This window comes from Manacus vitellinus, unplaced genomic scaffold, assembly GCF_001715985.3.
Source record: "Manacus vitellinus isolate BGI_N305 unplaced genomic scaffold, ASM171598v3 scaffold_2_pilon, whole genome shotgun sequence".
NCBI lineage: Eukaryota > Metazoa > Chordata > Aves > Passeriformes > Pipridae > Manacus > Manacus vitellinus.
In genome coordinates this window covers 12,910,203-12,982,291 of record NW_021940208.1, presented here as the reverse complement: position 1 = coordinate 12,982,291, position 72,089 = coordinate 12,910,203, and the positions used below count along the sequence as shown (strand labels likewise).

The 72,089-nt window shown below is 40.7% G+C and overlaps 1 protein-coding gene across 2 annotated transcripts; it reads right to left on the bottom strand.

Annotated features, from left to right (window-relative positions):
- Positions 1–12,621: 12,621 nt before the first annotated feature.
- Positions 12,622–52,671, bottom strand: ZC3H12C (zinc finger CCCH-type containing 12C). Of its 2 annotated transcripts, none has more exons than XM_018071280.1 (6): positions 52,594–52,671; positions 31,010–31,776; positions 19,653–19,792; positions 16,704–16,938; positions 15,735–15,841; positions 12,622–14,958 (listed from the first exon to the last, which is right to left on the bottom strand). In XM_018071280.1, exons 2-6 carry the CDS (start codon positions 31,702–31,704, stop codon positions 13,562–13,564), a joined length of 2,574 nt encoding a protein of 857 aa, XP_017926769.1. In that variant the 5' UTR covers positions 31,705–31,776; positions 52,594–52,671; the 3' UTR covers positions 12,622–13,561. The 2 variants fall into 2 exon arrangements, with proteins under 2 accessions (XP_017926769.1, XP_017926768.1); XM_018071279.1 differs by lacking the exon at positions 52,594–52,671 and adding an exon at positions 51,756–51,834.
- Between the last annotated feature and the right edge of the window lie 19,418 nt (positions 52,672–72,089).

The window sequence follows — 72,089 nt, the reverse complement described above, 5'->3', positions numbered from 1 at the left end:
ACAACATGTGCCCAAAATCATTAGCTGATAACTACCCAAGGAGGGAGCTGCCTCAGTGCTGTGCAAGCATCTGGGAAGCTGGGTGTTGCTGGGAACAGCCCTCCGGCTTGGCCAATGGAGGGGAGGCTGTGTGGGTTGGGAGCCCCGTCCCCTATTCCTCAGGACTGTGGGTGGGTAGGATAGGCTGTGGGTCATTGCCAGCCTCCTGCTGAAACCCCTGCAGAGCCAGGGGCTGTCCAGAAGGAAGCTTCCTCTGCCTCTGACTGGTACACCAGGACACCACCAGTTGAAGCAAGACCCTGGCTCAGCCCTTGGAAGACAAGGTACGGGTTTAGGATGCCAAGAGGACCATAAAATCCAGAGCTGTGGAATTTCAGGGGCTACTTTGCATATGTAGGGACAGCACTGGGGTCTCAAGACCAGCTTGCTCAGCACTTGAATGATTCTTGTAACATTGTTTCTGCAGCCTCCCTCTCCGTGTGTGACTCATGTTGGCGGTAAGAGATGTTCCTGGTGCTTAGGGGATCAAGGCACAGTGGCCTCCATGAGTTTTATGTCTAGCAAGATTTTGAAGTGTTTCTGCAATAGCTGCCACTTGGAGCAGCCTTCTTTAGGACTGTGTTTGCTTCAGGTACCAACAGTGAAAGGTAATAAGACCCTTCCATGCAAACGCATCTTCAGTACAACCACAAAATGTCCCTGAGGATTTTATCTATTCTTGTGCTGCCCTTGCTGATGTCTGCCTACAATGCTTTTTTGGCTTCTCTTGTCAGTGTTGAAGTTCTCTGAAGAGGGGGAATTGGGCAAGATGAAGTGTAATCATGTACCTTAGCAGCCAGATTTAAAAACAGAAACATGAAAACAGTGATTTTGATGTAATGAAAGCTTTGGGCTCACTCTCACTGCTGATTGTAGCATTTGTAGCACTGCTGATTTCTTCAAGCTGCTCTGGTCTAGCTGTGAGTGGCAGTTTGTTAGCTGGAATGTGCAAGTTCACACCTGCTGCTGGGAGCTGGTGGGAGCTGGTCCAGGAAGGGGTGGCAGCTCTCCACTGGCAGCTGCTGGAGGACCCAGCCTGGGGACAGCACCTCCTCCGCTGCACCAGCCACTTGATATGAGCCTTAATGGCTGGAAGTGGTCACGGTCTTCCCTGTGGGGTGGCAGTTGTGCCTGTGGTCAGATACAGGAGGTTTCTCAGTCACCTCTGTGCTGGTCTGGATTTTGCCTGGATGAGGATGTTGTTGGAATAGCAGAGTGGTATTTACCTGTAGGCAAAGATCTGTCTGAACTGAAGTGTTGTAGCTGTGTTGTATGATGGAAAGTGCTGTCCTGTAGGGAAGGAAAGCATGAATTCAATCATGCCTATGAATACCTGAAATCAAAGAGCGGTGCCTGGTCTGTAAGGTAGGAAGCAACTTGATTGCCACTTGAAAGTGGTGGTGTCCTTCCCTGTCCCTCTCTTCTCCATGCCATTTCCACACTCAATGTCTGGCCAGCAGTTTTGCTTGTCCTTGTGGAAGTTCGTCATGGGTCTTTCCTCTGATTTTACAAGTGGTCTTTGCATTTGTGATGGCAGCAGGGTCTGGATTGGAAAGCAGCCAGGCTGCAGCTGGCCTGGGCCAGGCAGGCACACAGTCCCTGTAGTGCAGACACCCTGGGTCTCTGGGCTTGGTCACCTCACTGCCCTGATTGCAGAGGGCAGTGTAAATTTACAGCCATTTGGGTTTTTTTCCAGTTTTTGTGATGGCGTGACTGAAGTTCTGTTGCTGCTTTGCTTTCCATAGTTGATGTGAACTGACAAGTTAGTGAATGAAAGCCTACACACCTTCCCAACCCAGCAGCATCCTATGGCAGCACTTGCTGACCCTCAGCTGCGGGGTGGTACCCCATTAAATTAGTTTTGAATGTCAAAAGGGTGGAGTGAGCAAGTTCACTCTCATTTCAAGTCTGATCCAGACTTAGAATAGGGTAGCAGCCCCATTTCCTGGCAGCACGTGGCACGCTAGCACTTTCCATTTTTATCATGCTGACATTTTCCTTTTTCTGAAATAATTCTATAGATGTAGCACATGCCAACCACAAACAGCTTTGTTGCGTCCTGTGCGCGCAGAGTTTCAGCATTAATTAAATCACTTTGTTGCAGAAGGAGCCAAGGGAAGCTCATTTAATCTGGTATTAAAGAAACAAAAAAGCAAACATATCATGGCTCTCTGCAGTTCCTGGAGCATTTGCCTCTCTTCAACCATGGTGACCACGACGAGAGCAGGGCAGCCTGCGAACACTGTGGGCAGGTTGGTGCTGAGGGTCACCGTGGTCTGCACCCTACAAAAATCCCAGAGAGTTTAATGGTGTTTAAGCCCCAGCAGATCTGTGGTTGTAGTCAATCTGCAAACATGTGGCTCATGCCAGTCACCAACAGTTGCTGGAGCACAAGGTGCTGCTCTGGTTTATGAGGTGGCTGCAGTGGGAGGTCAGGTAGGAAAACTCACTGTCTGAGGTGGGGAGTTCTGCTACTTAATTCAGTTCATTTTTTTTTCCCTAGAAAAATAGAAATTCTGTTTCAGAAAGTGGTAAAATATACATTAAAATCCAGGACTGTGAATGCCCGAAAGCTTTATATAGGTGGATGAAAATCAAATTCCTTCTCCCTCCTCACAGCCACCCTGGCCAGACCTCAGTGTAATTTCCCCCTTTTCCGGCTGCTTCCAAAGGGCTGGAATGTTGGGTCACCCAAACCCCCGCTGTCAGGTCTGGTTCCAGGGTGCAGTCAGGGATCTGTGTAAGGTGAGCCCAGCCAACGTGAACATTGCCAGCTCCTTATCCCTACACTCCCCTTGCTTACACTTCACCCAGCTCATGTAAATTAATAGCAGCGTTGGATTTCCGTCATATCTACCTGCTGCTCTTGGCAAGTTCAACCCTGAGCTGGGGAAAAAAAAAGCTTGGCTGTTGCTATGGAGACCATTAGATAGAGTGATACCAGGAACATCTTCCACACTGGTACCACAGGGTGCTCACATGTAGGTCCCAGCACGCAGCTGCTTGCTGTGGAGGGATTGGGGCACTCCCCTTCTCCTCAACCTACTCCTGTAATGCTCTGTGGGACTCCAATGAGGACTGATCTCCTGGGTCTCCTACAAGCTGGATTTAGGCAGGTCTTCCTCAGCTTGGAGCTTCTCTCAAGCTCTCTTTGAACAGGCTTGTGGGTTGGACATGTCCCCAGGAACGGGCAGAGAAATGCAAGGCAGCAGCTCCTTCCTGGTGCTGGCTCTAGGACTCTGGGTGCCTACTGTGTGATTGGAAAGGCTCAATGAAATGGGGTGTGCGACAAAACTGGTTGGTGGAGGAAGTTTCAATCATTTTCAACACTTCTGCTGCTCGTTCTGCCATGGCAGGTGTGTCAGGAGTGGGTCCTGAGGTTACTTAACACAGGTCCTCTGTTGAAGAGCAGGATGATGGTGACATTTAATGCATGTGCTCATAATGTCCCCAGTTCCTTGCCAGCTTTTTCACTACAGTCAAAGCAAAGGGAGTAGTTCATGCACTGTGGCACAAAATTTCTAAATGTCCCTTCTGTTTCTTCAGCAGAGAGTGAGCTCAAAGATTCTGTGAGGCTGGAGGATGCTGACCAGAGCAGCCGAAGTGACAGTTTGTCCTGCTTGGAAATGATCTTGCAAGGAGCATCCCTGTGTGCTTGTACAACAGCCTCTCCTGTAGCTCCTCTAGACAAGGTCATGCAAGTTGTCAAAGTTCAGGTTTCAGCTCCAGGATGACTGACAGAGCCCTTTCATCTCCAGTGTCACAACACTTCAGCCTGCATCAGAGGCTACTCTGAGGCCTGTCAGGCTGACATGAATTTTGTTAAAGCTACCACAAGAGAAATTTGTAACCTGCTGCCAGACTCTCCAGGCCTGCCTTGCGTGATGCAGGCAGATCCTTGTGGGACTCAGACACTTGACTGAACTGGGGAAACTCGGTGTCCTTGATCAGCCCAAGAGAGAAATTACAACTATGGAGGAGAAGCCTTGGGCAGCGGTATGACCACTACCCAGAGAGACCAAACCAGATTACACAAACACCAGCAGCTCAGTGTTTTGAGTAAAAAAGGGCTGGATTTGGCATTTGTGAAGCAATCTCCTAAAATGAAATCCAACCTATGCCAGCAAACCACCTATGAAGAAACCAGCCTGTCTAGGGACATGCCAAATCACACATGTGGCTTTGCAGCTCTTCTGAATTATCCAGTTTACCAGTTTGCACAAAAACAAGGAATAAGTGTAACTGGTAGTGTTTATGAGGTCTCCCTGAAGAAAAGAGTTACAGCTGGGAAAACTGATACTTAAAGCAGTTCATCAGTCAAGATCACTTCTACTGCCCTTCCCTGAGTGTTTAACAATGCCACTGATGAACATCCTGTATGGAACAGAGTGAGTGGATCTTTACAACCACTTGCATCTGGAAGCTGGGCTCTGGGCATCCTTGGCCCTCTTCCAGGAGAGAAGAGCATGATGGTCACCCAACATCTCACAGCTCAAGAGCATCCTACAGTTGACAGTGAAACAGGGAAGGGAGCAGTGCAACCACAGAAGTGGCAAATATTTGTTAGAAAATAAGTAACTTCAGTGTACTAAATAACTAAGTAACAGAGAAGGTTATAACTGTTCATTAGATCTTGTACTGGGTTTATGATCCAAGCTCTGGATGTGCTCCAGGCCCTGTTACCTCTCACTCTTTACAACGGCAATGAGCTGATGGTTGTAGTTGAGCATCCATCCAACCCCACTGACTGCTCCTCAGCTCTCAGGAGTTACAGCTCTTAGCTTTGGAACAGCACAGTGTCAGTGTATCTTCTGCCTGCAGTTTGCTTCTGCGTCCAGAATGGGTGATGTGGGTTTTTATCTTCCTTTGCCCTAAGCAATGCCTCCAAGTGACCAGTGACTTACAGGAAAAGCAAAACCCATCTTCTCCTTAACTCTCTTGAGTGGAGGCTACAGAGCAAGTGGAGCAGAATAGGGCCCTCAGAGAAATGCATGTGGTGTCTTGGGACAGCTCTGCTCAGCCTGATAAATGCAGCAGAAGTGATCTGGAGCTCTGACCCCCTTTACTTGTGCTTTGGGAGATCAAGCCTCTGCCCTCCAAAATTGCATTTTCTTGCCAGGTGAATAATATGACTGTTTTAAAAAGCATAAAAGAAAGCAGCAGGAGATGCTATTTAATTTCCTCATCTCCTGCAAATAGATGATTTCTGGATCCATCATGTGGAGACATAACAAAAATACTTTAGAGAGAGACTTCAAGCACCTGGCCAAAGGAACCAACAGCACTGCCATGCAGATCAGCAGCCAAGGAAATCTCACCTTAACAATCCCTCTCTTCCCACCGGAGACATGATCATCCACCCACATCCCTCTGTCTGTTAGTACACACTCTCTTTGTTCAAGCTAATTGATTTACTGAAAAGTAGCTACAACAATTCAAATAGCATTCCAGAAAAAATGATGTATTTCCAGGTGGAGAGTGTGAGGACTCAGCTGAGCTGAAGGCAATGCAAGCACCTGGGCCAGCCATGCCCCAGCCTGACTTCTGTCAAGGCAACAGAAGTGCTTAGTGTCCAGCAGCAGATCAGAACAATGCAATGCAAACAGGGACTGGTGTGTTCGAGGCCAAGCAGCCTCACACCAGAACTTGCAGAGGAGCCATGACTTCAATCCAAGCAGCATACCAGTGATATTTCCTGGGATGAGGCCACCTCATCCTGTGAACCGGGAAGCACCATCTGCCTCTCGCATTACATGCACGCGCTTCCCATCGCTTCTCCACTCTGCTGCTCTTGTGATCAGTCTGGTTCGTGCACACCAGGATGAGTCTGGAGATCGGCATCCCCAGAAGTCCATCACTGCAGTGTTTCCACCAAGCTGCTGGGGAGGGACCTTTATGTCTCACTCCAGTGCCTCTGCTTGCCCTGAGAGGAGGCACAGCCATATAATACACTCGGGCTGGATGCAGTGGAACAGCACATTTTCACAGCTGTGCAAAACATTTGCATTAAGCAAACTACTAGTGGTCACATCTAATGAAGGTTTTTCTTTTTTTCAGGAGAACTGCTCATTTTACCTGCATTCATACCAACCCACTTCATTCTGCACTGCAGGGCTGCCAGGATGCTCTTATGCCCACACATAGGGCTGGAGAGGGAATGAAAAGGGTCCCAGTTTGGACTGCTAGCCCTAGCCAGGCACTGCAATTTGGAAAAATTGCAATTCAACAGCTTTGTGTGTTTTGAGTAGTCATTTTATCAAGCTTATAGCACCTTCTGCTGCATCTTTGCCTTCATCAGATAGCTTCTATTTTAGATTTTATTCCCTTCTATTTATCCCACAGTATTGAGAGTTGGGCCACAGTAACAATTACTCAATTGAAGACAAATAAATATGTAGCACTAGTGGAAAGGAAACCAGGTCCACTGGCACAATGTCTAAATCCAAAACTTGTTACTATAAATGACTGATGTGTCTACTTAACCCCAGAGTTTTAGTTTTCTTGGTAAGCAAAATGAAGAGAAAGATTCTATTAAATATGAATTACCACATTAAAAATGAACTGATAAACATATAACCATATGTTTATATATGGTCCCATATAACATCCTTATCTCCAAATTAGAGAGACATGGATTTGATGGATGGACTATTCAGTGGTTAAGGAATTAGCTGGATGGATGCAGCCAGAGGGTTGCAGTCACTGCCTTAATGTCTAGGTGGAGGCTGGTGAGGAGTAGTGTCCCTCATGGCTCTCTCTTGGAACTGGTGCTCTTCCATATATTCATAATTGACACAGATGAAGGGATTGAGTGCACCCTCAGCAAGTTTGCAGATGACACGAAGTTGGGTGGTGCAGGTGACATACCTGAAGGATGGGATGCCATCCACAGGGTAGTTCAACAAGTCCAAGTGCAAGGTGCTGCACCTGGGTCAGGGCAATCCTAGACATAACTACAGACTGGGAGAACTCACTGAGAGCAGCCCTGTGGAGAAGACTTGGGGTTTCTTGTGGATGAAAAGCTGGACATGAGTCAACAATGTTGACTGTTCACAGCCCAGAAAGCCAGTCGTATTCTGGGCTGCATCAAAAGTGTGGCCAGCTGGTCCAGGGAGGCGATTCTGCCCTTCAGCTCTTGCAAGACCCCACCTGGAGCACTGCATCCAGCTCTGGGGCTGCCAACACAAGAAGGACATTGACCTGTATGAGCAGGTCCAGAGGGTGACAAAGATGATCATCGGGCAGGAGCACCTCTCCTATAAAGTCAGGCTAAGAGAGTTGTTCAGCCTGGAGATGAGAGGCTCTGGGGAGAGCTCATCACACCTTCCAGTACCTCAAGGGGGCTTATAAAAGGGAGAGAGAGAACTTTTTATAGGGTCAGATAGTGATGGGGCAAAAAGCAATGGTTTTAAACTAAAAGAGTATAGGTTTAGATTAGACATTAGAAAGAAATTCTTTACTCAGAGGGTGGTGAAGCACTGGAACAGGTTACCCAGAGCAGTTGTGGATATCCCATCCCTGAAAGTGTTCAAGCCCAGGCTGGATGGGACCCTGAACAACCTCATCTAGTGAAAGGTGCCCCTGCCCATGGCAGGGGGGTTGGAACTTGATGACCTTTAAGGTCCCTTCCAACCCAAAAATTTCTATGATTCCATGTTTGAAACCGTTCTAATTTACTCAAAGTGAGCAGTTTCGTTGTGCAGGTACGAACACAAAGCTAGCTATAACTCACTGCTAACTGCTTTAGAGATTTTTTTTTTTAATTAAACAAAAACAGCCCATCAATGAGGAAAATGAATCTTTATTTTTTTTTTCTCTAAAAGCAGAATCCATGTACATGGTTTTTCGTATGGTTTAAAGGTGGTATGAAGATGTGAATAGTCACATCACAGAAATAATACAGAACAACCAGTGAAGGAACGAAGAGCCAGTTTGACAATTGCTTTATCAAGTAGTCCAAACATTATTTTTAACTAATGGTTTTGCCAGAGTGGACTTCAGGACAGTATTAAAATCTCACCTACTCAACACAAGTCCAGAGGAAATGAGTGGGAAAAGAACTACAAAACACAATTATTGCTGCTGTATCTGCATTTGTTTCCTTGCAGGATATTCTAGTATGCTGGGAAAACAGTTTTAAAATATCAGTTTCATTAAGAATGTCATTCAGATAAATAGAAATTAACCAACCAGCCAAACTAACATGGTAAATTAGACTTCATCTGAGACCAAAAGAAAATGGGCTGTTCTACAAAAAGCAAAGAGGTTTTGTTTTATAAGGCAAGGAGTTGATCGTTATACTTTGAAACACTGAGAACAGATGTGCTTAAACAGCTCAGGAAATTTGGTTTGTAGTTGTTCCCAACAACTGCAAAGGGCAATCCTGGCCTAGTGACCTGTTAGCACCAGGGAGATCTCACCTCTCTTTGGGAGGAGGTGGCTCCCCAGCTGTGTTCCTCAAGGCCCCAGCCCTCCTGCACTTACACACACGCCAGTTTTACCCAGGTCTTCTCTAACAGCAGTAGAATTGGCCCATGCAAGTACTTCTGTTGAAGTCAGGGGTATGTGTTTGTGTTCAGGAGACTGGGCCCTCCGAGGGCTATTGGGTACAAGAGGGAATGAGAACTATTGCAATCATTTAGGTTAAAGGGTAGACAGAGTAATAAACACTTCAAGTGCAAGTTATGACAACCCCTTAAGACCTGAAAATGGAAGCTGATAAATTATTTAAAGCACACTCTTAACTATGAACCACACACTGTATTCGGTAGTGCCTTTATAAACACCTACTTCATAAGTCCATGTGAATCAGTGTATTACCTTATACTGCACAACAAGAAAAACCCAGCACACAGTAGGATGTTTCACACCAAAGGAACATTTCCCATGGGATTAGGTGCCTAAATCATCAGTTTCTGATGAAACCTTAAGATACGTGAAATGTATTCTAGAACATCTGAAGATGAAGTCTGAACATCTCTCATGTTACTGAGCAAAAGGTTATCTGGAGCAACCATTTTATTACAGATGATTCTAGGTTTAGTTACATGATTAATCTAAACAATGTGCCCATACATATTTAATTTGAAGAAAATTCTTAAACTATGCCTCTCTAAAATTTATGAAGTATATAAAACACATGATTTTACATTTATAAAACCTCAGCCCTTTTATAAAAAAGAAAACAAGGCCATAGTTTTAATTTTAAATCTATTGGTTTTTCTTCTCAGCAGTTTTAGTTCCTATGATAAAAAAACACAACAAACAGCACTCCACCATGGCCTTATAATGCCAGGAATAAATTATCAAGTCACACTGTAAATAAAAATAAATAATTCCTAAGTTATTTTTATTAAAAAAAATGGTCTCTTTAATTGCACAGTATTTTAAATTTTCAGTAGCAATGAAAAGTCATTTGGGTATTTTTTCTAAATGCTCCAGAGAGTAGGAAAGCATTGTGTCTCACTTTTCAAGCTTTACACATCGAAAATACCTCAGTCAAACGCATCAACTGATAAAACTGAAATATTTTGGTAGTCTCTTACTGTGGCAAGATGCTGTAGTATCTCTCACCCAAGGCATTTAGTCCTCTGGTGCTCTCCTTGCTGGGCAAATGCCCCCAGCTTCCTGTTCCAAGTGAGGTACTCCGGTTTACAGCGACAGCTTTGATATTTTTGGAAAGGTGTTCTCCATGAGCTACAACATTCCCAGCAGAAGTTCATCAACAGCTCAACAACAGTCCACATACTCCAAGGCTGCAAAAGTCTCCTTTGAGGGCTTCACCAGAATGGCACACCTTCTTTTTGGAGTGTCACATGAACACATCAGGCTTTTGGCTCTCCCCAGACCTATTCTGCAGTGGAGGACTAAGCTACAACTCAAACATACCAAATCAAACAGGACACCTGAAAAGATATGATCTTCAGACCATTAGCAGTATCTTAAACCCACCTGCCAAATATACATGTGTGTATATACAAATATATATATGTGAGTCCACAAACACATTTTAAAAAATAAAAGACAACAAAGTGATTAATACTGCCATAGCCTGGGCATGTTTAGCTCAAAGATAATTATCTACAGGACATATTTAAAAACTAAATATTGGCAACAAGTTGTTGTATAGAAAACAGTTGTGGGCAGATGCCTAATGTATGTATATTCAAAATACCTTGTATCTATATACTATTACTGATGTAGCTACAACAGCTTGGGATTTTATCTAAAAATACAGAGTTTCTGCTGTGTATCAAAACAACTCTCAAGTACTGAAGACAAGGGAACATGTTGCCCTCTTCTTAGCAGAGGGACAGCCCTAACTTGAAGGTACTTAATCCTTCACTGCACCTCTACAACTCAGCTGGGGTAAAGACAGTATCACTGAACTACCTTTACTATTTAAGTATCATGGGACATTACAGGTCAGTTATTTGCATCAATGCAATGACATAAACAAAGGCTGTATTTGACCAGTATAATTGTGTCCATGTTTGTTACTAGTGTCCTCTTTAAAAGAGGACTGATCTCCTCATCATGGAGGAATTCACACGCAACTCCTCAATCTGTTATCTCAGCAAAACAAAAGGAAGTATATTTTGTCCACAGTAAATTTGCTTTATCCAACATAAGAGAGTCTAAGGAGAACTAGCGCAACACTAAAACCCACCAAATCACTCCTGCTCTTACATTTTTAACGCATTTTCAGTGCTTGAGCACAAAGCACAGAATCTATTACAAGAATTCTCTAGCAATCAACACACTTTTGGGGATTCAATACTGCATTGAGCGTATGCAGAGGCAATCAGTACTGACAGCTCAGGTCAGGGCACAGCACACACGGTCCCACGCACCTCCTTGCACCATTATAACCACATGGCTAAGCCTGCTGGTCCAGTGCTCTAGGCCAGACTGCGACATGTACATGGTAGGAAGCATTCTGATGCTCACATGATAAAGACAAATCACTTCTATTATATGCACATGTTTCTGTTCATGCTTAAAGGAATTGAACTTTTGGCAGAAGTAAATCCCTACATAAAAAACAAGGATAGAAACCCATTAAAAACACAAATACAATAATTTCATTATTAAAATAGCTGTATCTACACTATGGTGTAGTACTCAGTTTAATTCAATTTAAAAAATCTTAGTGTAAAACTAAGATGAGACCCATTTCCCAGTCCAAACCTCAGCATCAGCGCTGCATCGATCTCTGCTTTAAAACATGCTCTACAGATGATGACCAACCAAATCCAGGGAAAAACTGTTGCCACAGGTGAAGAGGTCTTCTCCCTAAACAGACAATGCAGGACAGATGGTGGAGAGCCCCTCCGGTATTGCCGCAGGGACGGGCAATGGCAGAACCTGCAGAACACCAGCAGTGGGAGCTGCGGGAGCACTACGTCCTGAATTGGTTTGCTGAACATGGTTCAGATTATTGGATATTTCTATAGCACAATGCTCTTTAGAAGCATTTACCGTATACCCAAACTCTACTTGCTGCAACACATGGTGTCGCACAAGTAGTGAAAACATCTTCATATTCAAAGGTGCTTGGACATAATTTTCAGGCAGCATTTTACCTTTATTTTAGTGGGTTCCCACTACAAAGATTTTAGAAGGAAGATGCCAATAGCTTACTTTTTCTTTTTTATATGTGAAATTGAGACAGACACCTAAACAAATACCTACTGTTACTTGCCTAAGTCTATTCTATGTCTGAAATCTCTAATTTTTAAATAAGGGATAAAATGTTGCCCAAAAGACTAGTTATAATTATACATTTGTGTTTCTACTAAATCTAAAAATCAAAATAGTTCTCAGTTAAAAAGATACAATTTGTATCAACAGTAAAAGGTACTTTCTGGTTCTTCAGGGCCTTACTTAAAATTCCAGCAAGTGTATCAAAATTATCAGCTGTAATAGTGTAAACTGGTGACTTTTTTTAAATACTGAACATTGTTATAGTGGATGAAAACCTAAAACTGTCAGCAACTGATTACGTCATGTAAGTACATCTGACATCAATTGCAATATCTATTTCTTTTATTTATATATATATATGTAAGGTTATGATGAGGTGCTAATAAAACCCATGATTTAAAACCAGAAATATCCCTTACTAATGCTAAAACAGACTTGGTTTGTCTGTTTCTAAAACTACACTATTTGTGGCAAGAATCAGGCCTACATGATGCAAAAGGCGAAAAAGTAACTTCAGGAATGCATATGGTATCTTCTCTCCCCACAACCCTCCCCTCCCCAGCCGAAACAGAAACGAAAAAAAAAGTTAAAATTATTATTTTGAGCTACAATATCATTACCATAGTGCAGTTAATAAATGTTGCATATCCTGAACACACAAAACCTTTTCAGGCCAGCCTTGATAAATAGCAAGAAAAATCAAACAGTATCTTAAATACAAAATTTGCATTGAGATAATTAAATTCATTTAAAAACAGGTAAATATTTTATGAAAAACCATATTTTATCCAGTACAGTTATGCAGCAATACAAAGAAAAAACACATAAAACAACTAAACATGACCCTATGATTTCAGGTCCTCTTCTACTGACCAGAAATACACAGAGCTGGGTAACAACACAAGGGAACTGATACAGGGTGGCCTGATTTGATGCGGTTCTGAGCATTTGCAGCTTCTCTTGCCTTCAAAGGGGGATGCAAAATCTCAGTACCTTTGAAAATCAGGCATTAAGGCTTTTACCATATCCATAAATTAGTAAAAAAAAAATTTTTTTCCTCCTCTGTTTGCATCTGATCTTACTAATTGACTGCATCAACAAAATATGTAACTATTTAAAATAAACAAAGAAAATAATGAAAAGTGCCATACTATAAATTACCAATATATTGTTATCCATTTCACTGTTAACTGGTAACTTAATTATTTGTTTAAAAAAATGAAGTCAGTGCTGTAGTAAATCTTTGTTTTCTATAAACAGATGATTACAGCACAAAAAAAGCTCACAAACCCAAACAAACATACATCAGACATACTTCTGGTGTTGTAAAAAGTTCACAAACTTGGCTTGAAAACTGCTTGCCAGAAGTAGCAAAATCCTCTTTCTGTAGGTTGTTTTAATACCTCACAGCCCAAGGACAAGCATCCAGCAAGTTAAAAAACTAAACCAAAAAATCCCAACAACATGTAACAAGGATAGAAAGTGCTGCATATAAACCCCTGATGCACCAAAGATTATAACCAGAGACCACAGATTATTTATATATATATATATATATATATATTAATTTAAACTGGAACATCCTCCAGCTGTGAAAATAGCCATTTAAAAATTTTCAAACTAGAACACAAAACATATCTGGTACTTCCAATGCATGGGGCTATACACACAGACTCCATGATACAGTATTTCACATAAACGGATTACTATATAACCTCCTTGCTGAGAAGGAGATCACAAATGCTATTGTAGCAAACCTCCCTCAGCGTTAGAGCTGAGCTGAAAACTACTAGACACCACAAAGATGCATCATCTCTCAATAGCCTAGCTGAGATTTTTCCACTAAGATGGCTGCAGCGAGCTGCTGAGCGTCCGTCACGTGAGGGTTCTTCTTCATGACGATCCTGACAAGATCAGGGGGGAAGATGTTGCAGAGGTTAATGTAAACCTTCTCGCGGGTGTCTTGGTGCCTTGGAGGGTCTTGAGGGATTCCACAGTAAGGTACACGCCAAGTCTGGTCCTGCTGTTCAGGGAGGCTTTGGAAGGCAAACTGCTCATAACATGGCTGTGTGGGGTTACTTGGCAAGGAGTAGGTTTGGCGGTAGCCATATGCATCCATCCCATAACTCTGCCTATCCCAACCTCCGAGCCCATCTTGGCCAGAATAAGGCTTTCTGTGTCTTAAAGGAGAATTATCATACAAGCGTGAGTCTGAAATGCTATCTATTCTCGTGGATACAAGGGCTCTCCCCAGGTGCATGGTTTTTGAATGTGGCGAACTCTGAGATGTGGAGTAGTCGTTCGGACAACTAGACCGAGCACCGACTATTGGATGCTGCAGATGCACAGCCATGTATGGAATAGGAGATTTGTGGTGATGCTTTGGTTCTTCATGACTATAGCTTTGCACTCGTGCGAGAGGCTCGTGGTAGCTCTGTAGGAAGGGCGGAGTGTTAAGGCGGCCATGCGGGTGCATATGTTGGCACTTCAAGTTCTCCTCCAGCTGTGGGTCAGGCGAACTCATGTAAGAGCGATCGCTGTAACCCACGTAGGAATCACTACTGCCACAGCTAATGCTCCCTTCACTGCTGCAGTCAGAAGCTACAGAGCTAATCCTATAATCTGTGTCCAAGGAGAAGCGCCTTTCAGGACTACGTGGACCAGATATACTCAGATTTGAATATGCACTCAGCATAGAGTAATACCCTACATCCACCGGAGATTCACATTTTGGATACTGGTCATAAGGCATTGGCGTTCCATGATTTTTGGTTGCCATCATCACTGTAGGATACTGGCCCTGTGGTCTTTGATCCTGAGGTGGGAAGTGAACTCCGGATGGAAGGCCGTTAGTTAAAGGTGCAGTACTTTGGGCTTTTCCAGCAGAGGAACTTGGTATACTAACTAAAGAAGGTACAGACCTGGTTTCCAATTTGTTTTTGGTGGGAAGCTTTTCCTCCAAGTCTTGATAGACTTGAGTCCTTATACTAGGATCCGATTGCCTCTTTGGAGCAGCACGCTTCAGCTCAGAAGTGCTATCATTTTTAGTGCTACAGGGAACACTATTGCTTTTTACCAGTCCTCCTTCACTTGTAGTTTTGGCAGCTGTGCTTCTAGACATGGCACGAAGTTCATCAGCTACAGATCGCTGAGGCTGATTTCCTCTTTCTGGATGATAGTATTTGCATTTGTGTCCATAGGTACATTTCTTCCCTATTAGTACAAACATAATCAGATAAAAAAACCCCTTCAAATAAAATCTGTTTGAATTTAATATAATAGAAATAATAATAAATATCAACATCATATAAACATCAAATAATAGAAATGCCTCTCATTTAAAGTTTTACTGTTGATTCGAAAAGTCTTGCAAATGGTTTTGTGTGACATGGGGCATGATCAAAGGTCTCTCTTGTATTGCAGAGAAAAAATAGGCAGTGGTAGTGTGTTGCAGCTAGTGCTCTAGGAATGCAGACCAACACTACCAGCCACATTTTGAGCTGAATGTGACACTGTCAGTGTGCCTGTACACACCTGCTGTATTGGGCCAGGATGATACACGGGCAGAAAACTTAACAGGAAAGTCCCCCAGAGTCATAAGACCAGCAGGTTTCAGCTCAGTCAAGATGCCTGTAGGGTTGCTCAGTAGCTAAACTTCAGATAGTTCACTAAATTTTCTGGAAGAAAACCTCATCGTCTTATCACATTAGAAAAGGGCTTCTGGAGCCTGTAGGATTTAGGTGTTGTTTGTTAATCATTCATAGGAATAGATCCAAAAGTTGATCCATAGATAGAAATGTTCTCTAACTAGCACATGAAAAAAATCACTTCAGTTTCCACCATCAGCTCAGCATTTGAACGACTATTAGGTTAAGATAACAATGTTAAAACCAATGTTAGAGTTTTTATTTTTGGCAGTGTTAAAATAAAGCAGGAGCTTGGTCCCCAGTCCCAGCAGTACAACAAATTGATGGGTTAAATCAAATTACCATAGGGACATGGTTGCTTCTTATGTTCTGGTACAATAGGCTTCTTCCTAAGAAAATTGTCCAGACTTGGACCATGGCGGCCAAGAGGATCATCAGGAGGCATAAATCTATAAAAAAGGAAAGAAGTATTACTGAAGCAAACAAGCCTTTCCATACTCCTTATGCAATGACCAAGAACCTCATGACTGTGTCCTGCACCATAATCTGCCATCTTGTAATTTTTAAGCCTAGGTACACCTTGAGAGCAGTTTTGGCAGGCCATCTTTCTGCTGCAGGTACTGCCTGAGAGGTGAGTCATAGAAATAGTCTGCTTCAGTCTACGCTCTGTGGCAAAGCAGGGCTGCACACAACCCGTCCCTAAATCAAAAGTAAGGGCAGCAATATAGGCAGCGTTTTCTTAAAACACCACAACTAACTTCACAAAACTGTGCTGACTGCCCAGGATTCTTGCATCAGTGTTCAGGCACTCATATACAAGTGTCTGCTCAGCAGAGTGCGTAGTCCCTCCCATCACAAGAAGCCACCTGTTGTAACTGCAGTTGATCTGTATGCCAGGGCACGAAGTTACTATAGATGGATCTAATCAGACAGTTGAACTACGGACCTCCTGAGGTTCATTCCAACATGGTTTTTTCTATGACCCTAGAACTTAGGAGTGTAACCACAGGCACTCAGAAACACTGGCTCAGTATATCAAGAGATTTGAAATATTATACCATAGCATACATCAAATATACATCAGCATACATCAAAAGAGAAAAAAAAGAGCATAAAAAGACATAAAGATATCACTACAAAACCAGAGTTTTGAGTACTTTTAATTAGAAGAACAAATCTAAGATTGACTATTCCTCCTGTTTTTCTACAGGCACCTAATGATTTGGGTGTAAGATAAAAAAATCATACAAATCTTCAAACAGTCCTTTCCTCCGTTATTTTAGTGGCACATGTAAAGACAGAATGACTTACTTGTCATTAACAAATGAATACATCAACAAGCGCTCATCTATGAACTTCTTCCATTCTGGCTTTTCATTAGCTAGATCCCTGTAATTATCATTAGAAACAATGATGCCATCTGATTCAAAGGCCAACTTCACTATAAATCGGTCATCGTAGCACACCACCCTTCTCCCTTGCACTCGCCGGGATGGTGTGAACACAAGAATCTTCTCCTTTTCTAATTTACGCAAGATTTCTTGATCTACAAGGAATAACAGTCAAAAGTTAAACAAGGAAGAAAAGAAATATGTTTGTCTAATCTCTAAAGACATTAGATTTGAGGAAGAAAATCCAGACATTTAGACTAAAAATGTCTTTAAATGATTATAGTCCAGCAGAAGGTGTCCGATATATGATATCTGAAGTTAGAGTCAGCAGTCAGCTGGCAACACTTCCAATAAAAACCCACAAACAAATCAAAACCTCCTGCTCCACACTAGTTCTCGAATTCTAACACAAGGAGATTTCGTTCACATTCCTCTGGTTCAAAAGAGGAATCAAAACACCCGTGAAAAACTCCTCTGGTTGAAGGAGTGGTTTTAAACATCACTGAATGTTTCAGTGAGTAGGAGGAATATAGCCAAGCCATGGGTTTCCCGTAACTGAGCTCCTAGGTAAAGACAGACCTTTTTCATCTATTTGTGGTACCCAGCAAGAAACACGTTTTGAAAGAATTCCAGTAGCTCACATTAATGGGACTGTCTCATAAAAGTCTCTGCCCATCAAAAGAAAGGGTTGCTACCCATAAGTACTAGAAAACCCACATTCAGTACAAGCACTCAGGTTCTTCACAAATATTAACAGCATCCCCAAAAAGACCTCTGATGTCATTTTGTAACCAACAGCAAAAGTGGTGGTGGTTTGGTTTTGGTTTTTTTTGTTAACATCAGCAATAGTTCAGATTGTACCTCTCCTTGAATGGTTTACATATTGTTTATACATAAATTCTTAACAAAGCCAAACAGATTTCCCTTTAATCCTGCTAAATAAGCATATTTAGCATTTTATGTAATTCCTTCTTGTCCTACACAATCTGTCAGTCACATATCCAAAAGCATTTTCTCTTTGTCTGTATGGAAGCTGGAGATCCCAAGGAGCTTTGAAAGATGGACCTCAGGCTACTAAGGAGGTTGTACCTAGCACTGGGGCACCTACCCCTTATGTTAATTCTCCTGCCTATCACCCTCCTCAGAGCAGACAAGCTATGAAAGAAAAATATGAAAAAAACTAGGCAACATCTAAACCAGCAGAAGAGTATGACTCATGGCTCTTAATAATGGTTAAGATCTCAAATAACTCAACTGTTTTGTAGCATAAGAAACTTGACAGGGAACATGTTCCATCTGAAAATAAAAGACTCCAACAGAAAGAAATACAGCATTAATATTACATATAGGCAATATATTTGATACAAGCATTTATCTGCTTAGGAGAAAAAGCACAAGATTTTAAATCAAATATAACCTTTTTGTATTCACCCCTCCACAATATGGTAAATGATGAATGACAGTGTGATGGAAGTTGATTTTTTTCCCTAGTAAGAAAGAATAAAAAAATCTGCCATGTGATGACTGGCAGGTACTCATAACAAAGATGTGGCTGTTGTTTAGTCCAAGAGGCTTCTCATGAATACTGACAGTCTAGAGCCATCCTCACATTAGTCATCTAGGGCTTTTTCAAAATTCCAGGTGGTCACATGTTCCAGGTGCGTATCTCTGGAAACGGAGTGTCAGCACAATGTATTTCACAAGACTGGTAGCACACAGGCTCCCTGCATCCTGACAAGAAAACTGAAGAACCTCTGTTTTACAGAAAATACAATAACCTGCTTTGATCTTCCTCCCATTTTCAGGGTCCACGATGACACATGGAAAACTTATTTCTCATTATTAGACAACTGGTCAATTCTGTGCATTGCTACTTTCTTGAAACTCCTTTTGGGACTTCCAGCCCTATGCACACTTCTAGCTGATGTCACAGTTTATTTCTAAGTAGCCAAATTTTTATTACTTAGCCAATGTTCTTCCCATACCTTAAACACTAGTACAGTTAAAGAGAATGGCTTCAAAAGAAAGGCTCTGCACTGCTTGTGAGGATGGGAGAACATCAACTTTCCAAATATTTTCTTGCATTAACATGATATATTCTAGTAGCAATCAAGCAAAGAGAATGAAAATCTTTCCAGATATCTGAAAATGCACATGGCAATCAAAACATGTTTCCCTTTAGAAGCTAGATCTACTACTCTCAAAAGCTTTCCCCCCTTTAAAGGTAGCCACATTGGGCCTCCCTCCGAAAAAAAACACCTTTCCCTCCTTAAATTCTAGGGGTTTTTTAAACCCCAAATTCCCCTCTGTTTCATCTTTAGGGCAGATGGAGCATGCCTCTCCAGCCTTCACACAGAACCTGTTAAATGCATCAAGAAATAAATACCTCTACAGCAATTTTTTTTCTAGATAAACACATTCAAAATTAAAATATTCAAAATTTCTCTCTTGTTAATAGTAACAATGAAAAGAAAACCATTCCCTTTCTGTCAGGATAATTCCCATAACCCGAAGCACAGGCAGTGACTCACTGCAGGTGACTAGCAGACAGGCCAGCCTGGCAGAATCTGCTCACCACAATAAAGATCACCCAGCAAATGACTCACTTCAAACCTCTTCACTACTAATGATGCATGTGTATAGCAGATTTAAAAAATGGCAGTTACATTCTTTCAAGAAGTAAGTAGCAACGTTAATGGAAACTTGATCAGATGAGCAGAAAAGGAGGACTTGGGAAGATCACAAGGAAGTTACTACCCCAAAGATATTCTATTAGAACCTTTTATGTCTAAGCATTTGTTCATTTGAGCAGTAGCACTCAAGATGTGCAAAGCATCAAACAAGCCACTGAAGATGGAACGGAGCTTACCTGTTATAAGAGCATCAGGTCTTGACTGTTCTTTCCTCCATGCTGGCACAAACACAGTAACATCCTTGTGGCCTCTTTCCAAAAACCAGTCTACTGCCAATTTGATTCCTCGACAAGAAAATACTTCTTTGTTCCCGTGGCTGAAACACACATTCAAATTCTTTATTAGATGACTTTATTTTTCTATGACCATAAATGGAGCTCAACGAAATGCAGATCTCAAAGCCATGCTCTTCACTTGCTCCATGGTTCCTAAAGGCAGCTGGGTGTCAGTCTGAGCCTTGCTGAAACATGGCCATCACTTGCTCCATGGTGTGGGAGAGGGCTACTAAATCTGCCAAACATTTTCATAATCTGTACACAGATTCGACAAGTAAGGAAAAATATAAGTAGGGCTTGTTAAAAATCCTCATAGCCCAATGAAAAGTATGAGGTGTAACAGGCAGCTTGGAGACTTGATGAGGGAAACCAAAAGGCCTGAAATACCAACATGGGAGCGCAATGTGTTTAGGAAATGCTAGCAGATGAGTACTGAACACTGGTACACATGGCAGCAGGGGAAGAGACAGCAGATCCCTGCTGGAAGAGCTCTGTGAGCTCCCATGTGAACAGGGAAAGAGAGAGGAGAAGGTCTCCAAGCCCAAGGGGATGGCAGGCACTCTGCAGACAAATTAGGCAATCTGGAGAGACTGTCCAAAATCAACATGACAAAACTAAGAATTTGCTTCATACTGCACTTCAGAAGAAGAAATTAACATGTATTAAAAAAGCTGTGGAGAGACAGTTAAACAGAAACCAATCAGACACAAGCAAAACAAAATATATTCATCTGTTGTGCAATAACTGTCTGAAGTAAGGCAAGAGATGCAATTATGTCATATTCTAAAGGCAGACAAGTCCTTGCCCATCTTTTACATCCAGTTTCGGGCAGGACATATTATAAAAGACACAGATGAAATGATAAGAATCCAAAAGAAAGTGAAATGAGACCTATGGGGAAAGGCTGAAGGAAGTACATTTAGTTAATCTGGAGGAAAAAAAGCAACTTGTGGGGGAACAAAACAATCTTCAATATATAGGAGTTAATTAAAATAGAGGAGAGCAATCAACGACTGGGTGTCCACAGAAAAGTTCTGGGAGCAAGGGGCTGCAAGGTGGTTGCCGGGAGAAGAAACTGGGTCTGTCCCACACTAGGCATGCCCAGCTCTAGCAGGCTCCACAATGAAGGAGAAGGGAATGAAGGAACACTTACGCTCAGGGAGAAGGTGCTTCACGAGGAGCAGGTACACCCCCAGAGGGACTTGCAGACTGTGGAGAACAGGAAAAGTGCAAGAAGGAAGGAGCAGCAGAGAAAAAGGGACTCCAATTCCCTGCACTGCTCAAGGCTGCTCTGAAGGGACTGATTGTCACCTGCAGCTGTGAGAGGTGTCTGAGTGAGGCTGTGATGAGGTAGCATGGAGGACACATATTTGGAGTTAAGAGAGCCTGGGAGAAGGAGAGACATTCTTCCCCCCTGAATATTTTTCATCTTTGCCTCTTTTGTTTCATAATACCTGATAAAGAATTAAATATTTATGTTAACTGGCTATAAATTAAGTTAAATTCCACAAGATGAGTCTGTCTGACATAAAAAATTACTCAGTGAGTGATATCCCTGTCATTATTTTGACCCAGGGGTTTTCTTCCTTCTCTTCCTCTTGTTTTCTCTCCCCCATTCTGCTAGGAAGGGGGGAGCCACAGTCAACTCACCATAGTCCTGCTGGATAAGGACAGAGAAGTCCTTAACTAGCATAAGGCACTGTTAAGCACTATGCTAGTAAAAGTTTTCAACCTGATCTGTGAGACAGTCTGGGCACAGATTTTGGGATCTCCTCACTGGACACTCTGCAGAACAAGTTATACAGCTCCTCTGGGGCCATCCTGGGTTCTCCATGCACAGGAGGAGACAAGCAACTTGTCTTTTGTGAGGTCTCTCCCAACCCCACAGCTCTGTGTAGCAGAAGAAACATGGGGGCACGGAAATAAGCTATCACCTTTCACTTGGCTGGCTTGTCGTGTATAGCAGGTATGCCACGACCTGCTTTCCAGAAGGGTAAAAGACAATTCTTTCTCCATGATTTGTGAAGGGGACAATATTATGATGGATAGCCACAGGAATTTTAAAAGCTGCTTCTACTCGCATGTCTTGAGGTAAATGCAACCACCAGAAAGTTACTGAAAAATACTTTTTCCCCCCTCAGTAGGGAAATTTTAAGTACCTATTATTTCCAGCTTTCTAAAACATAGCACTGCTGTATGTTTCTTGATAATGAGGGAGCTTGAGTAATAGTGCAATGGATCAAGTGCCAAAGTAAAAGTGAGAAAAACTTTGAAACAATGTTCAGACTCCAGAAGTCTGTGAAAGAGGTGGTGTACACATTCACCTGTGTCGAGAGAGAATGAGTCATGGCTAACACCTCTCACAAAGAAGCATCCTCAGCAGAGGCTGTGTTGAAGGTCACAGATCCCGAATAAAAGAAAAAAATAAGTTAAAAAAAAGGAAAAAGGAAAAAAAAATAGCCCACTACCTTTAACTGGATTTAAGCGAGGAACTGTATTGTTTCCTCCTCTAATGACACTGGAGAGAGTACCTGGAAAGCTAATTATATAAGATATTGCAATTGTTGCCAGCCATAATAATCAAAGTTTTTCGATTTTAGCTGGCATGGGGTACTCCAAGGATAGTTTCAAATCCATCTTCTGTGCCTACACTAGGAAGGCTGTCAGGAACGATACAACTATGTACCTCAATATCCTGTTTAGCTATAGTTACAGGCCTCATATAGGGTACGGTTATAGGCATTCCCTGTTTTGTATGATAATATCATGCAATACAGTAATGTAATTACCATTACACAGTAATGACACTGTAATAATAAAACACAGACCAATATTTTTTCTAGGCACTGTTTTATACTACACAACTATTCTCGTGCTTGTTTGTCTGAAAGAGTAGTATATTTGTGTATTTCAGGACTCACTGGGAGTCACAGACAGATGTGTCATGCTTAAAATGCACATGCACATATGCACAGCAAAAATGGTCAACAGTATTTCAGCCACAGAAGGTCTAATTACATCTCCCCGCAACAACACAAAATCAGAACACCTGGTGTGCATTCGGTGCCCACTGGGCAGCCATAAGGCCTCCTCTGCAAAGCCTGATACAGGACATTACTGCTCGTGCTATCAGCAGGTGGTGTGCAACCACAAACATATTGTGAACCATTTTAAAACAGCCAGGAAGGGCTTGTTCCAGCTACTAAATTCCATTGGAATCACTGTGCTGTTATTACTCTAAACGATCTCCATGGTTTCGAATGGATAAAACCACTTTTCACTCCTAACACTGAACAAAAGGTGAGTTAGGCTACATTTTAGTAACACTATGCTTCTTCCCATAAGTCTGAAAAATCATTTCTGGAATGAAATCCTGGACACTCTGAAAGAAATGGATGTTATTGCCTATTGCTTTCCATCTTCTTGTAATTCAGGCCACATTTTTAAAGGCAGAGGGAATAGCCTAATACAGACTATTAAAATTCTTTCATCCAGAACATAAATTTTAAATATACTTAAACTCTATGAAACAGAAATGGGGAATGCATTACCATGCATACTAGCTATTCTGCACTGCTGAGCAAGTGAATTTAAAACTTGTATAAATCTTCACTTTTTTTCGGCTCCTTTTCAGATGCATGCCTAAGCTGATAGCTGAGTGGATACAAATTCCAAGAAATTGAAATGATTAGTGAAAAAGTCTGTGAAAGAGATGTGCAATTAAAATTTGTTCTTTTGGTTTCTTGTCATGCAGATTTGATGCTCTTCATTTTGAGATTTTTGTGCTTCATCAGCTTTATGATACACCATGTGGTGAAAAGACTGGAATCATGCTGCTGCTTCTGACTTCTTTTCCTTCCGCTTAGTTGTAAAAAAGAGGAGAAATGTTTGTACTTCTTTGTTAAGAAAAATTCTTTTAAAAATATCTTCCCAATTATTAGGAGTATTTGAAAACTCAGACCACTCAGGTTGACAGCTGTAGTCCTGGGTGAGATATTGGTGTATACTATAGTTCTGCTTGCTGATTATGTTTAATCTACAACTCCTAGTTGGAAGATACAGTATATTCCTTCAGAAATGCCTATTTCTCTTTCATAGTACGCACGAATGATTATTTTAAACATCACTTTTATATTTGGCCTGTTGATAGTTGTAGTTTCATTTTTAAATGGAAAAACCCCATCTCCTGGGTAAAAATCAATCATTTTCTAGGCTAGGAGAGTTAGTAGAAAGTGGTGAAATATCTGATGAGAACACTTTCATTTTCTCTGTTACCTTCCCAGACCCTAGATCTTCTACTAGATTTTCTAGTGGCTGTCTTGAAAAGACTTGTGGTACGCACTCCAAAAAGTCTGACTGCTTAGAATACCTGCAAGACTTCTGGTGTGCTCTAATGCAACATTCAAACCAACACAGAGCTCACATTTTGAAAACTGCAGCAAACATACACATTGATGACAAGAGCTGAGGTCTACAATAGTGCCTTGTTGCAATATGCATACAACTGAAATCTGCACACATCAAGGCACTTCCCATGTAAAAGCATATTGACTAAAAGCAAGAACAAAACTCAAGCATATACCTGCCCAGTATGAGATATTACAGAGTTACAAACTAGTTTTCTTCTATCATATCATAGGAGGAAAACAGTGTTCAGTCCATAGCACAAACAGAGAAGAATTTCCACCCTGTATCATATCAGTGACTCATAACCCTGGCAGCCTGGCTTTGTAACTAGCCTCATCCCTTTTTAAATTTTTTTAAGCTCTACTAATTTCCTAATCACAGAAATCATTTGTCCCAGAGCACCTCTCAGTAACCTGGGCCTTCTATCAGCCCTGCATTTGTTCCTTATAGATACATATATTGGTGCTGACAGGAAGAGTTCCCAAATGTTTTTGTTGGTTTTTTTTTTTTTTTTAGCCCATGGCAAATTACTTCAATGCTTTGAGGTCTTTGAAGGAAAAAGAGCCTTGGAAGCTGTAGGGCTTCTAATGCCAGGGCACTCTATGGGTACAGTAAGCACTGTCCCCGGTCAGACCCGCATGTGGGTGTCTGACCGAGCCAGTCACGCACTCAGCAGTCAGAGGTCAAAACAGGCAAACAGGAGCTATACTCAAAGCTGCCAGTGACAAGCTCCTATCCACATGATTGTTACTTGTTGGAAAAATGTTTTTTTATCTATTCCTTACAGTGACATCTCAAAATAACCTAAAAAAAAAGACAGACGGTGCTACCGAAAGATGTCTGAATCAACGAACCAAGATACAACCATGTCTACCAAACTCAGCAACACACAATCTGAGGAGGAGATAATGCAGCTAAACTGTAAGTTTTTTGAAATACATAAGCAATTAAATTTCCATATGAAAACTCCATGTGGCATAGACAATTGAGCCATCCTTTGGTTGACACAATTTGCAGTTGTGGAAAAACTTCTATGTAGGCAGGGTATCAGTGAACCTTTTACTACAGCCAAATGACCTGCCTCATGGTTAATACAAGGGGACATGACTCAGTTGCCTGAACAGAGATATCTAATGCTGGTTAGGCACCCTAGTAACACCTCCTTCAGCTGACTCTCATTCCTGAATGGCACTGGGGTCTGAGCCATGACTTTCAGGCCTGGGTATACGTTTCTGATGCCACCAAGCACGTAGAACATCCACAGGTGGACGGATGGCTGGGCATGAAAGCTGTAAGAAAAGTGTAAAATACCTAAAGGGGGAATGTATTTAACCAAAAAAAAACCCTTCCCAAATCAGCATCTTCCTCTCACAAATAAAAATTACGTATACTAGTTATCTAGTGGTGCATTTCCCTTGTGTGATGATGTACAATCAAGGACTATTTAAATATACAGGCCAAGGTTTTCCAAAGAGGGAAACTGAAGTGCATCACCTTCCTGGCCTGGGAATCCTAAGGGCAAAGTTTTGAGAAGATGTAATTGCTCAAAACAAGATTAATTGATTTTGATCTGCAAATCAAGACAGCACATGATTAAAATACTTTGATTCTTTTGCCTATAAAATTCTGAAAGTGGTTGGTTAAAAATAATAATACAGCAAGTAAAATATCCAATTATTTGCTTATCAGTGTTATCTTCACATTGCACTCTTTGTAAGCACAGCAGACTTCTTTTTTGCCTATATGTTTTCAATATAAAGTTTTATATATATTTGAAACACTCTTCTCACTTTTAGCAAAGAAAGTCTGAAGGCACTCAGGGTAGCCATATGGAACAAAAGTGAATTATTTAAATAGTTGTCGTTTCCCCGCAGTATTTGTATCTAACAACTCTGTTTCTTAAACCTTACTTCTTGGTGGCAAAAGCCTGACTTTGATTCCAGCAAAGAGAAGTATCATAGCAATAACCAATTTTAGGCCATTTTCAGCATCCCAATCTTATGCTTGAAAAGGACAAGCAAAGGCAAACGGCTGTGCAAATATGCTGCAGATTGTTTCTCTCTTCAGAAGCAACTCCTTCGCTCTCAACCGAGTAGTAAAGGGAAGTCTTAAAACAAAGGGACAAAAGAGAACCTCAAAACCTTGTCTCTGCTGCCTCATGGAGAAACAGGACCTACCTCCATCACAAACTGTGGAGGCTCAGCTGAGGAAGGTGGGGATGCATAAAGAGCAGGTCCAAGAATGTACTGGAGAACAGACAGAGGTAGAGGTGACAATGACGATGAAGAGCTTGCAATGTACTGTTAGATGGACAAAGATTGCCTTCTTTTGCTTACCTCAGTTACGTAAAGGGTAAATTTAGGGTAGCTAAAATCTCATCACACAGGGATACAGAACTACTATTGACTGAAATGTGTCCCCTGTTTATTATCTATGCTGTGCAGCCTACACTAAATACAGTCCTGAGTGCATTTTTATGGAGGATAAATGCCTCTCTGACTCACATGGATTAAGGCTCTAAATGAAGATTTTGCATGACAACATCATCATCTACATGCAAAAAACCAACCCACCTTATGAAGCAGGGTTAGTGCTACACAGTTCTCTGGAAAGCTGACATAGGTCAGTGCTCAGGTATGGCACGACTGAATCCTGGGTCCTATTCCTTAGTACAGCCTCACTTTTTGCTGTGGGAAGGGTCTATCAGAAGTTCCACAGCAGCTCTAGGGGATTATTTAATTTGCTGTTCAGATCTGATTTTAAGTTTACGCACACACACATGGAAAAATCAGTCTCATCTGTAAGAGTGTTTTTAAAAAAGACTTTGTGTGTGTGAGACTCAAACATGTAGGCATCTTTCCTCTTCTGGAAAAGGATTAAGTCAAGACTAGGAAAGCTAGAATAATGAAAGAACAAGACCAGATTTTAAGTATCCTACAGAAACTAAACAGCAATTCTTCAAGTCATAGCTGGCAAAAGCCACCTTTCTGCTATTCCACTGAAAGAGGGGGTTTGCTTTGTTTTTAAAACTTTAACATATTCATATTTTTAGAGCATATTGGAGCTTTAAACTTGAAATACACAAGTTGCATCTGATCACCCATTTTCAGTTCAAGTCACGAATGACAAGCAGTGCCATCTCAAAGTACAAGAAAAGCTTTCCAAGCATTAGCAAAAGGCAGAAAAATTGTGAGTGCTGGCTTTTGCTTAACCTACAGTTTGCTAAAGCAGCTTGTCTGGAACAGGAGTAGTCACCAGACTAGACCAGCACGCATGCTGGCAGCGGCTGGCCAGAGGAAGTTATTCTGCCCAAAGCCTCATTCTGTGCTGCTCTCAGGGAATTCAAAAATCCACCCAGTATCAATTGACCAGATGCAACCAGTTACACAAATATGAATATCCAATCACAAATCAGATATATCCTTCCTCCACACAGGCCAGCACAGTGTTTGATCCTTCCAGAAGAGGACAGCTGTCTCATCCTGCTTGTATTATTGGAATCAGTCACCTCAACCTTCTCTACAAAACTTCCCCTCCCCATCAAATATATCCTTTAAATGAAAATTAGTAGTTCTTAGAATAATCAAGTATGTGTATTACAACAGTATGGGAGTAAGAATATAGATCACACTCTAACCATTCCTGTGAGAACAAATGAGAAAGCTTCCAACAACATCTCTCGAAAGACTATCTACAGTCTTGCTTAGGGCACAGGCCCATTTCTCTTTAGCAATTCCAAAGAGAACTCATCAGCCATAGCTTGGAAGAGCAAAGAGGAAAGAAAAGACTGTGACAACTTATAGTTACTAATAACAGGACCCTGGACATTCAGACACAGAAATCTGAACAAGATTGAATTGCAAGCAAATCTCCCTCACTTCTTTGAACATTACTCTTCTATATGTAAAAGCTGAAATCTTTCCAGTATTTAAAATGCTTATTTACTATTAGCTCTTTTCTTGAAAGGGAAAGGACAACTGGTTGCACAGCTGGTGTCAGCAACTGGGACTCATCTTTTACACACATGGGACTGGTTTCCATAATCAAGGACTGATTTCTAGGAAAAGGTGGGGTGTACTTGACCAAGCAGCTAGTTGGCAAAGGTGCTTTTGTTCTGACCAACACAGCAAGACATGAGCAATCCAGGAAGCTTCTGGAGTGCATTGACAGTAACTTCTTAACATGGGTGACTGAGGATCCAACAAGGCAACCTCCTCGACCCTCACACTTAGAAATAAGGAAGAACGAGTCCAAGATGTGAAGGTCAGGGGCAGCCTTGGCTGCAGTGACCCTGCAAAACAAGGGAACAGAGAGATGGACTGAAATCTGACTCCACTGCTGCACTCAAAGGGTTATGATTAGTGGCATAAAGTCCACTTGAAGGTCAATCAGTATTGGTGTACTCTAGGGACTGACACTGGAGAAAGCATTGCTTAGGATCTTCCTTAATGACTTAGATACAGGACAGAGTTCACCATCAGCAAGTGTGTAAGTAGGGGAGTACACCAGATGGACATAGTCCCATTCAGAGGGACCCTGGCCAGGGTACAGAAATGGGCCAACAGGTAGCTCTGCAAGTTCAACAGAGGGAAATGCCAATCCTGCACATGGGGAGGACTAAGACTAGTCATCAATACAGGTTGGTAGCCAACCAACTGGAAAGCAATGCTGAAGTGAAGAACACTGTGGTTCTGGTGAACACCAAGCTGATCATGAGCCAGCAAGGTGCATTTGCAGCACAGAAGACCAATAGTCTCCTGGGCTGCATTCGGAAAAGTGTTGCCAGCAGGTCAAAGGACACGATCCTCCTCTCAGCCTTGGTAAGAGACATCTGGAGTGCTGGGTTCAGTTCTGGGCTCCCCAGTATAAGAGACATAGACAATACTGGAGGAAGGCCAATGAAAGACAACAAAGTTAATCAAGGAACTGCAAAACCTGTCATACAAGGAGAAGCTGGGGGATCTGGAGAAGCTGTGCAGCCTGGAGAAGAGAAGGCTTGGGGAGATTTTATCCATATCTATAAATACCTGATGGGAAGGAATAAAGAGGACAGAAATTGACTTCTCACTGGTGTCCAGTGATGGGACAAGAGACAATGGACAAAAAATGGAATAGAAGAAATGTTGCTTAAACATAAATAAAGAAAACTTTCTTACATGAGGGCATTCAAACACTGACCCAGAGAATATGTCAAATCTCCATCCTTGGAGACATTTGAAACTCAACTTGACATGGCCTTGAACTGACACTGCTCTGTGTAGGGGATCTCCAGAGATCCCTTCCAAACTGAATGGTTCTGTGATTGCATTTGGTAGAAAATAAGTAAAGACCTGTTAAATTCGATTCTTGGATACAGAAATGTTCTATTAATAGATTTAATCTCTTTTAGGGCTCTGTATACATTCGTCTTTGGCTCATTTGATGTAGGTGGTCAAGAAAGTAAATTAAGCATAGTAAGGCAGGTCCTAAATATTTATGCCAATAGCTGAATGAACATTAAGGAAAACTGACAGATATGGAGCTAATTCTGGAATGTGTTCAATGTAGTTTGTAGGAGAAGTTGAACCTAAGTCCACCCACCAAGACTAAGCTGCACTAACTAGCTAACACTTGTGCAACTGTTTTGGATTTATGTGAAATACAATACAAACCCATTTTAGAAGTCCGAGTATCTTCTCGGTTGAGTACCAGAATAGTGTTTGTTCAACTGGACTTACTTCCTTTACAGCTTAACTTGAACAAAAAGATAAGGAATGACACATCCAGTAGAAAGAACTCACAGAAATACCCCCTATTAAAAAAGTAATATCCTAGCTTTATGGGCTAACTCATCTGCTTAAATAAACAAAACCCATTATATTGGTGTAAATAAGAGGTATATTTAAATTTAATTTTTAAAAGCCTCATTTAAAGGGAATTGACTCGATTAGAAGCCTTAAAAAAAAAAAAACCCAAACTGGAATGGCCAGGGTTTTTTTAACTCAGAAATGTCTTGCATTAAGAAATGTCTTTTATTCCTAAACTAATAAAAACCACATCGAGTCATCAGAAGATTAATATTGACCTTCTAAACCATGGTGCTAGTAATCAGATAATCCTTATGAGTTACTCAAACAGTTACTGATCAATTCATCGTTTAATTATTTATATTGCTATAACCCCTAATCTCTCAGCTCTGCCATTTCCTTCTCTCTTTTATCACGGATGAAGTAGGAACCTCTCATCTTCACAGGCAAGGTTTTTGATATGCACCTAAATGACTGGGATCAAGATTAGTAATGCTGTAGGCAAATGTGCCATCTGGGGGCACATAAGTGAAAGCCTAAAGCATGCTAATCTCAACAATTAATGGCAATAAAACCTAACTCCAACATTGATAATCAAGACCAATTTTATGGACAGATCAGTTCTCATACATTAGCCTACCAAGAAGTACCCCTTAAGCTGCTTAATTTTACATCACTATTTTATAATCTCAAGGAATCTTACATCTGCTTTAGCTTTCTGTACTTAACTGGATACAGCAATTGCCCACAGCAATTGTGCCTGTAGCAATGGTGCCTACCAAAAATTAATTAAGGACTAGACTGGTGGGAAGAAGAGATTTGATAGCTGCCTACAAAAGGAGAGTGACACTAACATAAGGTTGTTGTAACAGTGAGTATAAACCAAGGTAGTCCTACAGATCTCTAGCCTGATTAAGAGATTGGCACACTGTGTGGTTGATAAAGATGCTTGCAAGAGAGCCTGCATACAGTTTTAGGCAGTTATACCAAACATCAGCGCTTGAATGGGGCAAGGCCATTCTGTTTCCATTTAAATAGAAAAGCAAAACCTTCATGGTCACATACCTCATTGCAACATTGCTGCCATCAATAACTATTGGCCTCAGGTTGTCACCATCCTCTGTCACATCCTCCTGCAGTGGAGACTCTGACCTCTGAGACTCTAGGGAAGACGCTTCACGCATTACACTAGTGTTAGCATTAGTTACAGTCTGATCAGTCTCAGTTTTATTCCCAAGTTTGACAAGTTCTCCCAAAATATCATTTATTAAAGCATCAGTACCAAGTTTATTGAGTACAAGTTGAACCTGCTCTTCAGAGTAACCCAACTTAAGTGCAAACTCCAGTTTGGTTTGATATTCTTTCACCACATCAGGGGGCTTTTTGACTTCCTTAGGTACTATCTGAGCCTCTTCTATTCTAAGGTCTTGCAAGATTTCATTTCTTTTTAGTATATGAGGCTCTAAGCAAGGAGATCGGCACAGCTCTCGGTGAGTCTTAGGCAATAAATGTGACTCCGATGCAGAATTATTCAGTCTCTCTGAATCATTATCAGAATTTGTGCTTTCTTCAGAGTCACAGCTGGAGCTTCCGGAAGTCTCTTCAGATGCCTCCTTTTCTACATCTTCTTTCCTAGAATTAACCTTATCCATTGTTGGCTTCTCCACCACTGACCAAGGTACAATTGCATTTATTTGTGTGCCAGTGCTCCCCACATAAAGGTGGCCTAAGTCATGCCCCAGATGATCCTTCAAGCCCATGAAGCTGCTGCATGTACTTGACTCCACCTTGTTGTTTTTCTTGTATTCCTGAATATAAAGTGTTCCGTATTCCTAAAGAGAAAACAAAAATGTTGCAACTGGTTACATGCATTACTTATTTTGTATTTCCTTGCTGCGTCCTCAGAACTGCATTTATTCTCTCCCAGCAGAGAAACAGGACATTTTTCTTTCTTTAAACATGGGAAACTTTCTGTGGGAAAAACTTTTCCTAAGGAACATCTCCATAGCTAAGCGGACAAATAACTAACCATTCTGAGTTTATCAAATGTTTTTTTCTTACACAATTCTAGAAATGGATTTATGAAAGAATACGAAACCAAACACTGCAAGTTTACCTACTGTAGCATAGAGACAGGAGACTCGTCATGATTTAAAGACAATGAGATATTACTTCTAGTTTAAGTCTATATTATAACAATGAAAAAAATATGTATGACTAAAATACAAGTACTAGAAAAGCTTTTTAAACTAAATATCTCAAACTATGTTGAATAGAAAGACATTAGCATAACACTAGATTATCTAGCTTATTAGTAACAGAAAACATGATTAAACAAAAACTTAATCGGCCCTGAACGACACTATCTGTTCAAGTGCATACGATCAAACTATTTATAAATTCCCTTATAAAGTTGTAATTAAGCCAAGAAAGACTAATTGCTCTCAACAGAGTGCTGTATTACTAGCACATACAGTATTTAGGGACATGGATAGATCTAATGGCCAATAAAGCCAACGGAAGTCTTTGCACTGATTGCAACAGATCATTCATCAAGCCAACAAGTCGACAAAACTAAAAGCTGATTTCAACTCTTGGACTAGACACGGACAAGCCTTTTGCTGAATCAAAACTATACATATATAGACAGGAGTCATTTAGGAAGAATGGAAGAAGACAAGTTGCACTTTTGGGGACTTCATACACTTGCCATATCAGTCTTTCTGGAGGAATTTTGCATAACAGTAATTATTCAGAAGGTAGCCACCCAGTTCATCACAAAGATTACTTCCACAGCCTACACTTAAAGGCAGATTCCTACCTCTTTCCCTTACTTCGTTCTTTCAAGCAGGAATATTTGCTAACTGCTCCAATAAAGAAAGTAAAAGATAAACTATTTCTCATAAATAAAAATGGACCATATGGACCAATTGTACTGCAGGGTTACCATGAAAAAGAAGAATTTAAATTAAGGAAAGACTATGAAACAAAGAGTTCTTTCACACTTCCATCTTGCAAGGCAGAATATAAAACAAGATACAGAGGCAAAGGACTTCATTTGAACTTGATAGATACACTACAGACACAAATTTCATCAAGGAGGACATACTGAGAAAAACCACGTCCAACAGAATCTCTTGACCTATAGTAATACAAATTATAGGTATATCTCATGCACAGCCAAAATACATTAATTCTCCCATCCCCTTGCAGGAGCATTTAAGAATCACCCAGTATTTTTAAAATAAAGTCTACTCCGCTCTTCTTGGGATAAAGATTTGCTAGTGTGCACCAGAGAAATTCATCCAGGATTAAGATTAGAGAAAATCAAAAAAACACTCAAATCCATGGTTCAGTAAAAGCAGACTCTGTAGGCACTGACTGCCAAGACATCACCACTCTGGTGGAGCTTTTTGGTTATGAGGCACAAAAACTTACTTTACCTAGTTAAAATAACTAAATCTATCTATCATCAATGTTTTGATCTCCAACACCTTAATCCAGGTAAGAGTGATAGAAAACAAAATTTTACTTAGATATTATCTTGTTAAAAGGCAGTAGGACTGTAATTCTCAGGTAGTGTATTAATGAATATTGCATTGTCTTATCTCAAAGCTGTAGGATTTCAAACAACACCACAGATTAAATTCAACAAGAATTTAGGAAATTAACCTTTTCACATGGTGATTTATTAACTAAGATAATACACTCGATAGCACAGAGATACTAACAAATCACAATATCCCAATAAAAGGATACAGTTAAAAAAACAACACTGTGGCCTTCACAGAACTGACACCACAAAAAAAAAATAATTAAAACAAATCGCAAACAAGTAGCCCCTATTGGAAGCCAGGCTGCTTAGCAACTGGCCTCCAGTTGCTAGGATGCGCTCCTTTAACATACCATCATGAATACTAGCACAGCGAAAGAATAATTTGGTATGAACAAAAGCCCATGAAAGAGAGCGGGACTTAAGTGCGTCTGGTTTCCCCTCCGAGAACAATGCAGCTGCCAAACCAATCTGGAAGCCCCGACATCATTGTTCCACCAACCCCACAATCTGCTCTGACTCGAGGAAGTCTAGTTAATGGGCAACACTTTTAAGCTGGACTGAAAAGTTGAGCTGGCTCATGTACCGCTGCTGCAGAATACAGGGAGATAATGGGTCACTGCCTAAATCCATGTACTGTGAAATGTCATTTTAGTATTGAACTAAAAGTGGAGGGAGGGGTTTTTTTAGAAGGGGGGGAAGAGGAGGTTGCATATTAACAGCATCAAATAATGAAAGTCTGAAGTACATAGATTAGAAAGAGGATTTTTTTTTTACTGTTGGTTAAAATAATACTTAAGTCATTCTCCAATCGCTTCTTTCTTGAAGTTTAAGTGCTTTACAGCAACTACAAGCATAACACCCTCCAATGGGATTCAAAGAAGTCACTAGCATATGAATGTGTCTGAAGATCAGGCATTATATGAAACGTACTTTAGATGATTTGCACATCAACTGTGTATGAAAAATGACCGCAGACTGAGCTTGGTCCATTGTTAGAAAATATACATAATCAGCCTCACATCTATCTGCTTTAAGTCTCCTGTCAATCTCCATCATGCTCCAATATACAATTGTTTATTTTGCACAGAACTCTACTGTTTTTCAGAAACTATTTAAAGAATAGAATAATAAAAGCAGCAGCTTTAACATCTCCCACATATAGAATATTGTCACTATCCTATTGCTTTAAAGGGGTAGTTAAAATTATGTTTTTACTGTAAACCCAAAGCTAAAGATTTTTTAAATAGTTTTGCACAAGCAGTACACTATTCCTGGCATTTGGCCTAAACCCTGCATGCAAACTGCAATTATTTTCAGGCAATTTTTTACAATGCCTGTGAACTTTGTACATCATATCTGTGGTCAGTAGCATCTCTTAGAAACAGTACACGTTGGAGCTCCCATCATGATGTCCTTTATGAGATTCATTGACTACAACCATGAAAATCAGATGTCACTGTTGAATACTGCCAATTATTTTATCTTGATTTGGTTAGTGAAGAGCAACGTGCCAGCCAGTCCATTTGAATGAATTTGTATTCTAAATAAACACTAGTGTACCTCTATACAGGACAATGAAGCTTGTGAAAACTAGAAAAGGTCACATTTATCCAAGGAGTAACATCAGCTAAGAACTCCTTTATTTAGAATGAACCCTCATTACACACATATGGTTTTAAAGTATGCTTTCTGATCAATGCAATGGAGCTAAAAAAAGTATCTGCTATGAATTCTAACTCAAATGAAAGCCAAGCAAACAAACAAAAATAATAAAAAAAAATTCCTGTCAAGGAAGTCTTCAACTTTTGGTTATGCTCATCACAGCTTAGTAAAAGAATTTTACGAAATTTTATTTATTAAAAAGTCAATAAAACGGGCAACTCCCAATTTAGACATAGCTATGACAACACAAGCTTTAAACTGTAGCCTGTTTTAAAGTACAGTATCTCACATTAGGTTCACTGTTAAAGGCCTAAAATACTGTGTCAAAGACATTTATTGAGTATAAATGTAATAATCCAGATGAGCACTGGGCTATTACATTGTAGAAGTGTAATCTTTTCCCATTTCTTAGAAGTCACCACTATTTTCCACTAGCCATCAACAAGCAGCCTATTGATTCACCTTCACACAAACCAGAAATATTTCTCAAAGGAATGTGATTTCTCAAAGGCAAGTAGATATCTAATCTTTTACTATGTATTCAGAATTTTTTCCACTTACAATTGAGCATAAGAGAAGCAATTTAATGCAAATTTAGTTCACAAAGGAAAATAACAAAGAGTAATATAGTGTGTCATGTGGCACAGTATAAGAGAAATTGTGTATTCTCAAAAGACCATCAAAAAGTTTCTAACGATACATTCTACAAGGAAATAGTTCACCATATTTTCACATAGGCAGACTTTTTCTAAGTCTTCTCTACATGAAATGGAAAATATTGAAATCAGTTTGTCGAAACACTCATTACTTGCATAAACAGAAGTGCAGAGTTGATCGGAAAAGAAAAAGAAGAATGTATCCAAAAGATACTGCAACAATGCAAATAAAATAATGAATATGTAATAAATACCTACTGCTGTAGTTTCTATGTATTTAATTACCATTGTATTTCAGCGAGTGCTGTTGTCTGCATCATTCTATCCAACAAAGGAGGGATGTCCCATTGAACAGATTGGTTAATGCTCTGGGGCAACAGATGTCTACTGGAACTGCAGGAGACCAGCAACTGGTGGCCTGCCCATCTTCTGAAAACTTTCAATAGACTCATGCATATGTTCAAACAATAGGGCATGTGGTAGAAATGCAAACCTCTTTTTAACCCTTTTATATGCTCTCTTTCCCTCCCAACTGATATATGAAGGTCTTTGTTTTGGTTTGGTTTTTTTTTTCCTTTTCTTTACAGGATCCTTGGAACACAGGCTCATGGAGTACACTGTGTTTGTTCTTCAGCCTAACATCCGAACTCAAAACATAAACCAAAACAGATTAGAAACTTTATAAAAACAGCCAGGTTAGATCTGACACACTGATAACTAGCTTTCAAAGCACAAAACCTTTGACTGGAACATCTGAGAGCATCCTAATGCTCTATCTTACACTGTAGTATCTTCAGATAGCCCGCAATGGAGCTCTTCCTATTTTCACAAACACAGGAAATTTCATCCATTGTATGGTATAATGGAAAACATCTTTAATTTTTTTTTCTTAAAAGCTTTTTCTACTAGTTACAATGTAAGCAATAGCTTATTTGCAAAAAAAGGGTAAATACCTATAAAGTTGAAACCTCTTCATCTCCCCACTGGGCTAGAGAGAATTTGTTCTGTTGATGGCTACTGCCTACCATTTTCAAATTCTGGGAAACGCACCATTACCGATGCTTTTGAAAGTTCCTTAGTAAAACACACTGGGCAAGATCATTGCTTTTTAATATACTTAGTCTTAAGACATAACTGTTTTTCTTTCCCTCTTTTTCCAAGAGACACCCAAAGTGTGCAAATCTCAGCTGACACACACGCTAGCTCATTGTCCAAATGCAAACTGGTAACACTGAAACACCTGAAAGGTGAAACATCCCATTTGTGCAGAGAGAAGCCCGTATACTTACGTTCGCTGGAAAACACACAGACATTAGTTTCTCGTAGCTGTTCCAGAGGCAACTCCTTAACACGATTTCAGCTGCAGACTTCAGGCAAGCAAGCAGAACAATGAATGGACGAACAGATGGACCCGCGATGTCTTTGCTTAACCTATTACTGAGCAGCCGCGGAGCCAATCACGACCCAGAGAGCTCACAATTAGTTGGCTGGGCAGATGCAAGGCAACCTCCCCACCCTGCATCAGGTTCAGAGGTTTCTAAGATAAGCAAGTTGATGTCATTCTCAGGGTCTGCCCCGGGCAGCATGTGTATTAACGAGGGGTGTGCAGCAACAATAGGCCATACAAAAGAGACTAGCAGGCAGCTGCTGTATGAGAGCCAGAGTCATTAGGGAGCAGGCTGCCAACAAGAAACACCTGGCTTGGGCAGACTTCAGCTTCTCCTCATTGTTTCTAATTCATGAAACAAAGAAAAGAATTATTTTTTAAGTAGTAAAAATTGTGAGTTTCTATTAAAATATATCAGTCTCAAGGAATATAATCCCCTCTATTGTGGAAACAAAAAGTTCTTTGTCAGGAAAAATATTAAAGAGAAATAAATCTATCAGTATCTATTGTAGTCCCCTTTTCTTGTTAGTAAAATTAATCATAGGGGTATAAAGCACAAGGAGGTATGAAAGGAGCCCACACTAAGTACTGAAATGTATTCAGAAACAGCTTTCTGAATTTTCTGGCACTTTTGTACATTAGTCAATAATTGAAACAAATTTGCACTTACACACAACTCTTAGAGGATCTGTGCATAATTTCAATGGAAGGTGAAAGTGATTAAACTAAAACCACATAATATTAATATGTGGAATAATAGATATTTTTAAGCAGTAGAAACATTAGAGCACTTGATAGAAAGGAACTATGAACCACTCTTTTGTTCTCTAGTCACTCATATTTGTTTGCAAGAGAATTTCTTTCCTTTTTTTCCCCCCATAGATCTGTTCTAGATGCCAAGATCTTTCCATCTCTTCACAATGACAGAATATTTGAACAAAAGTCTGGAGCTAGGCTATAGCCAACTTTTTATTGTCTTTATTTTTAATTGAAGTAAGCCACATCGAAACACAAACTCCAGTCCACATCTCCCCTCACTGCCCAACATTTTCATTACCCAACACAGACATTTAGCAATGTAAAACTAGCAAGGTTTGATGTTAGAAAAAAAAAAGTGGAGCACTGTGGACTTTCAAGTAAGAAGTTGCCACTGCTGATATCCTCAGTGAAGACAGGACAACACACAGAAGGAAGGAATTCTACATTTGCAAGTGTTCATCTGAATGACTACTAGAAAAGCGTATTTACTGAACTTCAGCATCATTACATGAGTAAAAGCAATACTGAGAACCAGAGGCAGCTGTCCTTCTCTGTGTGTGAGGACAGGCAAACTGCTGGGAAACATCTACTGTGATTTAAAAGAAGAAAACAATGAGAACAGGTTTGTTAGAACTGTTTTGAGTAACTTCTCAAGCTTTATGTGGATATTAAAGCAATTCAACATAGTAAATGAATTACATACCATCATGCTATTACGCTGATGCATTTATCACGTGTCCAGATATTAAGCTTCAAAGAAGAAACTCCAACTATAGTTTCTCTGCACTATTCATTAAACATTCCTAAAAACAACTACTAACACCACAATTTTGGGGCTTTTAAGTCAGAGGAAGGAGGAGACTCCTCACTAATTTCTGCCACTGTGAACACAAAGAGTGAGAGAAAGCTACCCACGAGCACAGTGGGATGCCTGATCTCCAGCACTGGATTAAGCCTCTTTGCAAACAGTGAATAAAAGCAGTGATCTGAAAAAGCTAATCAGTCCCTGCTGTGGTATTTAGACTACCTCAGTTGCCAGTATTGGATAACGTTAAGCATATTAAAACTTCTGTAAGCAAAATAGGAAACCAGTCCAGTTCACCTATGTCCAAGAACTACCAATAAATGCAATGAGGATCACTTGGCTAATCATTCATTGAGTATCTCCCTGATTAGAGCTAGGTATTTCTTTTGCAATACCAATGATCCTTGCTTTGCAGAGGACACATGATACCCTTTACACACATCTATAACAAACAGAACTCTGTAGCAGAGAATTGGTGTACTTAGGGCTCTACAAGCACATCTAGGGCAAGTGTATGATCTGGTTTAGAAATCTGCCTTAAAAATAATGTTGTAAGACGTTCACTCGCAAAGATCTGCCCCCTCTATGTCCTCTACAGTAACAATAAGAATACTATCCTGTCCCATGTCCCTCCTCAACCCCCCATACTGCAATTCCCCATCTTCAAGGAACCAGGGCTAAACTTTAGTTGCAGATTAATGTTCATGAAAACACTATGCTGCAGCACTATGATCGAAGTAAGAACAGATACAATCTGAAGACCTAATGTTATATTGTTTAATTTACTGAAAATATTCTAGCAAGCTGTAGTTGCATGAATTAAGAAGACATTCTCTAATTCTACCTTATGCACAGTATCAGTTGCTTAAACCAGCTTCCTGTTCTGGAAGCATCTTCTCAGCTCTTCCCTAAAAGACGTTGGGCTGTCCAAGGTATACAAAGTGTCAGACAGTCCTATTATATCACACTTGTGATAATAGAAAAGTGTTCATATTAAGGTTGAACCAGTACACGAGGCTTCCTTCTGGGAATGATGAACTCACCAAAGACACCTTAGTACAAAGCAGTGTAGCTCTCCTATCAAATCTGTGAAAAGCTGTAAGAGTATCACTAGAAGGTATACATTGCAAAAGGACACGGCAAGTTCTACTTCTTGTGCTAAAACCTCCAAATCCAATAACTAGTTAAACAATTTCCTATCACCATACCCAAAATACAAAGAGCATTTAACTGGTGACCAGTTAAATCTGGTCACCAAAATACAAAGCAAATACAACAGCTCCTTCAAATTTCTGGTCTTGCAAGATGAGTAAGCTATAAAATCCTATTTTTGTGGCTGCCAGGTATTGGACATTTTGTACAGTGCTTGTCAGGTCCCTAATGCCACTTGATTAAACAGCAGGGCAGCACAAAATCCTGAATTGCCTGGAGGTGATGAGCCTGGGGACTCCGTGGCAGAAGGAGATTTCCGAACGGCACACAGCAAGGTGACAGGATGCTGTAGAGAGACACGGACCAGGGTGAACCCCTCGGTTTGGGTGAGGGGTGGGAAAGAGATCATCCGCCCCATACACTGCCCAGTTTGGTATGAAAAGCATGCATGGAAGGATCAGAAAGACCTGAGGAAGAGCTGGAGCATCTGTGAAATTCAGCCAACATAGGCTGAAGATATAATGGAAGCACTATTAAAAAGGGGAAAAAAGTGCCCTCCCCCAAAAGCTCCTAGTTCCAGCCACCTCTTGTTGTTTCAAACACATTGAAAACAAAGCCTTATTTAAAAATAAATTATTTTATGCCAGCATACAAAATGGTCATTCTGTAACTCAAGTAGTATTATTGCAGCAACTAGAAAGACAACTTGTCCCATTAAAGTATTTAATTATCTTTTATTGTAGAACTTTATGCTAAGCCTGCAGTAATAAATGATGCATTTGTAAGAATACATTGCACAAGTTAAAACAATCATGTACCATAGCATTTATAAAATAGAAATGAAGGTTGTATGCTACAGCATACAACTCACCACTGCACCATTGCAAAATATCCTGCATTTACTGCTGGACTTGAGAGCTGCAAGGGAGATGCTTATCTTTAAAATTACAAGGTGGAAACACAACAGAAATTCTTTTCCAGTTAGTATGTGAAGAGATGCAAACTATCCTAAGTAGAACACTTGAAAGAAGTTTACCTAGTTTTAAGGAATGGTAAGTGGTGCTCTAGACTGTACCTACACACAGTCACAAAAACAAACCACCACCACTCTACAACTATATAGAAGAGTGAATTAAATGACCATTAAAAAGTGGTCATTAATTCAGAAAAAGGACTGATATTATGATAAAGATGAGTAATGTTTTGCCTAGAGAATAACTACCCTTTAAAAAAGCCATAATTTAGAATAAGGGTCAACTGTATTTTCAAATGCAGTGTAAATGTTTGTAGAAAAATATGCACTTTCAAATGTATTAAAACGAAGTGGTGGAGAGTTTTTTCACTCTTTGAAACAAGACTGATCTCTCTCTAGTTATCCTTAAAATTTAAAAAAGCAGAGACGCATATTCCAGAAGAGTATCACCTTAAAAGAAGGTCAGAATGTCCACAATTTCTAGTGTAATCCCACTAGATCAGCAGTATTGACTGCATGCAAAACTTGTGCAAAACCTGCAACATTTATCATGACGTCCTCGAATGTTTTGAAGAGAAGATTAAACCTCTAAGTTTTATCATAAGTAGTGATTACTTTTTTGCTAACCATGGGTAAAAACAGAGCCAGTGTTTCCTTGTCTGTCGGTAGACAAAGGCAGTGACCATGAGCTGTTCATCATGAGATGACAAGGTGCCCGCCTGCAGCTGCACAATTTGCCTGCATTAGGAGCCCAACAGGCTTGAGCCACACCAGCCAACTACACAAAAAGCATAAAGCAGCATTCTGCAACAGCAAAAACACTGGCGTCACCCTTCAGTACCACCCTGAGAAGTAGCTCCTGAAATGAAATACATTTTCTGAAGCAGACTTTCATTTTGAAAGTAAACAGTTTTGATCTTTTTTTTTTTTTAACCTAAGAGGATAGTGAAAAAGTCATTGTCTCAGCACCATAACTTCAGATATTCATTGTAGGCATGGATCCCTATGCTATGCTCCTTCTACAGTATCACAGAATCACTGAGGTTGGAATAGATCTCTGAAGGTCATCTAGTCCAAATCCTCTGCTTCAGCAGGACCACCAAGAGCCAGTTGCCCAGACCCTGTCCAGACAGCATCTGAACATCTCCAAGGATGGAGACTTCACAACCTCTCTGGGCAGCCTGTGCCAGTGCTTGGTCATCCTCACAGTAAAAATGCATTTCCCGATGTTCAGAGGGAACAGTCTATGCCCATTGCTTCTGGTCCTGTCCATGGGCACCACTGAAAAGATCTTGGCTCTATCTGCTTTGCACACACTCTTTGGGTATTTATATACATTGATAAGAAACACATGAGCCTTCCCATCTCCAGGTGGAACAGTCCCAGTTCTCTCAGCCTTTCCTCCTAGGAGAGATGCTCCAGTCTCTTTATCATCTTCCTAGTCCTTTATTAAACTCACTCCAATTTGTCCATGTTTTCTCGTACTGGGGAGCCCAGCACTGGAACACAGCACTCCAGGTTGTCTCACCAGTGCTGAGTAGAGGGGAAGGATCCCTCCCTTGACCTGCTGCACCACTCCTTCTAACATAGCCCGGGACACTGCTGGCCACCTCTGCCACAATGAGACATCAGAGCCTCAAGGATTTTCCCATTTTTAAGTGGATGCTCCAACTCAAGTGTGGTTAAAACCCAGCACAAACATACAAGCCACTATAACCACACCTGAACACATATACCGGGGCACACACTCAGACATCATGATCATATAAGTCTGTTTCCAAGGGCAGTAAGTCATGTGCCCAGAAATTCTTGGGTTTTGGGGGGAACAGACACACAAGAATATTGCACCAGATGTGCCAGGGAAATGTTTGCCTTTGCTAGGCACATAAGCAATATGACCATTTCCACAGTTTGTCTGGTTAAGGTTCAGTTTTGCAACTCTGCCTGTATTCATAATGGTAGATCCCTTCACCCCCTATTCTGATACAGCCACATGTAAGACCCACTCCATTTGGTGAAGTCTTTCTTTAGGACCGAGCCCTCAGCTACCATTTTCTGTGCAAAACTCCCCACCTTTTTATCATATTTAAAAATGCAAATATAAGGGAAAAATACAATAGCTGCCACTAGCACCATGAGGTAGGTCTAACAGGGGTTTTTTTTGCTTTCTTTAAAACTCTGCTTCATATCTTGTGTTTATTTCTGTCCTTTTTAGGGATGCAAGAGTACAAAACATCTTTAGTTATCAAGAAAATTACCGAAACTAAAAATCCTTAAAAAAAAAACCCAACAAGAAACATCCTCCAGTTTTTCAAATTCCAGTCTATAGACACCAAAGGGCTTATCCTGTTTTACACAAACTGCCAAAGTAACCCAAGGAAATTCAACCTGCAGTTTGGATACTTTGATGCTGGGCCTTCCAGCTCTACCAGGAAGTATTCACAGGTTTGTAAGCCAGGAAGCACTGAAACCCCCTTTCATGCACTAAGATGGAACACCAGGGGAGGGAGGAATGCGCTGCCCATTTCCGTATCAAATGGGGGAGCAGTGCTTATTTTAAGATTATAACTAGACCCACTCCGTTTAACTTATTTTTTAATTTTATTCTTTATTAATTGAAGCAGACACTGAGACGCAAAGCATAACGGGGGGAAAAAAAAAAAGAAAAAAAGAATTTCCAGCAATACGTACGTGTTAGATTTGATCTTCTCCCACTTCCAGAAAGAGTCACGCTGTCTGGATGCTTTCTGAGCATGAAAATTTGAACTGTCTAATTAACTTTCCCTGTGACAATACTGGGCAGCCAAACAATGCCTACAACTGCACATAGCGTACACCATCATGCTTAGCAAAGTACTTTTATTCAAATTTGTTCTGTCAGAAGAAAATCCTCTAACAAAACTAACATGTTTATGTGAAAAAAAAAGTATTCTCTTCATTTAAATACAAGTTTAAGAGACTTAGCTAGTCAACCTAACATCTTTTATCTGTGCCACAGACTATTATTAAGAGTCTGAAAAGCTCGTCAGAGGAAAATAGGCCTCTCAAACTGTCTAGAGACATGGCCAGGTTGTGTTTCAGGCCATGCTGCTGGCAATAGAGCTCCATAATCTCCAGGGTTCCTGGACAGAGTTCAAGGTGTTAGTTGGACTCTGTGTTGCCCTAAATGGCTTCACAGTGTTATGCTTATTTGAGAGACAATTCCTGTGCCTGTACCACACGGCTGCAGTTGTCCTTTTGGACTGGAGCCTTCTGCGAGATAGCTGCCAGCAGTGGATTTTCTGCAAGACTTTCAACCTTGCCATTTACTCTCTACCGGGATGAAAGACTCAGAGAACATGTTAAGATTCAATTTTTACCCGCATTTAGTAAGTTAAGAATCTGGGGAGACAGATCATGCAGTTTGTCAAGACCTACTTAGTACACAGTTGTTTCTTACTTTCTGGGGAAGCTTTTAATAGACCTGACAAGTAGCAACAATAGCCAGATCTTATACAAAGTGAGTTACTGTAGCTGCAAATACAAGTTCAAAAAGAAATAGAAAGCAAACACCTACACAGAAGTCTATGTTACTTCCTGTCATTTAAGTGTAGCTTTTCTTCAGATTTACTGTATCCCTGAACTCAGGAGAGACCACCAGAAAGTCCCCTGAGCAAAATACACCAGGCTTTGAAATCCTAAATTTTTACACATTAATAAAATGGATTCCTCATTTCTGTTTAATAACCTAATACATCAGAAAGAGATGAACCATATTAGTGATTTCACATGATTTTTCTAGGTCTTCACAGTTTCAGAGTCATTCTGAGCTCAGAAGTCTGCAACTTTTAAAGTAGAAATTAATATTGCAGACCAAATTTTCTTCCATTTAGTTGGAAAGCCAGCTAGATTTTAGACCTGTGAACTCATGCACAGACTTCTTCATTAAGGCTAATACTTTGAGCCCTTTTGGGCCCCCAGAACTTACACTTTGCTTTTCAGAGTCTCATCTTGTCATGAAGTTAGATCTGATAACAACAGATGCAAATGGGAATACTTAATTCAGAACTGATGATGCTATGAACATTCAGTATTAAATAATGTAGTTTGGAAGGGATCTCTGGAGGCCAGCTAGTCCAACAAGCCCCCACTTAACACAGGGTCAACTACAGTAGGTTCCTCCAAGTCAACTTCTGAGTATCTCCTAGACTGGAGACTCCACAGTCTCCCCAAGCACCTGCCCCAATATTTAATATTTATTTAATATTTATCCTCATGGTGACATTTTTCTTAATTTCCAGCCAGAATTTTTTTGCTCTAACCTGCAACTGCTGTCTCTCTCCCTTTTGCTACACGTCTCCAGAGTACTTTGTCTTCTCCATACCCTGGAGACAGCTGAAGACAGCAATAGGATCCCCCTTAGTCTTCTCTTAAATAAGGCTGAACAAATTCAGCTCTCCCAGTGCCTCTCCTTATACACAGTGTACTTCAGCACCTTAATCATCCTGGTAGCCATCCAGTAGACTTGCCCAGTAAATCAGTGTCTTCTCCTGTCCTTCAGAGACCAAAACTGGACACAGTGCTCCAAATGCTCCAAATGCAAACTCATCAGGGCCACAAAGAGATAAATGATCACTCTGCTTGACACGATGCTAATACAGCCTATTTGGCCTTATTTCCTATTTCTGCAACATCATCTTGCACTTATCAAGGGATGAGGCTTTACTTTCCACAAAAGGATTCCATGTCAGCAGATGAACTAAACCCTATTTACAATGCCCACTGGAGGCATCTGTTTTCAGTCTGCCTGCTACAAACATTTTCTCATCAGAGCTCCCACAGGCTCTGATGAGTATATCCAAGTTGCAGATGAACAAATCAAACTGCTCACAGAAGTAGGCAGCAAGAAAGATCAGCCTTTAAGATGATGATGCTTGTTTCACACTAATGAGTTCACTTATCTGAGGTCTCTCTTGCAACAGCTGTATGTATCAAAAGGGAGGTGATTTGTAACATACTAGCATCCAAAATTTAGCAAGGTGTCCCGTGTGAACTACAGATTGCTACCAAAGCCTCACAAAACTTTGGAGCTGCCAGTTTTATGAGACAAATCAGATGGAAGACAATCACCAAATAGTGAACAAAACCTTATGGAGAGGCCATGCACAGTACCAACACAGTTATACTCATCAAAGCCAAAGGACAATTATTCTCAGTCTTGAAAAAGATTGGCTGCATAATTCCACAATGCAAATGTATGCTAAATCTTTGTGAGATCTGTAGTTTAGTTTCTCCTAATTTATTAGGCAAGGGTGGTTTTCACTTATAAGTGACAGCCAATTCAGTGAACAGAGTAAAGAGCTCATAAGAAAGTCACGATTTTGAAAGAGTCCTGGCAGTAAAGTCAAACTCCAGCAAGTAGGCACTACCTAAATAAACACATTTATGAGTCATGCTGTCTTTTGCTGGAATTAGATGAAAGTCATATCAATGTACACATGATACCAGATGTTATTTTCTTCCACACAACAGCTACAGTAAAAAGTTACTAAAAGACAAGTGAACAAGTGGCTGGGGAAACAGCAGTTGAAGCAGAAAACTGACTTTAATCTTTCATCAGTAAGCATGGGCTATAGCTCAACAACAACTTCAAGAAAGCCAGACTGTAATCCCAACAGTGACAGTTCCAGAAACTCTAATGAGTCCAATTCACAGCTTGGCAAGAGCAGCAAAAGTCCAGTTGGCAGCCCAGCAAGAATGGCAGCACAAATCCCAGAAGCAGCTGCTACAGAGACTTGTGAACCCAGGTGCACAGCCCTGGGCATTTGTACATCACAGCCCTTCTCTAGCCAGAACAAACCATTTCCAGAGGTGTATCTGGCATTACAAATAGCTTGTATTGGAATTACTGCTGAAGAAAAATCATCTGAGGTTTTCAAATTAGTTGAAAGTTTTAAGGTGGAGAGGCCTCAGGGGATGTTGCTGCAAACTATGATGCTCCAGGACTCTCCACTAAGATAAAGTGCATATCTCCATGAAAGTGTTTATGGTACTTTTTATAAGAGAACCGTTTCTCATCAAGAATGAGGCCATGCATTGAATCTAGAAAGATTAGATAAATCAGCGACTCAAAGATTAGCTATACAGATGACAAAGGATTGAAGAGGCCTGTTCAGAGTCAGGGCACCAACTATAATGGCAACTGGTAAAGCACAGAGATGAGGAATTACATACCACCTACTTACGTTAACAGTTTAAAGAACAAAAGGAGACAAGGGAAGTAGCTTCTGTTAAAGGAAAGTAGCTTCTGCTTAAGGAAATGCAATCTGTCCCTTTTCCAGGCAATCTCTGCCAAACCACCAAATTTCATTAATCCTAAAATGAAAGGTCTAAGTCATAGCAAAAGAGAAATTTTCAGCTCATCACAAAACTTCAAAGTTTGATGGGACTGATTCATTGATTTCACAACTTAACACATTAGTTTTTACAGCTCATAAGGGAGTATGGCTCACACAAACAGTCATTTAGGAATTATCCTGTGAGTTTTTACCTATTAGCAAAAGGCTCAAGGATTTTACTCTTTAAGATGCTTCCCAGCCTCTGAGCTTTACTTACCTGTAGCAAGCAGAGTGCTTTTCAGGTATTTGCAATAACCTATGTCACATTTACTGAACAACTCCAGCTTCACTGATTCTCCAGTCCCTGGCACTCCTCTGCAACTTTCAACCACCTCCCAAGACATTCCTTTCATACCAAAAGAAATTACTGTATTTCTTTCACTGGGAGGATTAATAACGTCCATTAAACGTTCCTGCACTCCAAACCACTGAACGTCTTGCTTTGCCTCTCCCTCCTCTCTCCCCACTCTTTTCTCAAAATATCAGTTTCCTATAAAGCAAAATCCTCCCTCCTGAATAAAGCTTACGTTTCTTCACTATCCACCCACAAAAAACCTATAATTTTAAGATGGAATACATTTTAAATAGTCTGTATAATCCTGCAGAAATTTTATGCAAAGGACATCTTTATCCTGAAAGAATTTAGAACCAAATCATTTTGGTCTAAAACAGAAATATTGGGAACTACATTTGTTAGCACATACGAAGTTGCTACATTCAAAGGACAGCAGATCCTGGGATGGTCTAGCATTCTATTTTTTATTTATCTACCCATTCACACACAAACATATAAATATATAAACAGACATCTACCCTCCCAGGGAGGAGGATGATGTATGTCCAATTTTAAAGTGTTACACTGGTATCATAAATCAAGCAAATACAACCTTAAAATGGCCAAGCCGACAGAAGAGGTAGTCTGGCACATGCTGTGAGGTAAGCCTGGAAGAATGATGAATCTCACAGTTGCAGAGGATGAGCTTCGTTACTCCCCAGGGCAAACTTTGAAAACGCCTTGTCTGGACCTCTCCAGTCAGGACAACTGAAGTACAAGTCTTAAAATTAAGGTACGCTTTCAAAACACTCTCACTCTGCAGCTATGACTCAAGAATGAACAGAGCTTGAGTTTACCAAAAAGCTAAAATAATTCCTTAACTGGGTAATATATCCTTGCAGAATGCAAAAGTCAGTGTCAAATGTCAACCCCAGCACTTTGTGCTAAGCAAAACACAATTTGGATTTTTGGTAGCACAAGCTCAGCCTTTTACACAAGAAATGTGATCTAACCTGAAGTAATCAGTCCTGATAGGTAAAAGAGAAATGCTTAGTTCATCTAAGCAGAAAGCCCCAAGGTTACGAAATCCTCCGTCACTTTCTGCTCATCACTAAACAACTTGGTAATGGACATGCCTTTTGACAGAGCCTCAAGCTGTTACACAAAAACATTTAAAGATGCTTTACAGTGAAAAATCTCCTCTAACTCTGGAGATCTGCCTATTCTACAAGGCATATAGAGGAAAAAATACAGATAGTGAGAAAAAAATAATGAATTAAAAAAGAAGAAAAAAGGGAGACAGGGAGGGCATGGAGAAGAGATAAGAGCAGGTGAAATGCCTCATAACTCTACCAGGAAGGCAATTATGAGCAGATTACAATTGATTTTCTATCTATTTGCTAACTGAAATAACTGTAGTTTGAGACCATGAGGTAAAAATAATGACTGCTGCTTGTTACACCATCTCACCTCTGTTCTTATTATATTCTACATTTAACATATAATTTAGTAATTAAGATGAAGTGTCAATTCTTTCAAGCATAAAAATATGGGCTTGTACAATTAAAGGGTTTCTTGCTTCAAACATATGGCAGAAGTAGTATATTTATTGTAAATATTTAGCAAGCTTGGAGACATGAGGCATTTTAAACATAACTATATATAATAAGATATAAAGAACCACTACACAACAACTTCAGTCTGAGGACAGAAACATTTCAGTCTCTTCAAAGAAACAACTCACTGCAGTCTCGGTACAACATCTGTTTCTCACAGTACCTCAGATACAGTTTTCAGTACCACAAGTCAAAAAAACAGAGTGTAATCACCTTGATCACTAATAAGGCCGCCATCTAGATGCCATAGCAACAAACACTATGGAAATGAGTGAACGATGAAATATCTCTCAAATAAATTAAAAAAACTCTTATCCATGACTACCTACCCATATGTGGGACGCTGCTTCATAGAACAGCAAAAGCAGCAGAATAATATTTACAGAAGAGGAAAAGGAGAAGTTCTACATCACACATTTTCTATCCTTCCTCTTAGTTACTATAACCCTCGCTCCCACTTTCTTACTACTGTTACTCTCTATGAAGCACTTCACTTTTTAAGAATTATTTAAAATACAGACTATGAAGAGATTGATGATTGCAAGCTAAGGCTAGAAAATCCAGATTATGATCTGTTTTAATTAAAAAATAAAGTGCAACCAAGGAAAAAACTATGCAGACAGAAAGTTTTTAAGGCAGACTTTTTTTTTTTTTTTGATTATTGGTTCTAAATAGAAGTTGTGGATCTGATGCAGAAAATACCAAACAAGATTTCATGACTTCTGTAATGCAAGAAGTCGAACTAAGTCACAAATCTCCTTTCTACTGAATGGAGATGCTTAGCCTTAGCCATTTCTGAGTACAAAAAAAACTGACCTGAGCCAAACAAGTTCCTCATTTCACTTCACACTGAATTGCATTTTTTCCAGCTTTTTTAAAGAGTATTTTCAACTGCATGTCGGATGTATAAGATCTCACAAAATAAAACCTCATAAGGTTTTCAATTTACCTATGTAAAATTGAACAGTAAAGAGGTTTCATCAAATATCAAACTGAATCTCCAATCTTTCCAAGTCTTACTGACTGCAAGACTAGTTTTCTTCAAAAATATGAACAGCTCTGGAACACCAATAATGCTTTTAAAAGTTCATACAACCCAGAGAAGCAGGCAGTGAAATCACTCCAGAGGAGCGTTGCTCAACTCAGCAGTCAGATTGAAATGCACAATCTACACAGATGAGTCAAGTCTGGATAATCCCTTTACGCTCTGTCAGGTTGGGAGTATGGGGCTGTTTTTAAATGGCATACTTTCAATAAATTCCACTTCTCTGCATTTACATTATTACATGACATTTTTTAAAATGTGTTGTGATTTGCAGATATGTAAAATATTGCTAGTGGAGTTCTGTCTATCAGGACCTCATAAATAATGACTGCATTTTTAAAAAGATTGCAAATGGTAATGTTAATTATAACACCACTGAGTGACTGCTGCCCTATGGAAGTCCAGTGTAGTAATAAAGGTGTAATAACCATGGCAAGGTTTGTAGACAGATGAAATACCTAGATATGTTTCAACTACCCCCATCTGGAAAAGATAAAAAGAAAGGAACTTTCTGAATTCTCAAGACTAAACAGTCTAATTAATAAAAAAGAAGGGGGAGCAGGGAGAGAGAAACCAGAAAAATTTCCCCCTACTTCCTTAAAATTGTTGCAAATGTTTTAAACTGACATAACAAATTCTCTTTAAAATAAAAACATGCTTGAATTCATATCCATTCATGACAGATTACACTTTGGAGCATCACCAGATAGAAAATTTATTTCACTAAAATATATCTAATACAGACTTGGAAGAAGTCTTATTTTCAGCTAGCAGGCATGCTATATGGGCAAATGGTTCGTGGTAAGGAGACAGTGGAAGAGGAAATACCCTGCCAGTTTGAAAACCCAGACATACTTGAATGGTTTATTTTCCTTCCAGATCAAAAGACTATACTACTGCTATCTTAAGTATGTCGTTAATTGCATAACCCTAAGAGCCGCAATTATGAACTATGACTCTGCTTTGCAAACACAGATCAAGAGGACAAGACACAGTAAACAAGACATTTCAATACATCTGTTGTTCAAGAAGCGTGGTTTACTGTTCAGCAGGATGGGTTTACTTAACCCAACTTTCGGCAACACCATCGCCTAAGGGCTATTTGGCCCTGTCAGAGCTACCAAACCAGAACCTGGCACGGGAGTGTCAGACAGGGCCAGGTCCGACTGCAGAAGGTGCTGCAAAGCACAGCCCAGCGGAGTTTCCTCCCCCGGGGGCATTATAAAATAACGTCACCGCTCCACAAATACAACCCTACATGCCCGGCGTTACTCAGACATGCCTGCAGGATTACGTCCAAAACACACAGGTGACTGAAAATTAATTTTTAAGAGAAATTAAAACTTAAAAGCCACAGCCAGATCTGAGAATGGTGAAGCCAACACTTATTACGGTTCTATTAGATAGAGCAAGCCAACTTATGCAGCCGGTTCTCTCACTCAAAGCGCAGGGAATAAACCTACACTTTCTCACAGAGTTATTAAAAGAAAACCCAGAAAACCAACGCCAAAAGTTAGAAGCAGGGGGACGGCAGGGAAGGTAAGAGTACCTGAAATAACTTTTAATTTCTTCTCAGGCTCCCGGTGCCCGCGGGTCCCCGGGACGGCGCAGCCCGGCGGGCGGGCCGGGCCGCCGGCGCTGGGGAAGGGGCACGGCCGCCCTGCCGGCTCGGGCCCGCGGCTCCGCCGGGTCGGCACGACCAGTCGGAGAACTTCCGGAGGGACGGGCCTCCGAGGCGCGGGGCGATCCCGCCGGCCCCCGGGGCACAGGGCTGGGCTGTCTCCTCCCTCCCGGGAAGCACCCCGCGCCGCGCCCTCCGCCGCCGGGCGACCTCCGCCGGGCGACCTCAGGAGGCGCCGGGGGCAGGGCCGGAGCCGCGGCCCGTGCGGACACACGCGCCGGCCCGCCCCCAGCGGTGGGCGGCGCCGGGCGGGGGCGCGGAGCGGGGCGGCCGCGGCCCGGCGCTCCCCCCGCCGCCAGGCCGGGCCCGCCGCGGCCGCCGAGCTCTCGAGCCCCCGCGGGCTGCCACCCACCTGCGCCCCTGCAGCCGCCACCGCGGCGGGAGAGCGGCCGCAAGGTCGCCTTCACCTCGCCCGCCGCCGCCGCCCGCATCCCCGCCGTACCGGGGGAGGCGCTGCACGGGGCCCCGCGGCCGCCGCCGGGCCGCCCCTCCCTGCTGCCCGCCGGGCAGAGCCGGGGCGGCGGGAGCACCTGCTGCCGGGGCACCGCGAAACCCCGCTGGGGAACTGCCCGGCCCGGCCCGCCGGCCTCCGCAGCGGCCGGGGTGGGCAGCCGAGGGACACGGCTCCCTCGCAGCGCCGTGGATTCCTTCCGGGAATTCCCGAAGGCCGCCGTGGTGACCCCGTCCCAGAACACCGCAACGTTACCGGCTCGGGCCAGCGGGGAGGGCCGGGGCGGCGTGGCCTGGGCAGCTGGTCCTCCAGCCCGGCAAAGGTCCTGCCGCCATCGGAGAACACCTCCGGGTGCTCAGGGACGCTCACTGTGCGGGTACCCCTGTGCCCCACTGCCCCGGCTTTGCAGCTGGAGAAAGGGCTGTCGGAGAGCTTTTTGGCAGGGATACTCAACTTCGTCTATGGCAGAGTTGGTAGAGACCTTAATTTCCGTCCCATGTTCTAATTACGAGATGTTTCCTCCCACCCCGCAGTTACTTTTATGCAGATGAAGCAATCTACCTCTCACCATCCCACCCTGCCTTCTGTGCTCCTGCCGAGGCGGCTTAGCGCCAGGAGCTGAAGATATGAATGAAAGTCTGGTGTGATTACGGCTTGTAGCTGACGGAGCGTATCTTATACAAGATAAGACATACAGCTATTGCTACTCACAGGCTACAAATGTGAATATATATTTAACTATTACCCACTCCTGTTCTACTATTGGAGTTTATAAAAATTTCTTCGGGTACCCAGTGGAAAATGGGCTAGATTTTTAAAATTCTACATCCCATTTACACAAATCCTACACAGAGGGGCCACTTAGCAGTGGTTATTTTTCCAATAAAATGGGATAGATTTACCTGGACAAAATACTGTGGAGCCACAGGGCTACGTTGCTTTCCTATATATGTTTCCATAAACCCTCCCTCTTAGAGCTGATACAGTCTGTAGAGTGATGGTGTGATTTTGTTCATTTGACTCATTCATTACAAAGCGTGTTGAATTTTTCCGTGTATCTCATCCCCATTCTAGGTATGAGTTTGGAGGGTTCAGTTCTCAGTGCAAGAGGCCACTTCTCTCCCCTGTTTAGTTATGTAAGTGTGCAGAAGGAATTTGAGGCCTCTACTTAACAAAAAAAAAAAAATAAAATGCTTGTTCCCTCAGTCCCACATGCTGATGCTGTTTCAAGCCAGAGTGGTGTCCAAATGTGATTATGAATATTAATTTAATAGAGGAAATTGGTGAAAGCAAGACTGAAGAATTTGACACTTGCAGTGCTGCTTTGCTGCTTATTATGGAAGCCTTTGTCAGTGACTGAGGAACATATGAGTCAGTTAAAAGCACTGCAGTGCTGGAGAAAATTATTCTCAATTATCAGAATAAGAAAGAACAGAATAATATGGAATTGATTTTGAAACTGCTTAAAGTCACAAGAGTTTCACATTATCTTTTTTCTTGTTATACTATGGTTCCTGATAAGTTTGTGTAAAACATCTTTTTGACCTTATTTGTTTTGAAAAGATTGTGATTCTGTAATCCTACAGTATCTTAAAACATACCACCCATAAACATGAGTTACGTCTGCTCAAATGTGAGGTTTACTCAAAATGAAGTGAGATGCTTGTTGTCTTTGCACTGCTCATTGGTAAGACCTTATTTCTTCCCCATTGCCTTAGGAAGCAACATACTTCGCAATTAAAGTAGACACTTGTGAGTCAGAATCCAGAATTTTTCTGTTCCGTGACCACAAAACAGAAATACACCAGTGGTACCTTGGAAGGAGGGGTTGTAAGTGTTAAAAGACTTTCTCAGGGTAGGACAGGAGAGGCTGGGGATTCATATTCCTCCAGAACTTCCCACATCTCTCTCTTCCTTCCCCATAGTATGTCCCCAGTCACTCCCACATCACTGTTCTTCAGGTTTTGATGAAACTCAGAATTTCCATAGCTTCTTTGGGACTTTCACAAGTTTCATAACACTTTCCTAGTCATCTAATGGAAGAAAAAGTTGTTGTTAGTGAATGAGAACACACTGGAGGATAACCAGTACTTAAAAGCAAGAAAAGGAAAAATGGGACCTGCTGCCCTCTTTGGAAACCAGAACCTCCTTTGTTTCCAGAATCTGTATTGGTATAATTACAACATGACAATGCAGAATAGCAAAAGTATATAAACAATACTTTTTCTGTATAACTGGTCCTATACATATGAACTTTGATTTCCCTTCAGTCTTCTTTATGAATCTCTGTCAACTCAAACTTTCTTTTGCAGCTTTGCATCAGTTATCTTTTTTTAGTATAAAAAAAATGCACATCTTTTCAGAATTTCTTTATCTTCTCAGTTATGCTGTGCATTTAATCTGCCATATCCTCTCTTCCCTTATGAGCAGCAGCTGTTTTTCAGGACTTGAATATTTTCTGCTTCTGACATAGAGAATACACCTTGTATTCCTGCAGATGTCCAGAGAGCTGTTCAGCCTCTATAACTGAACCTACTCCTCACCCTCTCAGTCTGGGAAACCTGCATTTTGTACCTCTATCCACAACAACCCGCTTCTTAGGTAAACCCTGCCCAAACTCTCTTGATCCAGCTTGTGCTTGAGATTATCAAATATGCCAGAGCAGATAACAGATTTCAGCAGAATGTCATAGTATTAGTGCCTGCTGCTTTTGTCTTCTTGAATAACTGCTGCTTTACTTGAAGGTCTTGAACATAAAGCCTATTTCTCACTGGCTTTCTGCTTCAGTCATTTGAGTATCTTTTACAGGTAGATGCTTATCCTTTTCTTCCATTTAACTACAGTAATGGTCCTTGGTTCTAAACTGACATTCTTGATATGTCTAGATGATTTGTCAGCTCTTTGTCTTAGCCTCCACCTGGCATTATTTTACCTTTTCAGCCATCACATTTTGTGTGGATACTTTTTCATCTGAGAATCTTGTGCAGCTTCTGCCGTTATTTGTGTAGAAAAGCTTACATGCTTATATGACAAAACTGCTACAACAATGTACATCTAGTTAATTTGTGTTACCACAGCAACTGAATCATACAGAAATGTAGTGTTCCATTGTCTTGTATTGCACCTTGGTATTCTGATAAAAAGCTAGGGAAATGTAGTCTGTGTGGAGCTGGTGTGGAGCTGGAGCTTAACTAGGTAGATAACTGTGCCTACCGAGTAGCTATCAACAGCTGGTGTCAAAATGAGTTTACCAGCTAGGATCCTCTAGGAATCTAAGTCCTGTTCTGTTCAGTTCTGTGAGGAATTGTAGGCATCCTGGAGGAGGGGTTTAGGATCTTGCCGTTTAGAAAACTGGTCTAGAAAACATAAGGCACAGGTTGGGGGCATGAACGCAAGCTGCTGAGCCTGGGCAGGTATAACAAATTGCACAAATTCAGGAAAGGAACAATTGGTGAAAAAGTAATCTATCAGAAAGGAATATGAAGTCTACTACAAGTCACTAGCTGAACATGAGTCAACAATGTGTTTTCATGGCAAAAATGGTAAACATTCCAGGAAGATGTACATGTGGGAAGCAATCTGTGAGCTCTATGCAGTACTGGTAGCACATTAGTGGAATGACTATTTTTGTACACTATAGCTCAAGAAGAATGTGAACCATCAGGAGTCAGGGCAGGTGGCAACAAGGATAAACATAGAACTGGGAAGACTGAAGGAGCTGGAGTTGTTCAGGCTAGAGGAAAGAAGGCAGAAGGCAGACATACTAAGAGTCTTTATATACTTAAATGGCCATTGCAAAGAGAAGGGGCATAATCTCTTCGTGGTAGGTAGGGTAAGATGTAATGGACTTAAATTGCATCAAGGAGGAAAAGCTTTTCTGATGGTAACATTAGTGAGGCACAGCTTTATATCACAGAGGGTGTAATAGCGTCTCCGTTACTGGATGTCTTTTAGTAGGTACTGGACAAATAGTAAGTACTATTGATCTGGCATTGAAATTGGAGGATGGACTAGGTGACTGATCAAGGTCTGTTACAGACCTATTTTTCTGTGATTACATGTAATCTGAAGCTTCTCATTAATCATCATTTCTTTATCCAGTCCCATTGTACATTCTCTTTTCAAATCGGATCCCTTGCCATTCCTGGGTTCTTTGGAGGACAGAAAAATGCCTTGTCCCATTTTTCTCTCTGTATAGTCAAGGACCAAAGCCTTTCTCATTTTTCTGGCAGCCCACAACAGACACAGACCGAGTTGTACTGCATTTTACTGCTAACTATTATAATTACACAAGTCAAACATGGAATAAAAATTATTTGGATGACAGTTGTCAGTCTATTCAGACATGTTCTACATAAACTATACATAATGTTAACATAAATCTGAGACTCTTTAGTAATATACTAGACAAAATTACTCAATTCATAAAATGTTACTGTATTCCAGACCTACCTAATGCATATAATCCTAAATTCTCTGATCTTCACTGCCAGGAACATTAAAGATTTTAATGTGAATTGTATTATGTTACTTACTCTTTAGACATGATTTGGTTTTGCAAAGTCTTGTATATTTAAAAAAGCTACCCACTTTTACATTTCAATTTAAGATAAATAGCTTATACCAAGAACAACTGGCATTTATTTACTTGGCAGATCTGACCAACAGGCAGCATTTTTTTTTAACCAATTAGATATTACTTCTTTCTACAAATATTTGCTGTTATAGCCTTAAATCAGTACGTCTGTGAGAGCAGACCCATACACATTTTGGGCACCCTTGAATAAAAGAAGCTATTGCAATAATTGCCAATGCTGAATACATTATTTGCTGAGCTTTTAAAGAGAATGTCCATCAGGAGTTTAGACCTACTCTTTTTCCTCTTGAGGACAATTTTGGCAAACTGTACAGTCATTTTATTCTTTCTGAAAATGAGGATTTTCTTTCTGTAGTAATTTTTTGTTGAAGATTAATAATGTATTTTTCAACACAGAATATGCATTGCCCATGTATCTGTGCTGATCAACATATTCATACGTGATGGGAAGAAGATGTGGGGAACAAAGTGGCAAGATTTCACTATGATGTTGGATTTCTCAGGGTCATAAAAACTAAAATCCAACAATGAAGAACCATTGATTTTGTGTAGGGTGAAGGATATTGGAATGGTAATGAAAATGTCAGTGTTCAGCTGTGGCTGAAAGAAATACATACTAAGACAAAAATAGAAAACATAAAGCATCATTATGCCACTGTTTATGGTGCTCCAGTTTTTTAATACCCCAAGTACCTCTTGTCTTCATATTTCAAAAGAGATACAGTAGGATTAGAAAAGAGAATTATGGATGATCAGGGATAGGGGACAGCTTTTCCATGAGGTGTGGCTGAATAGACAGATTCTTTAGCCTGAATAGGACACAACCAAGAAAGGATATGAGAGGGATCTGTAAATCATGAATAGCACAAACCCTATGAATAGAGTACCCATACTTTCTTAATAGAGGAGTTGGGCAGCATCAGATAAAATTGTCAGATGTCAGCTTTCAGAGAGACAAAAACGAGTAATTCCCTAAAGCTATCCATGTTTTCAGAAAGAAAGTGGATATGTTCATGGAATAAAAATCCATCTAGGGCTGTTAAAAACATAGAAATGTAGAAATCTCTATTTCAGCAAGTCCCTAAGACAGCCCCAAGTTCCAGCCCTGCTGGAGCCTTTATACATTTGTTTAATTCTTATGTTTGGCAGAAAATGTCTTCAGCTGACCACTGTCAGGGTGAGATTCTGGGCTGGACTGAGACACATGTCTCAGTGTGAGCATTCTTACTTTGTTGTTTATTTGCCTGCTGACTGAGAAGGCTCTGACACCCTTTGACTTGTACGGGTCTGTGCTTCTGCAACCTTACAGCACTGTGGGAGACACAGCCTGGGAAGCGATCAAAAGAATAAGCAGGAGACAGAAATCTGCCTTTGATAAGTCACTTTTTTTTAAGTTAAAAAAAAAAAAAGATTTCCTCCCACATCCTAGGACACAGTCAAGCATGGACAGATGCCTGATTCCATTATCGCCTTCTCCTGCATCATGATAAAGCCAAGCAAACTCCTAAGGCACTTTAAGGCCACAAAAGGAGTCAGTAATGGTGGGGGTGGGGGAAGCAGTGAAGAAATTCCCTTGCTGTGCCTGCCAGAGAGTGAATCAAGTGGATGGAAACCTACTTTCTGCAGCTGGGAAACATCACTTGGGGCATCCCTGAAGTGGGTCAGTGCAGGGGTCATGCTTGCTGTTCTCAAAATTTCCAGAGCATCAGCAAGAAGGAGAATTATCCATTGTCAACATATCCAGAGGTATGATTGAAAACTAGCATGGGAATCTTATTTGCTGCAGAACACAAGGAAGCACTAATTTGATGTTTGAAAAAGTATGACTGACAAGAATATTAAATAGCCTTTCAGTTAGCAGGATGCTTACATGTTGGCTTCTGAGGACTGGGAAGGATAGGAGTCACCTCAAGCAACAGCCTATTGGAAAACAGACAGAGGAAGAAGGTCAATGCTGAAGGATTCTTCACACATATGATCCCCTTTAGGCTGCAGAGAACACTGGCAGAGGGCGAAACCCAATAGTAGCTGAAGAAAAACAATTTTGTCCCCATTTTAGGAATGTCTTTATTTACCCCATATATTCCTCTATTTGACTGTTGCTGTGGTTTGGGGAATAAAGAGAGAAGGATATGGGAGTGTAAAATGCCTTCATCCCATGTATTTACTATTGTGTATTTGTATTTTGAAGCAATGAAAATTCAAACAAAAGTAGTGCTACAGCGTTTCAAATTTTGAATCAAAACCTCTAAAACATTGAGAACTTTTGGATTCATACATTTTACAGAATCTTCATTAAGTAAAATAATTTGTGTTTCCATCTTTAGTTGGGTTTTTGATTCCTTGATTAGGATGAAATTTTCACTCTGAAATTTTCTTTGTCTGAAAATATTTTAAATGTTAAAAATTCAAATGAAAGACCACTTGGGCGATAATTTTCAGATACTCAAATGTTTTATTTTCTTCACAGCTGGCAAAAATTGGCAGGGCATTACAGAGGAATAAGCTCTTTTCTGTTCTTCTGCAGCCAGTATGACGCTTAGTCATATTCTGCTGTTTCACTTGATGGTATCTTTTATTATGAGTTTTATAGCTCTGTACTGTGGGTAGTCAGTGCTTTTGTAAGGTGAAGTGATACCATTTTGATTTCCTTCATTTGGAGAAGTTTGATCCTACTGATGCAAAAAACCCGAAAAATCAATGCTGGTGTGTTTTTTTTTTTCCTGGAGGGGGAGTGGTGTTATTCTGTATGTAGTTCTGTTTCATGATGGCTCGGAAGTGAATGCAACAGTTACCACAAATGAACAAAACGGCTATTGGTTGCAGTAAGAATTCACTGTGCAATTTGCCCAAAAGCTGTTAACAACGTTAACAACAAGCTACCATTGTTTTAGTGGGTTTGCATATCAATAATAAGATAGTAGTAATATCTTTTCTCTTAGTAATTGCTGTTCTTTATACCTCATCTCCTTGGAGATGAGACTACTTTCTTTATTCCTTCTATTTATACAATTTTTTTTGCCCTCTTTTTTTGAGCAAAGTCCTGAAAGCAATCAAGCATTGAATCATCTCAGTATTTATTTATTCGTTATATTTGAGATAGAAATGCTATGATAGTTGGGACTGAGCATCCATGTTCTTAGACTTTGTTTCACTTTGATTTCTCTACCAATTTTTGAACCAACAGAACAGTTTCCAGTTTCCAGTCTGTAGTTTACTTGCAAGGCAATGACTACTTTAAACACTCACCTTCACTCTGCTCCAGTCTTTGAGTCCTTTGGAGCCTATGTCCCCCATTCCTGGCCACATTTCTATGTCCTCTGCTGAGAGGCTGGTGAGACACTGGAACAGGTTGTCTAGAGAAGTTGTGGATGCCCCAGCCCTAAAAGTGTTTGAGGCCAGGTTTGATGCAGCTCTGAACAAACTTGTCAAGTGAAACATGTCCCTGCCCATTGCAGGGCGGTTGGAACTAGATGATCTTTAAGGTCCCTTCCAGCCCAAACCATTCTATGATTTTATGATTATAAGCAGAATCATAGAAATAATAGAAAATAGTTTGAGAAGAAACATTAGTTGACCCATCATTATACTCCACAGCAAGATCATCTCCATGTAAATTAATCCTGAATGTGTTTGTTCTACTTCTTGAGAATGCCTGTTGATGGAGACACCATTTTGTAGGCAAAATTCTCCAGTACCGACTGGTCTGTACTGTTTATTTACTGAATAATTTTTCTGGGAAATGGCTTTCAAATAGTCATCATGGGATTAAATCTCTAATTGTACGTGTCTACAGGCATATATATCTACTAAAACTATAGGGTTCAAATTTTCTGCTAGAAGAAGTCAAGATGTGGATCTTCCTTCAGTTGTCTACAGATAGGTGTTCAGGACTGCCTGAGCTGGAAAGAACACCCCTAATATCTAGCCTATATTGAAAGCCATTTTGCTCTGTCTCATCCTTAGGACAAGGATGGAGTGCAATTTATTCCTTTCCTTTTTGTTGTACCCACCCTTATTTTTCTTGTTGCTTCTTGTTGTCTAAAGGCTAAACCAGTTGCTATTTCTTTAAATACTGTTTATTTTTAAGTCATCCTCTTTGTTCCTCTTTTGACTCCTTTCAGCTGGTTCATGTAGTTCTCATAATAAGGAACTTGAAACTAAGCACGTGGTGGAAGAGAGACTGCATGGCATTAAACATACTCTGCATGACCCCCAGCTTATCTTTTAAGACTGTGGGTGGGAAACTTAATCAGAGGAAAAGCTCTCTTCCATTACATCACCATTGAAGCAAAAGCAGTACATGCAGCTCTGAATTCCTCGCTTCAGGCTATACTTACTGTAAAGCTGAGCCTGGATACCAGTGAGCCACAAAGCTTGTAGGAGAGTATCAAACTCAGCAGGCCTCACGTCAGCAAAACAGTGCTGGCTGTTTCTTCATATCTACCATGCTTTAAAAAAGACACTTTCAAAAACAAGAGGCCCGAAGTGTTCTTTTATTATTTCTGTTGTAGATTTGAGAAGGTATTGCCTTCATTCTTGAAGTTGTGGAGTAAATTTTCAAGTTAACATGTGAGGGAGAAATACTGAGAGGATTTTTTGCATATATCTAAAAAGCAAGTTGATCTAAAAATATGCTCCATTGTCATTCAGTGATCAGAAATATTACTCTTTTCAGCTCTATTTTTATAAACAGCTTAAATAATAGTTCCTTAAAAAAATTCCATATTACTATAGTACATCTTATGATGGAGGATAATTGTTTCTGAATCTTCTAATTGTTCATCTGTCAATCATTCCATAAGAAACTCAGAACAGTTGTGTGAGAATAACAGAACGAACTTCAAGTAGAGCGAATTATCTGAGGTCAGAGAAAATAAAAAGAAAATACAAATGACCAGACTGATGTTAGGGCTGTGGGAGAATGCATGAGTATCTGCAAAGAGTGTTTGTGGTAAATCCATACTACTTTGATCATACCTTGATTTCAATAGCATTATGATACTAATAATGACTATAATGCACATGTAATTGTGGATTATGAATTTTACATTACTATCATTGGTTTAGAGAAATCATCACAGTTTCAAATATAGAAACCAAGACTGAAGATAGAAAATTTACTTCATGTGCTGTTGCCACTGTTTGCTCCTCTAGAAACATAATATTTCTCTCCTGCTACTTTGATGTTATGGGTTCAAAATCTTCTGAGAGGAAAGATAGGATATTCTCTTCTCTGTGAAGACAGAGCTGAATTAGATCTTCAGGTATGAACTGTCCTTGCACCTCCAGATCCCCAGGTGAGAGACCACTGGAGTGAGCTTTTTGATCCGTTGTTTTGATGCAGACCCTGGGTGGGTCCCAGTGATGGCATGTGACCTGACACATGGATTAAAAACATAATGAGAATTCTTTGGGTTTGTGATTCTGAAATTGAAGATGAATCAACATCTTGATTGGATACCTTCTGCTTTATGACATTGTCTAAGAATATGTAAGATTTTCCACTTGCACTATAGTGCTTTGAATTCATATTGTTATTCTCTACTATGCAGTATTCTCTACTATGGTTACTGCTACTTGATATAGTTTTAGAATTAAGTTATTGGCAAATTAGAATCAGTTTATTCACAGAATCACAAAATATGGGGAGTTGGAAGGGACCCACAAGGATCGTCAAGTCCAACTCTTAGCCCTGCTCAGGATGTCTCCAAGTCACACCATGTGCCTGAGAGCACTGTCCAAACACTTCTTGAACTCTATCAGACTTGGTGCTGTGACCGCTTTCCTGAGGAGCCTGTTCCAGTGCCCAACCACCCTCTGGGTGAAGAACCTTTTTCTAATATCCAACCTAAACCTCCTCTGCTACAACTTCAGGCCATTCCATCAGGTCCTGTCCCTGATCACCACAGAGAAGAGATCAGTGCCTGCCCCACCTCTTCCCCTCCTATGGAAGTTGTAGACAACGAGGTCTCTGCTCAGCATCCTCTTCTCCAGGCTGAACAGAACAAGTGACCTCAATCACTCCTTATACAGCTTCCCCTCGAGGCCCTTCACCATCTTTGTTGCCCTCCTTTGGACACTCTCTAAGAGCTTAACATCCTTCTTATATTGTGTCACGCAAAACTGCACATAATATTCAAGGTGAGGCTGTACCAGTGCAGAGCAGAGCAGGACAATCCCCTCCCTCGACCAGCTGGTGATGCTTTGCCTGAAGTTCCCCCAGACACAATTGGCCCTCCTGGCTGCCAGGGCACTGGTGACTCATTGTGATGTATTAACTCCTTTTAAGTTTCTCCCTGGCCTTTTGGGTACAGTTTTGCTTTATAAGGCTTTACATTGTTCAGGACTTACTGCCATAAAGAACAACCTGTTTCTTCCAGTTATTCAATTATTACTTATTGTTTGTATTATTGTTACACTTAGTAGTAGTAGTAGATAGAGGACATGTTCTAGATATTGTACAGGGAATGAAAAGAGGGCCTCTGTCCCCTCCCCAGAACCAAACTTAGAACAAGAGAAAATAGATGATGCCACAGTCAGAGGCATGTGATCTGAACAACCATTGGTTTTCAGGATATGAAATGAGAGACTTCAAGATTTACATGTAGAAATTCCTCTTTGCTCATCTGAAAGTGACTTTTCTGCTGAAACTGTATGACGAAAAAAACCCCAATCATAAAAAATGAACTGAAATATCTTTTTTTTCAGTTCTTGAAAATTTTCTCCAGGTGGAAAAATCGTTTGTATCTGCTTCTTCCCCAGAGGACAGTGGGATGAGAGAAGGCTGTTTGGGTCTTTTGACATAGACGGCAAAAACACAAGGATGCATACTGTAAACTGTACAACTTTGGATCAATATTGAGCAATTTTATAGTCAGTATCCCTGATTTTGGCTTCTTCCAAGTAATACCTAATAGCAATTACTAAGCACGTCATCAGTGCTTCTCAAAATTTAGAGTTGACCTTGTTGTAGGTGACCAGTGTTAAAGGACAGCTTCCCTCTAGAAGCACTGTGAGAAGCTATGTTATAAACAAACTGAAACCATGGCTCCCTGCTTAGCATTTGAGAGGTAGGATGTGGAAAATGCCCTGACATTAGTTCTCTTTTCTGCTTGTCAGATGTCAGGTTACTGCTATTGCTTTTACTTGGTGTTTGCTCTATCTGCAGTTGGTCTGAATTTGTTTGAGCACTGCAAACTATTAGGCAGTGTGAACTTAAGGCAGAGTGACACTAAGTAGGGTTGATTCTGTGTTATTAGAAGATTTTTTATTGTTTGGGCACACTGTTGTGGAGTGAAATCTCACCATCTATTTAAAAGTAGAGATGCGAAAAGTTTAACAGTTTAGAGAGGCATAATTTTCTCTGATTTGATGTTTCAGTATGTCCTATTGCAGAATTTGATACTTGTTTGGCATGATTTCTCTGTGTGCAATTTGTCAAAATTACTTAAGCAAAACATGATTTGAAAGGGTGGCATCTTAAGCAGAGGTGAAAAGGCAGCTCAGAAATTCTTTCCTAACCCAAATATAGTTGCCCCACGGTAGACCTGCCCTAAAACTGGATGATTAATCTTCTAAATGTCTTGAAGTCCCCAAAAGTATTCCTGCATTTCACTGTGTATAGAACGTATTAACTGAAATATGCTTTGATAGCCTCCCTGGTTCAAGTAAAAATAATACTGCAATTGTTTATTACAATCCAGAATTAGATTCACACAGGTCTAGAGGAATGTACATTATGCCATATGGAAAGCTGCTCTTCTGAAAACCCCCTGCATGTGGGTTTTCAGTAAATGAGGACATTTGGTGAAGTTTCAGCTTTCATAGATGAAAGGTAAGAAAGATTTACATTTATACATAAACATGCACAGCATGAGGGAGGCTCGTCTGCCTCACAGCTTGCAGTAAGTGTTCAAATGAAAATGAACACTTCTTAGGATTACTATTCTGGGAAGCACTAAGAGTCCATGCTGCTCACTGCGCCAGCAGCCCCAAAAGCAATACACCTCAGATGTATGCCACAGCATGCTCTGGCTAACAAGCGTATCCTCAGCTTCAAAGGGTTATGGACTTCAACAAATTTTTTATTGATCATACATGAAAGAGCTCAGCAGCTAGTGGTGGAGGTTCTACCATATTCCAGAAACATCCAGGCCTAGGGAGAGACACATGTTGGTAATGAAACAAAATTAGCACAATTACTAACCCAACAAGAGGTGAGGAGGTGGGAAGAGTCTGGGCCATAGATCTGCCTTGTTCCTGGGATAGATGGGAGAAATGGTGTTACAGATTCATGTGATACTGTAGGATCCTCTTACTGGGAATGGCAAGGAATTTCTTGATGGCAATCAACACCTTTGATTTTAGCTCATGTCCATTGGTGAGTTTTGCCCCTGCTAACAATTCTGCTTCAAGGGTGTGTTCAGGGTTCTGGCACCTAAGCATTCTCTATGCGGTTTATGTTCAGTTTGAATACTTGGGTAATTTTTGGTTGGCACAGAACCAAACTGTGCCTGTTTGTTGAGCAGAAGAATGAATCCCTACCAGGGAGAAAACAAATCCCGAAAACAAATCCCCAGGATGCTTCTTAGAGCCATAAGCTGTTAGAGACAGAGTTAGGTGTTCTTGGGACAATCTAATGCCCTGTTAGAGGGAATCAAGAGAGTACTAAAAAGAAATCACAAGGCTACTGTCTTTGCCCCCTCTAGGTCTTACTTAAAAGGGAATCACTTGGTCTCATATTTGCTGCTTTTTAGTAGGTAGCAGTGGGACTTAAGAGACCTGACATCAGTGAGGCCTTGAATTTAGTCTTACCTCCTTCTGCAAGGGGCATTGCTAACCAGAGATTGGAATCTTGCAGCTTGGGCTTGGCTTTGCCATCTTTATAACAATTTATAGGCATTTTGCCAAAAAATTAGCATAACGTACCAAGACTGCCTCTAGGCCTACTGCTGCATGAGCAAAGCCTCTTTATCTGCTTCTCCAAGTTTGTTGCTGAAGGCTACAGTTGCAGGAGGTAATGGTTTGCATGAGGTTGTTTGTATCCTGTTGTTTGAATAGAGCTTGCAGTGAGCCTGAACGAAACTTGCTGTTCTTGCCTCGTTTTCTGTTAAAACATTTTCAGATCATCTTCTAGTATTACTGCAAGTATATTTGCATCACACTTAATCAGTATGATTAATCTACCATTTTTCACAGGTGACAATCTTCTGTATTAGGAAAATGCCAGGTCCTTGTTTAGATGTCACAACATTTCTTCCCATATCAGTTCTTATTTTGAGGATTAATTAAATTTGATTTAAATATTGTCATACCCTGGGATTAACATTCTTTTTATTTGAGAGTAGATAAATATTTCCTTCTTTAAAGTGATTTATTGTTGGGCTGAGCAAGAGTTATGTGCCTGGAAGAAGGTTAAAGTTTAAAACAAGTAAATATGCAGCCTTCTGCTCAATTGCTTCTCGTCCATATAGGGCAGAAATTTGTAAAATACCCAATTTATCTTACTGGGTAAGATAAATTTAACTGGATTAAGACCATGTCTTTGCTGTAGCTAATAGTAGAGTATCTGAGCAGGTTTAAAACTAGATTGCTCAAGTACCACTGGCAGCTTCAATGTGCCAGCATGGTACTCCATCTGAGCTGTGAAACCTGGTGGCATGACTTTGGGGAAGCTCTAATGACTCACAGGGTTTCCCCACTGCTCTGTTGCATGCCACCAACACCCAGTGCCAGTCAGACTGCTCATGCATGTACCTGAACTATCTACTAGGCCTTCAAGGAGTCTGAGAGGGAATTTGTTGTCTTTGGGATCACCCCTCATTTTGGTGTATTTTAGTCTCTACTTTTCCAACTCCCCTCAAATCACACAGAGATATACTAGGTTCTTTCTTTTTTGTTTACCTACAAAGCTTTCACGTTGCTCACTGAGTCAAGTTCTTCAGTGAGTCTCACACTCACATTTGCTTGTCTTGAAATGGATTCTGGTTTGGGTTCAAACTTATTGTCACAGTTTTTCTCCACAAGCCTGCAAGGAAAAGTTTAAGGAAGCTCACAAGTGACACTCTGTAAAGCTCTTTATGGACTTTTCGAGTACAGTTTATAACTGTAAAATGTAGCATCTGAAAATGAAATTTTATGTGAACGTATTATATGAGTATCCCATCTGAGTCAGAATGTTTATTTTATTTATGTTTATATTTATAAAAAGTTGAAAAATGTGAATGGTGCTTTATAGGTAGTACCTATGAAGATACCAAAATAAATCTAGGAGCAATAACATATTGGTGGCAAATGACTCCTCTCTTTTCCTGTGGTCCCCCAGCAAAGGCTTTCTGACAGTGGGATACCATGATGTGTGCTAGAAAGCTGATAAAACCTCTGACAATTAGGGCTGTGCTGTTGGCAACACCACTGATCTTTGCACATCAAACAGCATTTTACACTGAGCAGGTATTGTCACAAAATCTTTACTTTGAAGGTGCCCAGTTCAGCTGAAAGAGTGGCTTCATGGTGCAACTTCTCACTGTTTATTCCTGGCCCAATGGCACTCATACTTCACTACTCTGTTTTGGCGGATCTGGAGGAAACTGAGCCTTTTGTGAATTTTGACCTTTTTTTCTTTTTTATTCCATTATTGTAAACTGCAATAACTCCAGCTGGTGGTGAAGTAAAGATACCTTACATGTGCTCATGTATTTTTAAGAGCTCCAGCTATTGCTTGCAGGAGGTTTTATACACACACATATGTATATATCTATAAATATAAAATTAAATACTTTCTGCATATTAATCTGTGAACTCCTAATATTATTCATTGAGTAGGAATCAAATGAGGTATATTTTAAAATGTCTTTTTTTTGTTTCACTGCGCCCTGACATCCATGTAATATCAGGGAGGGTGGCATTACTAACCCATAGTGTTTGATGTTCTGCACCTGTTGCTTGTGCTATTTTTTACTTTTGATTCCCAAGAAGTGCAGTACTTAATAGATATATTGAAAAATTGTTTTACTTTGTCAGATTTTTCTTCATATTTGATGAATATGGTCTCACCAGGAAAGATTTTGATAGAGGGTTATTTTTCCCCTCTGCTCAGCGATTTTGTGCAAGGCTTTAGGAAGTGCTGATCTGTTTTCTGTCCAGAGAAAGCACTGAATGATGGTATTTATATATATATATATATACATATTATATAAGGGGAAAATGATCGCAGAGGATACATACTAGTGGCTACAGGAAGAGCTCTGTTCACTTCTAATGCAACTGCTAATGGGTTTTGCACAAAACTAATACAAAGTTGTCACAGGCTTATTGCAGTAACTTGCAAACCAGCCAAGGTCATGTTTCTGTTAATTCTGCACATGCACTCTTTGCAGAAAACTGTTGCTATAACCTATCAGATGGTGTTGATCACAGGAGCTCTGATGTGTGTCATTTTTGATAAAGTGTCCTCAACTGCTGTCACTTTTCGTGGCATTGCTATCTGCAGCTGACAACTCCAAACAGTCACTGTGCAGAGTTGCTGCTACCTGGCTTCATCCACAGCCCTGGCTAGGAAGCAGGTGCTCCCAAATGGCAGCTTGGGGTGCTGAGAGAGACCATCACCTCAATTTGTGCCAAGTTCATAGAACACTTCCCACATTGTTTTGACCTGGGCTAGCTGTTGATGTGTCAGACAAACTATGATTTAGTACAGTCTAGGACTATTAGGGACATGGTTTAGTGGTGTACTTGACAGTGCTTAGTTAACAGTCTGACTCGATGGTCTTAATGGTCTTTTCCAACCTAAATGATTCTATGATTCTATAATTCTGCTCCCTGTAGGCAGTTTGGATGAGGCAACTCTGTTTTAGTACATGGATGGAGGAGCATATCTGCATGGATATAGACTGTGCTGAGCCGGTTGGTCAGATAAGAGTTCCTCAGCTGTTTTATTTCCTTGTACAGATGTGCCGTAATGGGTAAGCAAATGAGACTCACTATCTGTATTTTAATTATTTCTCTGTTATGTGAGTTTAGAAAATATTACAGAAATGCTTTGAGATGAAGTATACATTGAGAAAAGACTGTGAGATCCTCAGAAAATGTGGCTACCGGGACTACTTAATCACTGTTGATTATGTGGAGCACTGTATTTAATGAGTCTCTGCCATTTCTTCTCCTACTCTTCTCCAACTCAGCATAAATGACACTCAAAAATCATGGAGAAGGAATAATATAATATATAGTAATGCAGAGGATGCATATAAGCCATCCTCCCCAAAGTAAATGATAGGAGAAAAATAACCATGTCATCAAGGGCATGTATTACGCTATTGCAAGGCATGTGAATTTTTCAGTTGCTGTAGGAGTGAGTAAGCCTCTTGTTCCTACCCATTGTTACTCTTTGTTACTTTATTTGACACAAGGAAAAGCATTTATAAGGCCCTCTGAAAAAATTAGACAGTGTACTACCATCCAAAAAGCATCTCTTTCTGCATACAAGGAGTCCTTTTACTCTCTTCTGCAGTACTTTTAGCACAAAGCCTGACTAGAAGAATACAGTGGGCTGTCCACCCCTGCTATCCCAAAGGCTGTCCCTGACCATGTAGCCACAGCCTGTGGTGTGCCATATGCTGTAGCTCATACATAGATCTCATTCACCTTAAAAACCACAATACTTGATTGTGCCAAGTGACAACATGTTTGCTCTGGGACTGTGCTCTGCTCTGTATTGTCTGCCCTTCCAGTACAGTGCCTGGTCCATGGACAATGCCCCCTGAAAGACCTTTACGACCCTGGCATGAGCCTCCTTGGCCCCCGCTGCTGCTGATGTAGTGTGTGATGGAAGATGCTGTCCTCTTCTGAAGGACATTCTGGGCTTGTCCCATAGCCAGGCATACTCCAGCTCCATCAAGGTCAAAGGCAATGCCATGCTCTGAGACAGGAATATTTAAAGCCCTGAGTGTCCTGGAGCTTGTTTAGTGTCAGAGGAACTCACACATACTAGCAGCTAAATAAATACCAAGCTAACTGCAGAATCACAAACATGGAAAGTCCTTCCCAGCTGAGCTTTTAGTTAGGAATCACCGTTCCCAAAATATCCATCTAGTTTGTCCCATGGGTCACCTCAGCTATCTACTGTATTAATGAGACCACTCCATTCCAAGTAAAAATATGTGACAGGCGTCAGCATCCTTTCCAAGGTAGAAGGCCAGGCTGAATGTTTCCTTTCCAAATTAAAGGTCAGATGTGCCAGCAGAGAATTGCAGGAGCCAGAGCAAGATGCTGCTAACCAGATATTTGAAGCATCTTGGCTCAGGGTGAAGCACGGGATGGAGGAATAGGGATCCAAAGTCCTTATCTCTCCTGTCCCTCAACATGTCACAGCCCTGAGCTCCAGCTCTCTGTGTGCCATGTGTGCTCTGCCTGTCAGCTTCCATGGTCACTGTGCAGCAGTGACTCACTGTCCCTCATACTTGGCAGGGACTTTCTGCTAGTAGCCCTTTTAAAGTGATTGTTTTGAAGGGCAGCAGCTCAAGGGAGTGGGGTAGGGTTAAGAATTTTAAAGATGTTCACAAAATTACCAGAATCAGTTGTTGAAAAGCTGTGACTCAGATTCCTACACCCCACAGCCCCACTCCTCTACCCCAAGTTACTGCTTTTTTCCTTTAAAACAGCAATTTATTTTTTCATCTGGCCCTCCCTCCCCACTGCCTTCTCATGTCTCCATACTTTATTCCTCCACGACAAGAGTTAGAAACGGAATCAATTTGCACTAAAGGCCAAACTCCTCACATGACTGCTGGAACTGTGCTTTGAGCTGGAAATGGGCAGGAGTTCAGATAACAGCCAGGAGTCAAAACCAGGGACATCAGCCAGGACTGAGAGTGAAGAGCCCACTCTCACACCTCAGGCAAATTCAGAGGGCAGAGGGAAAAGGCAAAACAGGAAATAAAATGTATTTTAGCAAGGTCAGAGGAGAAGGGCTGAGGATGAGGGACTCAAGGAACAATTTTGTAGTTCTGTACAAATCTGAGGAGGCATTAAGGAGCAGCATCAAGATGTTTGCCTTCCTGAGTCACTAGTGGGATTGCCTATGGTAAGTGCTCACCTTACCTTAAAAATGGTCCAGGATTGGGATTTTCTTTCCTGAGAGTAATTAAGATGCCCAGAAAAATATGTTTTTCCTTATGTTTTTGCTGATGACTGTTGTCAGCCTATTGCAGACATTTTGGCTTGCATATGTCAGAATTAAACCTGCTGTTAGTTGGGGTCCTGCATGGGCTTGCTCCGAGTCTGTTTTATACTGCATCCTACTTCCTCGACCTGAAAGACCATTCCAATAAACTCCAAATGAATTTAGGAGAGTTCAGTGCCTTGAAGGGGACACTGGTGGTTGGGGCTAAGATGTCAGGATGTTTCTTTTCCACTAACTATTAGTGCATAAAACCAGTGCTTATCACTCATCTGCAAAATATGCCCCTTAAAGATGTCAAAAATTGGTACGTACAATAACATTTTTAAAAATTGTACTACCATTTATTATGCATTTAGGTTTTTTTGGCTAACAGGATTATGAAAAAGAAATGTAAAATGGGTGAGCTCTAAAAATGGAATACAAATATTTTTTTCCCCCATTATGAAACATAGCTGTTCCACTGGCTGAACTCCTCTCCTGGTGGGTCAATTCCAACAGCAGGGCTAAACTCTTCTTGCATTTAACACCTCTGAATGCTCCTGTGGTCCTTACTTGCGGTGATACCCAGAACTAATTTGTAAGAACAATAGGCAAGAGAGGGGAAATTCACTCTGACCATTTTGTCCTTGAAATTACGGGCACAAAGTTAATAACATAGCTAAAACCCTAATTAATGTTATTTTTAATCTTCTTTCTGAACCAGAATTGCTGACATCTCGGGTATAATCTTCTGAATGCAATCCCATAAAAGCCTTTGCCCACATAGCCCGTTGTGGGAACCAGAGCACCTGAACACATCCTTGTTTGTTGTCCTGTTCAATCAACTTTATGAACTAGCAGCTTTGCCTGAGTAGCCATGCCTTGGGCATGTTTCCTCATGCTCTGTGCACTGACTCAGTAGCCTGCACTTTGCTATCAATCTAACCTTCCCTTTTCTTTTTTCAAAGCCCTTGAAGGCAAAAAACAATT

Bases quoted from the DNA above. Each gene is read 5' to 3' on its own strand.
- ZC3H12C (XM_018071280.1), bottom strand. From the start codon at position 31,704: ATGGGCTTGAAGGATCATCTGGGGCATGACTTAGGCCACCTTTATGTG. The intron at 19,793-31,009 runs GTATGTGACCAT...TGTGTGTTTCAG, and splicing joins GGCAGCAATGTTGCAATGAG to CCACGGGAACAAAGAAGTAT. The intron at 14,959-15,734 runs GTAATTTGATTT...TTGTACTAATAG, and splicing joins GAAGCAACCATGTCCCTATG to GGAAGAAATGTACCTATGGA.